Genomic DNA, 72,089 nt, shown 5'->3' on the forward strand with positions numbered 1-72,089 from the left:
GTATGTCAGCCTTATACACTTGGGATTGCGGTAGTGTTGTGGAATACAGTTTTTGTGTGTACTGGGCTGTTACTTAGTTATTCATGTACTCACGTTCGTTGTACAGCATGTAGCTGATTCTATACACAGAAAAACAAAACTTTCTCACTTTGTTTACGATCAAGAACATTACGCCATGGCATAACACTGCTGCCTCCACCCTGCGTCGGTGGTGCACTGCACGTTTCGAGGCCCCGTTCACCTCGATGACAGCGTTTGTGGAGACGACCAGCGGCGCAGTGAAATAAAAATGTGATACGCCCGAAGAGCGGACACGTTTCCATTGATCGACGGTCAAATCCCGTTGGTCCTGTACCCACTGCAATCGTAACTGACAGTGTCGTTAGGTCAACCTGTGAACACGTAGGAGTGGTCTGCTGCAGAGTTCCATACTCAACAATGTACAATGAACGGTGTGCTGCGAAACACTTTACCGTGCACCAGCATTGTGATCTTTCGGCAGATATCCACATATCACCATCTATCCTACTTTACAGGCCAGACAAGCCTCCGAACCCCATGTTCTGTGAAGAGTCGTGGACGACCACCCATTTGCCGCGCGGGGTAGTCGTCCGGTCAAGAGCGTCTTTCCACGGTCCGCGTGGCTCCCCCCATCGCAGATTCGAGTCCTCCCTCGGCCATGGGTGTGTGTGTTGTCCTTAGAGTCAGTTTAAGTTACATTAAGTAGATCGTAAGCTTAGGAACCGATGACGTCAGCAGTTTGGTACCATAAGACCTTACCACTATGAGGGTGAAGATTTGTCTGATGTGATAGAAGAAGAAACAGGTGTCGATTTAGAAGAGATAGGGGATCCAGTGTTAGAATCGGAATTTAAAAGAGCTTTGGAGGACTTACGGTCAAATAAGGCAGAAGGGATAGATAACATTACATCAGAATTTCTAAAATCATTGGGGGAAGTGGCAACAAAACGACTATTCACGTTGGTGTGTAGAATATATGAGTCTGGCGATATACCATCTGACTTTCGGAAAAGCATCATCCACACAATTCCGAAGACGGCAAGAGCTGACAAGTGCGAGAATTATCGCACAATCAGCTTAACAGCTCATGCATCGAAGCTGCTTACAAGAATAATATACAGAAGAATGGAAAAGAAAATTGAGAATGCGCTAGGTGACGATCAGTTTGGCTTTAGGAAAAGTAAAGGGACGAGAGAGGCAATTCTGACGTTACGGCTAATAATGGAAGCAAGGCTAAAGAAAAATCAAGACACTTTCATAGGATTTGTCGACCTGGAAAAAGCGTTCGACAGTATAAAATGGTGCAAGCTGTTCGAGATTCTGAAAAAAGTAGGGGTAAGCTATAGGGAGAGACGGGTCATATACAATATGTACAACAACCAAGAGGAAATAATAAGAGTGGACGATCAAGAACGAAGTGCTCGTATTAAGAAGGGTGTAAGACAAGGCTGCAGCCTTTCGCTCCTACTCTTCAATCTGTACATCGAGGAAGCAATGATGGAAATAAAAGAAAGGTTCAGGAGTGGAATTAAAATACAAGGTGAAAGGATATCAATGATACGATTCGCTAATGACATTGCTATCCTGAGTGAAAGTGAAGAAGAATTAAATGATCTGCTGAACGGAATGAACAGTCTAATGAGTACACAGTATGGTTTGAGAGTAAATCGGAGAAAGACGAAGGTAATGAGAAGTAGTAGAAATGAGAACAGCGAGAATCTTAACATCAGGATTGATGGTCACGATGTCAATGAAGTTAAGGAATTCTGCTACCTAGGCAGTAAAATAACCAATGACGGACGGAGCAAGGAGGACATCAAAAGCAGACTCGCTATGTCAAAAAAGGCATTTCTGGCCAAGACAAGTCTACTAATATCAAATACCGGCCTTAATTTGGGGAAGAAATTTCTGAGGATGTACGTCTGGAGTACAGCATTGTATGGTAGTGAAACATGGACTGTGGGAAAAGCGGAACAGAAGAGAATCGAAGCATTTGAGATGTGGTGCTATAGACGAATGTTGAAAATTAGGTGGACTGATAAGGTAAGGAATGAGGAGGTTCTACGCAGAATCGGAGAGGAAAGGAATATGTGGAAAACACTGATAAGGAGAAGGGACAGGATGATAGGACACAGAGATTGGAATACGTCAAGCAAATAATTGAGGACGTAGGTTGCAAGTGCTACTCTGAGATGAAGAGGTTAGCACAGGAAAGGAATTCGTGGCGGGCCGCATCAAACCAGTCAGTAGACTGATGACAAAAAAAAAAGACCTTACCACAAATTTCCTAATTTCCAACCATTTTGTGCCTGGTAGTAGTTTCACTGCTCTTCTACCTCTTTCTTAGCTGCTCCCGACATTAGCAAGTGAACGTACGACCAGCTTCGCCGTTTCCGAGATACTCGCTCACAGGCTCTGCGTAATAATAATCTACCCTTTGACAGAGCCGCTTGTCTCATTGGATTTCCCAATTTTCAGCCCACATCTTCAGCGGGGTGATTCCCGTCCGTGTCTGCTCCGCTTACGCAATCTTGTTACGGCGTCACGTGCCCCCAGCCCACCAGCCGGCTTCCAGCGTCTCGGTGAGCAGTGGTCATAACGTCCTGGCTCATCAGTGTAAATGTATGTGTTACGAAGTCTTTTCTAAAGGTATTTGTGTACAGTAGAGCCTTCTGCGAAGTGAAACGTATACAATAAGCATTACAGACAAGAATGGAAACTTGTGAAATGTGGTGGCATAGAAGAACGTTGAAGGTTACATGGGTAGAACGCTTAACAGATGAGGAGGAACTGAATACAACTGGAGAGACAAGAAATTTGTGGCACAACTTGACTGAGTTGATAGGACGGATTCTGACAAGGGAACCTCCCCATCACACCCCCCTCAGATTTAGTTACAAGTTGCCACAGTGGATAGGACTTGAAAAACTGAACACAGATCAATTGAGAAAACAGGAAGAAGTTGTGTGGAACTGTGAAAAAATAAGCAAAATATACAAACTGAGTAGTGCATGGGCCACATAGGCAACATGATGGACTATGTGAGCTCAGGAGCGCCGTGGTGTCGTGGTAGCGTGAGCAGTTGCAGAACGAGAGGTCTTTGGTTCAGGTCTTCCCTCGAGTGAAAATTTTACTTACTTTATTTTTGCATAGTTATTATCTGTCCGTTCGTTCATTGACGTCTCTGTTCACTGTAATAAGTTTAGTGTCTGTGTTTTGCGACCGCATCGCAAAACCGTGCGATTAGTAAGACGAAAGGACGTGCCTCTCCAATGGGAACCGAAAACATTTGATCGCAAGGTCATAGGTCAAGCGATTCCTCCACAGGACAACACATCTGATATATTCTATACGACACTGGTGACGGCATGTGCGTCACATGACAGGAATATGTTGTCGACCCACCTAACTTGTACACTTGGCGAATGGGTAAAAAGATTCTTCTACCTTGCCCGATCTAGGTTTTCTTGTGGATGTGATAATCACTCCCAAAAAAGTGATTAAAACATAAGAGTTTGTCACATAAACTGAAAATAAAAAATTAAACTTTTCACTCGATGGAAGATTTGAACCAAGGACCTTTCGTTCCGCAGCTGCTCGCGTTACCACGGGACCACGGCGCTCTTGAGCTCACGGCATCCTTGTTGTTGCTTATCGTTCGCATGGACCACTCAGTTTGTATATTTTGCTTATTTTTTCATAGTTCCACACAACTCCTTCCTGTTTTCTCGATTGATCTGTGTTCAGTTTTTCAAGGCCTGTCCACTGTGCCAACTTATAACTAAATCTGAGGGGGGTGTGATGGGGAGGTTCCCTTGTGAGACACCAAGGAATGACCAACTTAGTATTGGAGGGGAGTGGGTGGTGGTAGTGGTGGGGGAGGGGTGGATATTATAGAGAGAGACTAAGGGGTGAATACAGGAAGCAGTTTCAGAAGGATGTAGATTGCAGTAGTTACTGGGAGTGGAGGCCTGGGGCACGACAGGGCAGCGTGGCGAGCTGCATCACACCAGTCTTAGCGCTGAAGACAACACCAGCAACAAGTGGTTCAAATGGTTCTGAGCGCTACGGGACTTAACATCTGAGGTCATCAGTCCCTTAGAACTTAGAACTACGTAAACCTAACTAACCTAAGGACATCACACACATCCATGCCCGAGAAAGGATTCGAACCTGCGACAGCTCGGCCACATCGGCCGGCCACCAGCGACAATTGAGTCCAAACATGCATGACATATCATCTCCAGTAGGGCCGTGCGTAGTAAGGCACTGTGGTCTCCAGACCTTCGATTGAGAATAGCTTTATATTTTACCTAAACTGTAATTGTAGTTCCGCTCAGTGATTGTTTGTTGAAAGGCGTCTGCATCAACGATCACGATAAAGAATACATCTGTGGTGTTTGAAAGACCAAACCCGACTTCTACAAATAATAAATTCTTGATAGTAGAATCCAATGCCTAAATTTGTGACAGTCACCTAAGATCCCAGCTTTGTGTTACTGCTCAACGGATTAAAAACTGCACCTCGATTCACTCGCGTCTGGCGATTAGAAACAAGACGTTTATTTTTAAAATAAAGTGTGAACCATCAGGTTATAAATGTGCACAATCTTGTCTCTGCACTCTGAAAGGCATACCCTGGAAAAGCTTATCAACGAATTTAAAACTTCTGACACTGCTTCAAATTCTATTAAACATTAAGCTGAGTAAGTTATGTTTATCTAATGACATCGTACCTTAGTGTATTAAACTTAGTGTAGCACAACGCTCAAAGCAAACAGCAGAACGAGCTAGGCTGGAAATTGAAATTCGGTCCTTGTATTGAAAAGCGATGTGGTGACAGCAAAAATGTGTCCGCGTTAAGGCTGACCCATTGATCCCAGATTGTTGCAGTAATATTTTACTTACGAAGAATTTTACAAATAGTATGGTGATCCGTCTTTGAATCGTGAATCATCAAAGAAAAAATTTTAAATATTTGTACAGTGACATTTGTTTCCTACTTAATTTAAAAATAAGCGTCTCAGTCCAGATTGCACGACACAAGTGAACCGTGGTGCTGTTTTAACCCGTCAGCACAAAATCAGGATCTTAGTGGGCTCTTACAAATTGAGCCATTGGAGTCTACTAGGAAAAGATACAATGCCTGTACACTTACGTTTATTGAATACAAGCATTTGATTTCATAAGGAGATACGACACTACTGACGAAAACTAAAGCTCTACAAAATCAGCTGTGTTTAAGTTACAGTGTACCAGCTGAGTTCGAGACCATCCGCATGCAGACATACGGACTACTTTACGCTGTAGCGTGATATCTTGAGTATCATACGCTATACTAAATGGCTGTTCACACTGTTTCGACTTTTACATCCAAACTGCACCACATATAACATGTTTCTAAAAAATAACATACGCCTGTTAAAGAAGTAAATACTGCACATATGGTCACAATTACGAGGGTCAGTCAAAAAGTAATGCCTCCTATTTTTTTTTCTACGTTTAATTGTCAGGAAATTTAAATGCAATTACATAGGTTGAAAACCACAACATTGAGGATCATTTTGTCATTTTTCAATGTAATCTCCGCCCATCTCTACAGATTTGGTCCATCTTTGAACAAGGGCATGTATCCCAGCACGGTAAAAATCACAGCTCTGCTTCCTAAGCCATTGACGCACGGATGTTTTGACGGCCTCCTCATCTTCAAAATGAATCCCACGATGAGCTTCTTTTAGTGGCCCGAACAGATGGAAGTCTGATGGTGCCAGGTCAGGGCTGTATGGGGGATGAGGCAAAACTTCCCATCCAATTTTGACAATCTCGTCAGAGGTGTGACGACTGGTGTGTGGTCTTGCATTGTCATGCAAAAGAAGAACATCTGCCATTGATTTTGTTGGGCGAACTCGCTGAAGACGCGCTTTAAGTTTGTTGAGGGTTGTGACGTATTGAACAGAATTTATTGTGCATCCCTGCTCCAAAAAATCAACCAGAATCACACCCTCTGTATCCCAGAAAACTGTTGCCATAACTTTCCCTGCCGATCGCACAGTTTTGAATTTTTTCTTCCTCGGCGAGCTTGTGTGACGCCACTCCATTGACTGCCTCTTTGATTCGGGTTCAAAAACATGCACCCATGTTTCGTCCCCGGTCACAATTTTTTTCAGAAACTCATCTCCCTCCAAACGGAAGCGCTGCAAGTGTTGGGAGGCTATTGTTTTCCTTGCCTCTTTATTCTGATCGGTTAACATTCTTGGAACCCACCGTGCACAAACTATTGAGTACCCCAATTGTTTAATAATCGTGATCACACTGCCTTTACTAAGAGAAATAATGCGACACACTTCATCTGCAGTCACCCGACGGTCACCACGAATGATGTCATCAACTTGCTGAATGTTGTGTGGAGTCACTGCACTCACCGGCCTGCCGCTCCGCTTTTCGTCAGTCAACGGTGTTTGCCCTTCAGCTTCCTTACAACGACGAACCCATCGTCTAACAGTGCTGACATCCACTGTCACAACACCATACACCTTCTTCAGTCTTTCATGAATGCGTATGGGCGTTTCACCTTCTGCATTCAAGAATTCAATCACACAACGCTGTCTCAAACGAACATCGATGTCGGCCATCTTACAAACTTCTGCTGTGCTGCCACCTGTTGACACAGAAAGTTACTACTGCAGTGGATTGCAGAAGAAGATTTGAGGAATGGCGCCAAATTCAAATTTTTCACTTAACTTAATTTCTTTAAGTAGAAAAAAAATGGGAGGCATTACTTTTTGACCGACCCTCGTAGACCAGTATCTCTTGGAAGACGAGCTGCTTGTCATGTTTGATTAATCCTTGATCTTCTTGTGTATAAAATACATGTCATTCATTTGAATATTTGATGTAGTAGCAGTAAAGGACTATCAAGGATCTTGAAAGGATCTTTGTAAATCTTCGGTCTAATTTTTAACGGCACTTTCACTGATACAGAAGTCTGCGAAACGCCAGTTTGCAATTCTTAACCTTTACTGCTAAAAATTATTTTCAAATAACTGACAGTGATATTGAAGAACATCTGCGAAATGCATGACAGTGAAATATATTACAGCAGGATTAGCCATTTTTATACCAAAGTTCTTTCGTTAATTTTCTACATACAGGACACGTGGATAGTAATGTAACATACTGCCTAGGCTCTCGGGAGTTACTTACTGTGACACTGTAGTCAGAATATTTCAAGGCAGCCCCGACTGGCCTTCTGCATCAGACGTTATTGACAGCTGTTGGGCGATTCCAGAAGACTTCTTTGGATCTTTCACTAGCAGTCAACGTTATCGGCTAGAGACGGCGAGCAGGGATTGCAAAGTTCGAGTGCCACAGGAAGAAACAATATTTGAATAATAATGGCACTTACTAACTCCTGTTCAAATTGTAAAGGCTAACAAAAACAGTGGGGGAAATAAAAGTTAAATGTTACCAATTTCAAACTACCGAATTCTTTCACTACGATTTTGGTAAACTGCAGCTAGATAATAACTGAATTAGATAAGAAAGGTTCTGATGCGACGACAACTAGGTACAAGATCACTTAACCTGTGAGCTACTGTGTAGAACATGATAGTGCAAAACCTATTTGTAGCTTGACTCACATTTCAACAGTATGACTGCGAGCATTATTTATATTTTTCTATCGACTAAAATTCTCTATCATTCTTGCATGCGTTACACACAGCAGTCACCTCGGGAAAATTATTTGTCACAATCCGGAATGAATGCACGTGCTAAAAATGAACTGACGTGTAACTCTATTCAAAAATATAAGTATATAAAAATCTTTATTTACACTCAAATAGTGAGTGAACCGGCAGTTATAAAGCTTTGGCCTACTTACTGTAGCTATTTACGTTGGAGTCCGCTCCTCTTCCGACAGGTAATTACCGTTTCTATCTTGCTTACTATCATCGCACTGTTTGCTCGTCGGATGTTTGTAATCTCCTTGGTCATCAGTATTTCCTTATGACAGTATTAATTAGGTGCACTGGAGAACCGTATTTCTGACCACATTCTTAAGTATACGCCTGTGCGATTGTATTACCGTGGCGTGTTCTTTTCAAACATATTTTAACTTTTAATGTCTGCGCAGATCGCTATCGTAACGGAAACAGAGCAACGTGGCTCCGCTGTTACTACAACGCATTATCATCTAGGAAGAGCAGGGTTCAAATCGTCCAGTCATGCTGATTTAGGTGTACCGTGAGTTGCCGAAATCGATCGTAGAGAACACGGTCAGTTTCCTTCTGCATCGTTTGTTTGTCTGATGCCGTGCTCCGTCTGTAGTGTCTTCGACCTTACGTTAAACTGTTATCTTTCTTTTTGTTACATGGATTACACTCGTCGATCTCTATAAAGGCAGTCTGTGAATGCCTCAACTGCACACCGTTGTCCGTCATTATTTCGCGGTTGGCACCCTTCAGCTACTTCTCTGACTATGCTTTAACAGTACAATGTATTTTCGCATTCTTAATTCGCTTTATCGTTTATAGCTTCAGTTTAAGTACTCCCATATAAAGTTCACAGTTAACAACACGTCATCTACAGCACAGTGCTCAAAAGAAGCAGCAAAACGGCCTGGGTCGAAAAATGAAATTAGATCTTGTATTCAGACAACCGAAGTGAGGAATCATCCTGTCTCTATGCTCGTGGCCGTGCGGTTCTAGGCACTTCAGTCCGGGACCGCGTGGCTGCTACGGTCGCAGGTTCGAATCCTGCCTCGGGCATGGATGTGTGTGATGCCCTTAGGTTAGTTTGGTTTAAGTAGTTCTAAGTTCTAGGGGACTGATGACCTCAGACGTTGAGTCCCATAGTGCTCAGAGCCAAGAAAAAGGGAAAAGAGTTGCAAAATTCTTGAAAGTTACGAAATAAAACTAAACTAAACTCCTCCCGCACGGGTCATGAAGGCCCAAAGGTTCCGACCGGCCGCCGTGTCATCCTCAGCCCACAGGCGTCACTGGATGCGGATACGGAGGGGCATGTGGTCAGCACACCGCTCTCCCGGCCGTATGTCAGTTTCGGAGACTGGAGCCGCTACTTCTCAATCAAGTAGCTCCTCAGTTTGCCTCATAAGGGCTGAGTGCACCCCGCTTGCCAACAGCGCTCGGCAGACCGGATGGTCATCCATCCAAGTGCTAGCCCAGCCCGACAGCGCTTAAGATCGGTGATCTGACGGGAACCGGTGTTACCACTGCGGCAAGGCCGTTGGCCCTAAGGTAAGAAATGGAGAACGTTAAAAGATCGAACCTAGTGTTCTTGTATCTGTAGAAAAAAAAATACATGCATGTAATTGGTATATTAATTATCCGTTGTTTCAATGAGATAGCATGACAGAAAAAGGTAATTAACAATATCAGTGAACAATATATGTATGGGAAGTAAAGACTGACATATTACACTGCTGGAAAAAAAATCGCAACACCAAAAAAGTAGAGTAATGACGTCGCAAGAAGGTAAAAGTAGAGTAATGAGATTCCAGGAATACATTCGTCTAGGTAAAATATTGAAGTGATTAACGTTTCAAGATCACAGGTTAATGCAAGCGCGAGATAAAGCACTGAGAATGTGAATTGCTGGTACGTTTTAACAGGTGTAACTGACAGAATGTTGGATGCAAACAGACAACTGTGCATGCCTTGTGTTGTACAGGTGCCAGATGTCAATTCGAGGGATGGATTTCCATGCCTGTTGACTTGGTCGGTCAGTACTGGGACGGTTACTGCTGTTTGTGGATGGCGCTGGAGTTGTCGTCCGGTGATGTCTCATGTGTGCTCGATTGGAGACAGATCTGGTGATCGGAGAGGTCGAGGTAATATGTCGACACTCTGTAAGGCATGCTGGGTTACAACAGTGGTAAGTGGGCGAGCGTTATCCTTCTGGAAAACACCCCCTGGAATGCTCTTCATGAATGGCAGCACAACATGTGTACAAATTTCCAGTCAGGTCTGCGTGGGATAAGCATGAGAATGCACCTGCAGTCGGACGAAATCGCACCCTAGATCACAACTCCAGGTTTAGGTCCAGTATATCTAGCATGCTGACCGATTGTTTGCGGGCCCTCAACTGGTCTTCTAACCAAAACACGGTCACCACTGGCATCGAGGCAGAACAAGCTTTCGTCAGAAACTACAACAGACCTCGACCCCGCCCTCCGAGCAATTGATTTGCACCATGTCGTAATTGGCGGTGGTTTGCGGTCGGCAGAGTGTACGCTACAGGTCTTTTGGCTCGGAGCTGTCCTTGAAGTAATCGATTTGTAACAGGTCACTGTGGTGCCAGCTGCTGCTCGAACTGCTGTTGCAGATGCAGTACGATGCTCCGAACACGCTGGTCTTCGTTCTCGGTAGTGCCACGTGACCGTCCGGTGTCCGGTCTTTTTGCGAGAGCCAGCAATCATGTACGTTGGCTGCATTCCTGCCAAGTCTTTTTGTAATATCGTAAAAGGAACACCTAGCTTCACGTAGGCCTATTACACGACGTCGTTTAAACTCAGTTAGGTGTTGATATGGACGTCTTCGTCGCCTTAAACGCATTCTTGACTAACATCAACTCACCACGTCCATTCTCAAAGGTAACTAAGGCTCACGACCGTTACAGCGTTCATGTAGGTTAATTCTTACCAAGAAGAAGACAGAAACCAGCCACTATTAATACTGCCATTTATTTATTTACAAATACTTGTACACTTCTGGCCACCGTAAATGCAACACCCTGAATGAAACATCCGAATCAAGTGAAATTTACACCATGAGTTTGCAGCGATGAGATATGCAACTGATTAGAATTTCAGCGTAGACGCACATCACGCCCGCCTGTGGCGCCACCTCATAGCGCCATTTAAGGCTTGGCGATTTCGACGAGTGTACGTTCGGCACGTGTGTTTACCTTGTGGTTGTTTCACAAGACGATCAGTTACGCCTCGTAGACAACAGCGAACATCGTTTGATCAAGTATCCGAGTTCGACAGAGGAAGGATAGTGGCTTACCGAGATTGTGGATTATCATACAGAGAAATCGCTAGTCGTGTTGGACAAAACCAAACAACTGTAATGCGGATACGTGACCGTTGGATGCAGGAGGGTACGACGGACCGACGTGGTCGATCGCATTCACCTCAGTGCACCACTGCACGTGCTGATAGGCAAATTGTGCGCATGGCAGTGACGGATCGCTCAGTGACATCCCGAACCGTAGCACAGCACATTGCGTCTGTAACGCATCATCCAGTGTCTGCGCGTACCATTCGACGCCGTTTACAGCAGAGTGGTCTGTCCGCAAGACGTCCATTGCTTCGTCTACCATTGACGCAGAACCACAGACGTCTCCGTCGCCAATGGTGTGATGACAGACGGATGTGGACGGCAGAATGGAATGACGTTGTCTTTACTGACGAGGCACGCTTCTGTCTGCAGCACCACGATGGTCGGATTCGAGTGTGGAGACACCGTGGAGAGAGGATGCTGGACAGCTGCATTATGCACCGCCACACTGGTCTTGCACCGGGTATTATGGTATGGGGCGGTATTGGATATTACTCTCGCACGCCTCTAGTACGCATTGCCGGTACTTTAAATAGCCGGCGCTACATATCCGAGGTGCTGGAGCCAGTTGTCCTTCCTTACCTTAAGGGCTCGGCCACAGCCATATTTCTACAGGATAATGCGCGACCACACGTGGCACGCATTTTCCAAAGGTTCTTCGTCAATAACCTGATTGAATTGCTTCCCTGGCCGGCTCGCTCTCCGGATCTTTCGCCGATAGAAAACATGTGGTCCATGGTTGCTCAACGAGTGACCCAGATTACATCCCCAGCTGCCACACCAGATGATCTTTGGCAACGTGTGGAAGCTGCTTGGGCTGCTGTACCCCAGGAACACATCCAACGTCTCTTTGACTCAATGCCGAGACGTGTGGCAGCGGTGATCAACAATGGCGGCTACTCTGGCTACTGGTTCTGGCAGGAACCACATGCCACAGACGTCTGTAAACGTAATCATTTGATACTTGGTCAACATGTTATCTACAAAATAAATTTTGTTGTGCTACCTCTTGTCTTTCTTGGTGTTGCATTTACGGTGGCCAGCAGTATATTTGTAAATCTGCAATCTTTGAGATAACTTCACATGCGTTACTTAAAACAAACTTGATTTGCATCCACATAGTGCCGCTATTAGTGCCACTTTTATGCGACTAGTGCGAAATCTGAATAGACATCATCTTTCGAATGTAGAAACACCCCTAGCAACTTACGTTTATGTCGGGCAACTCCTTCCTGGTGTTGCGATTCTTTTTCCGCCAGTGTATTTGAAACAGAATGAGGGTCAAATAATTAAAATAACTGAGGGAGAATAAACTGAAAATTAGGACACAAGACGATTAACCTTATGTAGATGTTTTCAACAGGCAAACATCGGTGAATGAATAGGAACAGAAAGCTTGGAAACCACAGTCTGAACGAAGACACTGAATTAAGCCTAAGGTATTTTTAAATTTGATAAGATTTCTGGAAAACTATAAAAAACCAAGAAAAGTGCGAAATGCGTTCGCACTCTTGAGTGTTTCGCACGAATTTATTTATGTAGAAAGACAGTTCATGATGAGTGAATTTGCGAGTGTCGAAATATGTGATATAAGTGGCCGTATTCGTTCATTGCACTGACTGAGAAGACCATAGAGTGAATGTATAAGGCTTTCGTTTCTACCGACGAGGTATGAAGCAGGACAATCGCCGTACCACGAGCGACAAGCAGTGTCCATCCCTTCGCCGGATGACTGGTGCCCAGTCCTCTCTGAGCTTCACGTTCATGTGGCAGGTTGTCCACTGAACATATCTGGGATATATTGGCCGGCAGTTGCTAGTCTAGGTCTTGTCAGAATGAGAGGAAGCTGTTTTTTCTCCATATGCTAATTCACACCGTATCGAATTTTCGAATTCAGAGGTCAGATACGGCTCTTTAAACATAACCACCTGCATATTGTTAGGTTTTTGTTGTTGTGATCTTCAGTCCTGAGACTGGTTTGATGCAGATCTCCATGCTACTCTATCCTGTGCAAGCTTCTTCATCTCCCAGTACATACTGGAGCCTACATTCTTCTGAACCTGTTTAGTGTATTCATCTTTTGGTCTCCCTCTACGCTCCAATACTAAATTGGTGATCCCTTGATGCCTCAGAACATGTCCTACCAACCGATCCCTTCTTCTAGTCAGGTTGTGCCACAAGCTTCTCTTCTTCCCAATTCTGTTCAATACCTCCTCATTAGTTATGTGGTCTACCCATCTAATCTTCAGTATTCTTCTGTAGCACCACATTTCAAAAGCTTCTATTCTCTTCTTGTCCGAACTACTTATCGTCCATGTTTCACATCCATACATGGCTACATTCCATACAAATACTTTCAGAAACGACCTCCTGACGCTTAAATCTATACTCAATGTTAACAAATTTCTCTTCTGCAGAAAAGCTTTCCTTGCCATTGCCAGTCTACATTTTATATCCTCTCTACTTCCACCATCATCAGTTTTTTGCTCCCCAAATAGCAAAACTCATTTACTACGTTAAGCGTCTCATTTCCTAATCTAATTCCCGCAGCATCACCCGACTTAATTCGACTACATTCCTCGTTTTGCCCTTGTTGATGTTCATCTTATATCCTCCTTTCAAGACACTGTCCATACCGTTCAGCTGCTCTTCCAATTCCTTTGCTATCTCTGACAGAATTACAATGTCATCGGCGAACCTCAAAGTTCTTATTTCTTCTGCATGGATTTTAATACCTACTCCAAATTTTTCTTTTGTTTCCTTTACTGCTTGCTCAATATACAGATTGAATAACATCGGGGATAGGCTACAACCCCGTCTCACTCCCTTTCCAACCACTGCTTCCCTTTTATGCCCCTCGACTCTTATAACTGCCATCTGGTTTCTGTACAATCTGTAAACAGCCTTTCGCTCCCTGTATTTTACCCCTGCCACCTTCAGAATTAGAAAGACAGTATTCCAGTCAACATTGTCAAAAGCTTTCTCTAAGTCTACATATACTGGAAACATAGGTTTGACTTTTCTTAATCTATTTTCTATGGTAAGTCCTAGGGTCAGTATTGCCTCGCGTGTACCAACATTTCTACGGAATCAAAACTGATTGTGGTGTCACCGCCAGACACCACACTTGCTAGGTGGTAGCTTAAATCGGCCGCGGTCCATTTAGTACATGTCGGACCCGCGTGTCGCCACTGTGTGATAGCAGACCTAGCGCCACCACAAGGCAGGTCTCGAGATACGATAGAGCACTCGCCCAGTTGTACGACGACATTGCTAGCGACAATACGGACGAAGCCTTCCTCTCATTTGCCGAGAGACAGTTAGAATAGCCTTCTGCTAAGTCCATGGCTACGACCTAGCAAGGCGCCACTAGCCTTACATAGTTTGAGAGTTATAGTATAAATGTCTCAAGAAGAACGCTGTAGTCATCAACTAATAAAGTTAAGTATAAAGCAGCTACGTACTTTTCTTGCTACCATTCAATAGTTATCCTGTTCCAGAATTCACGCCCGTCTGCGTTAGATAGCGTGCCTATCGGCCCCCTCAAAATAACACTGTGTCGGCACTCCTGTCGACACATCACTGATCTTCCCCGAGGTCGGCTTCTACCAGTTTTTCCATTCGTCTGTAAAGAATTCGTGTCAGTATTTTGAAGCCGTGGCTCATTAAACTGATAGTTCGGTAATTTTCACATCTGTCAACACCTGCTTTCTTTGGAATTGCAATTTTTATATTCTTCTTGAAGTCTGAGGGTATTTCGTCTGTCTCATACATCTTGCTCATCAGATCGCAGAGTTTTGTCAGGGCTGGCTCTCCCAAGGCTGTCAGTAGTTCTAATGGAATGTTGACTATTCCCGGGGCCTTGTTTCGACTTAGGTCTTTCAGTGCTCTGCCAAACTCTTCACGCAGTATCATATCTCCCATTTCATCTTCATCCTCTTTCATTTCGATAATATTGTCCTCAAATACATAGCCCTTGTATAGAACCTCTACATACTCCTTCCACCTTTGTGCTTTCCCTTCTTTACTTAGAACTGGGTTTCCATCTGAGCTCTTGACAAGTGGTTCTCTTTTCTCCAAAGGTCTCTTTAATTTTCCTGTAGGCAGTACCTATCTTACCCCTAGTGAGATATACCTCTACATCCTTAAATTTGTCCTCTAGCCATCTCTGCTTAGCCATTTTGCACTTCCCGTCGATCTTATTTTTGAGACGTTTGTATTCCTTTTTGCCTGCTTCATTTACTGTATTTTTATATTTCCTCCTCTCATCAATTAAATACAATATATCTTCTGTTACACAAGGATTTCTACTTGCCCTCATCTTTTTACCTTATTGATCCTCTGCTACCTTAACTGTTTCGTCCCTCAAAGCAACCCATTCTTCTTCTACTGTATTTCTTTCCCCAATTCCTGTCAATCGTTCCCTAATGCTCTCCCTGAAGCTCTCTACAATCTCTTGTTCTGTCAGTATATCCAGGTCCCATCTCCTTAGATTCCCATCTTTTTGCAGTTTCTTCAGTTTTAATCTACAGTTCGTAACCAATAGATTGTGGTCAGTCCACATCTGCCCTGGAAATGTCTTACAATTTAAAACCTGGTTCCTAAATCTCTGTCTTACCATTGTATAATCTATCTGAAACCTTCTAGTATCTCCAGGTCTCTTCCATGTATACAACCTTCTTTTATGATTCTTGAACCAAGTTTTAGCAATGATTAAGTTATGCGCTGTGGAAAATTCTGCGAGGCGGCTTCCTCTTTCATTCCTTACCCCCATTTCATATTCACCTACTACATTGTTAGGTTATAAATCCCTAATATGAAGTTAATTTCAGTAACGCATACTCTTTTTGCTGTAGGCATCTTCACAAACGTATAGCTATTTCAACAATTCCTACAAGCGACTTCACTTTTATCTAGCGCACAGTGTTTGTCTTTGTGGACCTCCAACAGACCAGGAGATGTATTCTGCTAAGCTTTTGGTCATTTTAGGCTTGTCTCGCGTGTTACATCTTCAATCGACAGTGAAACCACCAGGATTGTGAATGCAGCTTAAAAATATTAAGTTTATTTAGTCTTATTCATCTCACAAATAGTGAAATTTTTAAGTAGCAAGTACTAGCATCCTTTTGTCGTGGGTATTATTTTTAGGAGGAGCTCCTTTACCTCGTCATAAGGCTTTATGGAGTCTATAAAATTTTCCTTTTCTTACCTCCTCGTTTCTTCCAACGTAATGCAGCGCTATGCAAAAATCTCATCATACGCCCTATTAGTCTACTTTTTCTTTCCTCTGTTACCTCATTTAACTGGTTTTTTTACCTACGGTTTTCTTTGTTCACCTTCATTGATAATTTTTTCAGGGCATTGAACTCTGCCGCGCGGGATTAGCCGAGCGGTCTCAGGCGCTGCAGTCATGGACTGTGCGGCTGGTCCCTGCGGAGGTTCGAGCTCTCCCTCGGGCATGGGTGTGTGTGTTTGTCCTAAGGATAATTTAGGTTGAGTAGTGTGTAAGCTTAGGGACTGATGACATTAGCAGTTAAGTCCCATAAGATTTCACCCACACATTGAAGTCTAAACATACATAGCCAGTGCCACATTTCGAAGACATTAAGTTTATTTTCTCGAGCATCTTGAAGGACTTTTACATTGGAAGTAGGAACTAAGAAAGCCTGCAGTCACTAATTTTCGTGTTTTGTTAAATACACGATGCATTTCGGACCCTGTGGGTCCATTATCGAGTGTAACTTGTCTTAATACATGATTTATTTTTGCTCTTGAATGAGGTGAAATGTATCTAAATCTGTTAGAACAACTACAGACATACCGCCATGAAATAAAAAACGGAGAGACTATGTTAAATGAACAAACATATTTCGCAAGCCCCCCAGTTATTTCATTAATTTTGAAGACTTATTCTAAAGTTATTCCTTGCGTATGTCAATTGGTTAATAATCAGATGTCTGGCATCACGAATAAATTCATTTTTGATCACACCACGGACAACAACGTCTGTTAAGTGTTTACAAACATGTATATGCAAATGTGCCTCTCGAGCAAAATGATATGTATGAATAGGATGGAGAAAAGAATGTGCGAAGGTATTAAAAAGTTAACAACGTTTTTCTTGGATTATGTAGTAAGTTAAGACTTCATTTTGTACACCATTTCCGCATTTGACTTAACGAAATTCATAACCTAACACCCAATCTTTTCATGACAGGAATACACATTTCGCCTCATTCAAGAGCAAAAATTAATCATGTATTAAGACAAGTTACACTTGATGATGGACCCACAGGGTCCGAAATGCATCGTGTATTTAAGAAAACACGAAAATTTGTGACTAAAAGCGTTTTTTAGATCATACCTCCAGTGTACTGAATACAGTCACGTTTGACGCTGCAAAATATGGATAAAATTAAGCTGAAGGACCTTTGTCAGAACCGTACAATGCAGTACTCCAAATGTAGGTACTAACGAAGTACTTTTCCGTCTTCCTTGAAATACTTTCATGTTAGTATCGGTGGCTAACCAGGTGCTATCATTCGCCTAATATACTGACGTAATGAGATGTCTGTGAGCAGTCAGCTGCAGCACTGAGAGGTCACGGTTGAACCTTATAGCAGGCAGCCCCACGGACAATACTTCCGCTTCTGGTTCATCATCTTAACACCTGACGAAGAAGGCGGCCTTGCTGGAAGTAATTTCTCGTCGCGTGTGCTCTTCTGCACGCAGTCGCCCCGACTTTTAATTACTACTTCAGCAGATCTGCATAATAACCACGTGCGGACGCCCCCCGTACTAATGATAATTCGTCCCGGGCATCAACAAGACAGCCTGCTGACACCTTATTAAATGACGCACCTTCCCTAACGAGCGGCCCGCAGCGCAGCGTCGCTCCATTTTCCCCAGTTCCGCGAACCCGGATTCAACGGCACGGCCTGAGACGCTCTCGGATCACGGTGCAGGATTTGGAGGTCGCAGCGTGCACGAGGAGACCCTGAATACGTGTAGCACAACTGTGTGATGCACCAATTATTTTCGAACAGCTGTCTGGCGGCCGTCACTGAGAACCGCGGCAGGTACCGGGGCGGCTGACACCCCGCCAGTGTGGGAAGACCGCTAAGGGGAAACAGCGAGGACGTCTCGTCCTAACCATACAAGGGCCAGCCACCAAGATTTAATTATTAAGGGGCTCCGGAACGCCCTATACTTGCAATGCTAAAATAACGCTTATAAATTATGATGTGGTCTGCTAAGGCAGCCAGTCCACAGTGACGGGTAGCCGAAAGAAAGGCACGCGTACACACACGCCGACTGGCGTGAATTCTGGAACAGGATAAGTATTGACTTCTAATAAGAAAAGTATGCAGCTCCTCGAAACTTAACTTTATTCTTTGTTGGTTTACAACGTTCTTCTTGAGACATTTATACGATAACTCTCAAACTATGTAAAGCTAATGGCGCCTAGCTAGGTCGTAGCCATGGACTGAGCTGAAGGCTATTCTAACTGTCTCTCGGCAAATGAGAGGAAGGCTTCGTCCGTATAGTCGCTAGCAATGTCGTCCGTACAACTGGGCGAGTGCTCTATCGTATCTCGAGACCTGACTTGTGGTGGCGCTCGGTCTGCGATCACACAGTGGCGACACGCGGGTCCGACATGTACTAAATGGACCGCGGCCGATTTAAGCTACCACCTAGCAAGTGTGGTGTCTGGCGGTGACACCACAAATTACATCTTTCCTCACAAAGTATTTGAGGTAGGAAGTTGAACTTTTTATAGATTATTTATTGGAATATGGGCTACAACTTAACACAGGGATTTTACAAAATTTTAGTTCAGTTATTAAAGATGATTTTTTTTCAATTGTAATGAAAATTCACAACATTTTTTTGCAATTTTTTATTTATATATTCAAAAATACACAGTTTTTTGGAAAAAGGCTGTGTTAAATTATGCAGAAGGTACTGTGTAACATTTACTGAAAGTTTGAAACAAATATGTTTGGAAGATCCTTAGAAAACATGTAATTAGTATGAGAAAATAAAAGTTTTGGGAATCGAGCGACAAAGATTGGATTAACTTTTTAGTGCATTCCAGGTCCATAGGATGGATTATCTTCATCCTCTGCAAACTCTTCCTCCAGCTTCCTCTTGTTCCTCCTCCTGTTTACTCTTGCTTGTATTTCTAGACTCTTTACAGCCCTGTCTGCAGCCCGAAGGCGTTCCTTGTCTAAAGCAAGCATCGCTCGTTGTTGTGTTCGTAGATTTTGCTACCATTTTCTTCAGTTGCAGTTACTGCAACACTGTTCCAAAAGGTGGTCATGTATGAACACTTATCACATTTCAGTTGTATTTCACTAGCAAGTCCAACGTGCTTTATTACGGAGAGTTCCAGACCAACTTCACTACAATGAATACATCTTACACAGTTTGAAAAAAATTCCTTTGAGAACCGACATATCAAATATTTCATTCACATCCGATTCGCCCATAAAACATTCATAGTTTTCACTCATTGAACCAAGCTTCTTCTGTGAAGTATTTTCTTTCCCACTTTGACTGCTATGGGCAGGTGTACTTGAGAGGTTAGGTTCACTCACTTCGTTATCGTCTTTATTGTTTACAGTAATAACACATACCTTTGGTTTTCCAACATCTCTCCTTTTCTTAAAAGCCTTCAGAGGATTTCTAATAACTTTACTTTTACTCATTATTATACTTCAACAAAACAGAATCTCAAGAAACAGAATTAATTACGAATATTTTCGAGATAACGACAGAGTAAATAAACATGAAACAATCGACAATCACACCAGCGATATATATTGAACCATCACAGGTTAGCCACAACGCATACTTTATCTCACATCACTAAAATGTACCTGATGAACACGGACGTTAACAATAACACCATTTGACAGCAGTTTAACAGCGCCACAGTGGGTCACGCCCATGTAGAACACATTTCAAAAAAAATTTAAAAATAGTTGTAGTCTTCGGAATTGAATAAATTATATATCTATTAAAAGGTAATGGTCTGCAGATTCAGAAACGCAAAAAAGTAAAAATTGAACTTTTCACGATTTTGAGCATTTCCGGAGCCCCTTAACTCGAAAAAAATAAGAGGCGCAATCATTTTCGCATAAAATATTGAATGAGGCAAACATGCGCAGCCGAGAAACATGTTAATAGAATAAAAATCCTCTTAAGCTCGAAGTCATTTCTTGTTTATATCATGGCCGGTTTCGAAACTTAAAGTTTCATCTTCAGGTGCTGTCAAATAATTATGGAAACACTGTTATGTGGCAGCCAGGCCAATCTGTCCTGAGAGATCAAGCACACACCAAACAAAGGCATGGGAGCTGAGGACCAGCAACTCGATAATCGCCACGGAAGTGTCCTTAATGATGTGGTGGCACCTGAAGATGAAATGTTAGACTTCGAAACTGGTAGTGAAATAAGTAAGAAATTACTGGTAACTGAAGCGGTTTTTCTTCTAATCATAAAATCAGTTTGCTTATATGCATGCCTGAAAGAACAGACACTGTTGACGATCCGCAGCTGTACGGAATATTTATAAATTAATTCGCTGACCCCGAATTTCTTGTTATCAGCAGTATTAGGTAAAGATCTACCACCCAGTAATGGCAAATGAAAACTTGTGTCGCTTTCGGACTCAAAGCAGGCTGTCTCGCTTATTGCAAGTGGTCGTCCTTAATCAATCTGTTTCGCTGCTCTCTTTCTCTCTCTCCCTCTCTCTCCCTCCCTCTCTCTCTCTCTCTCTCTCTCTCTCTCTCTCTGTTTCTCTCTCTCTTTTAACACTGATTTCCGACATATCGCTAGCAGTCTCCTCAGCCACTTCGGCTATTTGTGCAAGCTCTCTGGATCTGTCTACATCCTTATATCGTAGTCCACTAAATTCATGACGTAATGCTCCCTACATTACTTAGATGCAAGCAGCAAGGAGAATGAGAGACGACGAGGAATAGAGACCAGTGTTGTTATCATCGTGTGCCCGCCTAGGCCTCTAATACTTTCATGCATGCCTGAATCAACAGACTCTGTTGACGACCCACAGCTTTTAACAAGATAATAATAAGTTGTCGTCTCTCTCTCTATGAATAGATGATGAATGCAGCTAGCCGCTAACTTTGTGTAATGTCTTGTCTGTATAGACGTGTACCTGTTGCCTTTAAGACCCTTTCACCTTCACACATAAATCTATACAGTAATGTAAGGGCCTCCCGTGTCCTGGCTGATCCGTGATAAGACAGGCGAAAATTAGACTAATGGAGGATTATTAGTATTATCTCTATTGTCATTCGCTCTCTCTCTTTCTCTCCTTTATCTATGTACAGATTTTAATATAATATTTCATTACGTGAAATCAGCCAAATAGGATCTTTGGTGGGGTCCTTCGTATTGGTAATCAGCGGCTGGCTTGCTGTAAGAGATCTTTACATTTATTATTACTGTTAAACACTGTATTCAGTCGGGAGAATCAATCGTGTGGACAATTTGTTCCTTTTACGAAAGACTGCGAATTCCAGATGTGTACGAAGCCTTTTTGAACGATTTAACACAGACTCAGTGATTGCAGGCTCTCTTCGACACAGCTGAAACTTCCCCACTAATTACAGGGCCAACGTGATCATCAAATGGTTCAGAAAAACTCATTCGTTCATTCACTCCGGAACAAAAAGTCACAAACCTTATTTATGAAGGAAATTGTGTGTTAAATCCATCTCCATTACATGTCCAGATCTCCGGTGATTTCACGTCTTAATTATTTTCCGTTCACACTCTCTTTCTATTCAAACAAACCGCTAGTGGCACAAAAGTTAATTCGCTCGATTTAGCGAGAAGAAAATCAGAATATGTATCTCTCAGAAACACGTCAATCCCTCAATCCCTACTCCAGAAGCTGTCCTAGTTACCACTCTAACAACCACGGAGAATGTATATATGCATCTCTGTTATTTCAAAGAATAAACGCGTTAGAAAATACTTTGGCGTCGTCTAGCTGTCGCCGCATATGTTACGAGAAAATCAGATCAGATACTTTTCCAAAGTGAATGAATGTGGATGGTTTAATTGACAATGATTAATTGGTGCGTGGTAGAGGGTATTTTCTGTGGGGACGTTACAAGCTGTACGAAATACTTTCGGAAGGAATTCACCGACCGCGAATTTATTATCAGATGTATTAGGCATAGATATACTGCAGCTGTTGATTGTCAACAGTATCTGTTCTCTCAAACAGGAATGTAAACATTAAAAGCTGGCTTCAAATGGCTCTGAGCACTATGAGACTTAACATCTGAGGTCATCAGTCCCCTTGAACGTAGAACTTCTTAAACCTAACTAACCTAAGGACCACACACACACAGCTATGCCCGAGGCACGATTCGAACCTGCGACCGTAGCAGCAGCGCGGTTCCAGACTAGAGCCGCTCGGTCACATCGGCCGGCCATTAAAAGCCTAGGTGAGGGACGTGACGGTAGTTCTAGGCGCCTGTAGGCAGGCAGCCCTCTTGACACCTCTCTCACTCTACATTCCTGCCAGCAGTCATCTAGGACTGCGTCGAAGGTTGTCTCTGTAAAGCTACAGTTTCAAAATTCTCAATGCAGGTGGGCGGATGCCAGCGAGGGCGTTGCCAAATTGGGTGACCTTAGAGCGACACTATGCCATCTTATTCACGCTTGTGTCGGTGTCGCATTCTCCTGAAATCACGCCACAGGAGGCTGCAAAAACATGAGGGCTGGAAAAGCATAAGCATCCAAATCTTGTCGAATGGTTTTCAACGGTCCCTACTGGTTCCAATCCGTACGCTGCACTCCAAAGAGCTGCAACCGCGTTCAGGGTGATGCATCCACACAGTTTCCATAAAAGGGATGTGTGCAGTGTCAAAGGTTGTCGGGAACAGCTTCGTGTTGCTCATCATTGTGTACTATCATTTTCGATCGCGAAATGAACGGGAATGAATCTCCCAGGAGAAGGAGTAGTTTCATTGACGCCCTTGATACCATCCCTTGATATTTTTTCGTGTCGATTCCCAGCGGTCCCGTGTCTGAAATGTTTTCCTCGGCCACCCGTAAAAAAAGGTGTGGTTTCAATGGTGGGCGACGCTGTTCTGACCTTCATCGCGGAGGTGTCAAAAGAAGGGATGAAATATAGTTAAGAGGGGGTGCGACGACACTCCCACCACGTGAGACGTCCACGATGGCGATGGCCAGAGTTTTGGCGAAATTTAGTGAAAATGTGACCTCACATAAACTTCTGAGCTGTGGCTATTTTTTTAGCGTGTGTCGACACCTCGCTGTTTCGAACGCGGCCAAGCCCAAGGGTGATGTCGTAGGGTGCCATGCTTTTGCACCGTTTCAAAGGAATTTTGTGGGCACCTCTGAACCAAATTTAAAACTTCTACATCGTAATGGGAGACAATTACGGGCTTTCGAAAACTTAATGCTTTATTACGTTGTTCAGTGCAATTGGTTTTAACTGCTGAATTCCCTTGGGATCATTGTAACCATGTTGTGTTCACTCGTACAGCTTCCAAAAGAAGGTGGGAAAGTGTTCAGGAATAACTCCTTTTGAATCCTAATGAAAATGGTTTAGAAAATTCTAATTAGGCCACTCTGTTTCCGGGACACAAACCAACGTCCATGGTATGTTTCTTTCATTTTTGAGGTTGTTGTTGTTGTGGTCTTCAGTCCTGAGACTGGTTTGATGCAGCTCTCCATGCTACCCTATCCTGTGCAAGCCTCTTCATCTCCCAGTACTTACTGCAACCTACATCCTTCTGAATCTGTTTAGTGTATTCATCTCCTGGTCTCCCTCTACGATTTTTACCCTCCACGCTGCCCTCCAATGCTAAATTTGTCGTCCTTTGATGCCTCAGAACAAGTCCTACTAACTGGTGCCTTCTTTTTGTCAAGTTGTGCCACAAACTCCTCTTCTCCCCAATTCTATTCAATACTTCATCATTAGTTACGTGATCTACTCATCTAATCTTCAGCATTCTTCTGTAGCACCACATTTCGAAAGCTTCTATTCTCTTCTTGTCCAAACTATTTATCGTCCATGTTTCACTTCTATATGTGGCTACACTCCATACAAATACTTTCAGAAATGACTTCCTGACACTTAAATCTATACTCGATGTCAACAATTTTCTCTTCTTTAGAAACGCTTTCCTTGCTATTGCCAATCTACATTTTATATCCTCTCTACTTCGACCATCATCAGTTATTTTGCTCCCCAAATAGCAAAACTCCTTTACTACTTTAAGTGTCTCATTTCCTAATCTAATTCCCTCAGCATCACCCGACTTAATTCGACATCATTCCATTATCCTCGTTTTGCTTTTGTTGATGTTCATCTTATATCCTCCTTTCAAGACACTGTCCATTCCGTTCAACTGCTCTTCCAAGTCCTTTGCTGTCTCTGACAGAGTTACAATGTCATCGGAGAATGTTAAAGTTTTTATTTCTTCTCCATGGATTTTAATACCTACTCCGAATTTTTCTTTTGTTTCCCTTACTGCTTCCTCAATATACAGATTGAATAACATCGGGAAGAGACTACAACCCTGTCTCACTCCCTTCCCAACCACTGCTTCCCTTTCATGCCCCTCAACTCTTATAACTGCCATCTGGTTTCTGTACAAATTGTAAACAGCCTTTCGCTCCCTGTATTTTACCCCTGCCACCTTTAGAGAGGAGAGAGAAATTACTGTACCGTGGATACAAATATCTGAATACTGAATATATGTTTTCCCTGAGCCTATGAGCACTGGCGTCCACAGGGGGTGCAGTTTCCCCGCTTCCTCCCCTCTCCCTCTGGTCGCTTCCTCTAGAATCTGGAGTACAGTGTTTCTATTCATTACAGAATTCTCATAAGCATCTCATCACTAGGATATGATAAGCTTTTCCTGTAATCTGTAAAATTTACTTCCTGTGTCATTACACGCCTCGAAACTGTCCTACAAATTTATGTAAGAAGTGGAAATTTTTGGGTCTTCGTCTCCTGTCTATATTTCTGTGGACTCCAGTGTCTAGCAGTATTGTCTATTTGGAACAGAACGTCAGCCCGCATTTGAAATCTGCTTTAGAATACTTTCTTAAAAATTTGAAGGACATGTTCCAGTGTAAAAGAAGATACAGCCACCGCCGCCCTCAAGATTTTTTCGGATCTGCATCAGAGGTGAAGATTCTCGAGCATGTCCTCCTTTTGGTCCATAGGTGAGGCTAGTTCGTTTTGTATTTATTTTCAACGCCGAATGTCGACTGCGAAAATAAAGAGTGTTAAACTTCAGCTGACAGAATACCTACGCCGTGCATACTGTTCCTGGACGACACTGGGTGGTACCTATAGGCTGCAAAGCTCCCTGCTTCCAAGTTCCAGAAGTTACGTATCACAGATTGTTACGTTACACACCGTGTTTGTTACTGATCCAGTTCCAATGCCGTCTTTGTTATTCTGGAATTCGTAATAGATTGAATCTTAGTCAGTCTTCTAGCGCGAAACAAGTCTTCTTCAGACGGGATAGTCGCTGCATGCCCGGAATGTTTTCATGCCTACTTACAAACTAGGATTATTACATTCTTTCAGTAGTAGTTGAAGTGCAGCTGCACAAGAGTTAACTAGCACGAATATATTAGAAATCCCAACATGCCACAGGTTCGTGGATGAGCCAAATTATTATGGCCGATGGCTTAAGAGCGACTTGGTTCACTTTTTGGAACGCAATACAGCAACGATTTTGCCCGGCATGAATTCAACAAGTCTTCGTATTTCCCGAGGTGTGGGGGGAACACATGTCTACGTACAGGTGATACACTTCACCTACATTAGTACTCGGTGGTTTGTGGGCGCTGAGCTGGTGCCCGAAACGATTCCCAGATGTGTTCCATCGGCTTCAGATCAGGCTAATTTGACGGCTAAGATATCAACGTTAGGTCACTATGACACTCCTGAAATCACTGTTGCACGATAACGAGCTTGTGCGATAAATACTTGTACTGCTGGAAGATTCCATCGCTGGATGGAGGATATCACACATGAAGGAATGCAGTTGGTTGGCAGTAATGTACACGTAGTCCAACTCTGTCATTGTGCCTTCCACTCCCATCACAAATGCCGCAGAATGACTGTAGTATCTCCCCCCCCCCCCAATAGCATGATACACCCCCCCCCCCCCACCTCAGCGTCACTTTTTTACACCCGTGGCGCGTTTCTAGCAGCCGTTCGCCTGGATGGCAGCGTATCCTGACTCGACCATGGACCTGGTGTGGCAAGAAATGTAATTCATCCGTCCACGCAGTATGATTCCGTTGATCCGCGGTCCAAGATCAATGAGTCTGTCCCCACAGCAACTGTCATTGGCGACATCGTTAGGTCAACATGATAGCATGTAGGGGTTGTTTGCTGTGACATCCCGGTGTTCAATAATGTGTGCTTTACTGTGTGCTCCAAAACACTTGCGCGCGCGCACAGCATCGTTATCTGTCGTCAGGTCTGGCACAAATAACCGCCTGCCGTGCTTTAGAGGGTGGACAAGCCACCGAGCTTCACATTCCACGTTCTGTGATGAAGCTAGGACGTCCGACACCTTGTTGCCTTCTCGTGGTTTGCGTCCTTCAGATGCTTGCTGTAGATTCTAGCGAGAGTTGTACGCGAACAGCCGTCCAGTGTAGCTGTTTCCGAGTAGCTCGTTCCCAGGCGCGTGACCGTAATTCCCTGATCCTTGTCGTAGTCCCTTAAGCCAGCGGACTTCTCCATTTGCGGCTTTTATCGTCATGGGGATGATTCTCCACTCTTCTTCTCTCCGCTTATATACACTGACTGACGGGATAAACATTAGAACACCAAAAACTAATTCATGTACAGTAATGAAATTTCGGGAATACATTTGCCTTGAAAGGGTACAGTACCGCCCGACATTGAAAATAGGTACAACATACTTCATTATTTTTGTCAGAACAACACATTTTTTTCGTAAAATAACTCAATTTCAATTAATACAGCGAAGCCGGATACTAGTGTGGGAAAGAATGACAATGTATTTATTTAATTGATCACATGTGCACTCCCACAAAATAAATCCCTACATCCAGTTTGGTGAGATCTGTGAAATGAATGAATGTATGGTCGTCTGCTAACTGCAGATAGTGAATGTGAATATATGATCATCTTTGAGACGATCCTTTGGCCACCTTTGGTGGGACCATAGAGATGAAATTTACCTGAGCTTTGAGCGCCTGAAATGTGGCTGACCAATACGGTAGCAAGGTGCTCCCCCACTTCAGCAGAGGTGCGAGAGGACCTGAAGAACGGCCATGTTTCAGCTCTCTGCTGCTGGATCTTGTGCTGTTGAGACCTGTCTTAGTTGTGCTCTGTAAAGACAAAAGAGTGGAGACATGGTATGCATGTGGAATATTTAAGAGTAGTTTGAAATAATAATTTCTCTATTTCAGGAACTTTTGTGGGGAGAATTAAATGTCAGGCAGGTAATATTAATGGGATCGTAGTAATCTTCGGAAGCGACCAACGGTCACAATGAAACCACGTGTAGCAATAAGTTGAAATACTTCCGTGTGCTTAAGTTAAGCTGAATTACTAGCGTGTGTACAATAAGTTGAAATATTTAAGAAATAGCGTGTGTACCATAAGTTGAAATATTTAAGAAATGGCGTGTGCAGGACTTGAAATTAGAGACGAGTACTTCCACGTGGTGAGTACTGTGTGAGTCTCAATCTGTGTGTGAGACAAAGGATAAAGTGAAGTACTCGTCCATGGTATCAGTTGAGGACTCGCGTGTGTGATGAATATGTTCTTAATATTACTTTGCATGATATGATTCCGCGTGACGCTTGATTCATACTATAAAACTCTGAGAGAGAAGCAAGGTGAGTCGGCCGTCTATCCAGCAACGCCACTTGGCTTGCATTGCACAGGAAGACGTGCAAATATCTCCAGAGTTCATAGTAGGAAAGTAGAATTACTAAGTGGGGCAGTGTCGTGTGAAACTGGGATAAATATTAATTGAAGTGGGAAAGCTGAAAGTGATAATGTTGTGACTATTCCCTGTGTAGTATTTCATATTATAGTGTGGTGTATGTCATGTAATTTGGGTATGTGTGGTTTGCATGGGAGAGTAGCGAGGTAGTTTCAAAAGATTAGTGGGTTATGTGTGTTCCTTTTGTACTGCTCGGTCTGGAGGAAAGTTTCGTGATGATGATTGCGAGAGTCGAAGTGTGAGAAATAATAAAGGATCCACCATCCTATCCAGAAAGTGCACTGTAGCGTTAAATAAATACGAGACCATAAGGTAGAGAATCACCAATGTTAAGCCATGCCCACTGGGCGGAATTTCTCATGTGTTATTGTTGTAGGTTGTAGAATTTGTGTGTTTGGGTTGTAGAATTTATCGGAATAAATAAGATAGTGAAAAGAGAAAGATTGGTGGCCTTTTCCTTCGAATTGTATGTTGTCATGATATCCAGAATTTATAATGTGTGCGCCACTCATATTCAGTGCGAAGCCACGTGTTGATAAAAGCCGTTAAATAAAAAGGAAAGAAAATGTGGTATTGCCAGTGCGTAGTGAACAGTCAGAGTTCTGTAAATTACTGATAGTCAGATGTTGCGTATTATTCATACAGGAGGATAATTCGTAACTTAATTGTGAGTACGAGAGTTCATGTTACTCGACAAATAAGAATAAATCCACTCGCTTGGCAGACCACTCATCTTGCAGGCCTGACTGCTTGATGCCACAGTATGAGCAAGGCATGTGGGTGCCTCTCAGCCTATGTAACATTTTTAGGTGATTAGCATTACAAGATCACAGGTTAATGTAGGCGAGAGTCATTGCAAATGTGTAATGCTGGCACATTAATAAACGGTGTAACCGCCAGAATGTTGAGTGCAAGCGTGCAAACGTGCATGCACTGTGTTGTGCAGATACCGCAAGCCATGGAGTTCCATGCCCGTTGCAGCTGGTCGGTCAGTACAGGGACGATTAATACTGTTTGTGGACTACGCTGGAGTGATGATGGAAACATATCTGGTGATCGAGCAGGCCAAGGCAACATGTCGACAGTCTGTAGAGCATATTGGGATACAACTGTGGTATGTGGGTGGGCGTTGTCCTGTTGGAAAACCCCACTGGAATGCTGTTCGTGAATGGTAGGCCGAGTCCACAGACTGACGTACAAATTTGCAGTCTGGGTGCGTGGGGTAAACGTGAGAGTGCTCCTACTGTCATACGAAGTGGCATCCCAGACCTTAACTCCAGGAGTAGGTACGTTGTGTCTGGCACGCAGACAGGTTGGTTGCAGGGCCTCAACTGGCCTCGTTCTGACCAATACACGGTCATCACTGGCACCGAGGAAGAACCAGCATTCATCAGAAAACACAACAGACCTCCAATCTGCCCTCCAACGAGCTCTCGGTTGGCGACACTGAAGTTTCAAATGGCGGTGGTTTGGGTCGGTGGAGTGCACGTTACAGGGCGTCCTGCTCGGAGCTGTCCTTGAAGTAACCGATTTGCAACAGTTCGTTGTGTCACTGTGGTGCCAACTGCTCCAGATGCAGTACGATGCACCGAACCAGACTCCAAAGACGATGGTCTTCCCTCTAGGTAGTGCCATGTGGCCGTCGGGGGTTCGAACTTCTGGCGCCCGTACACTCTTGGGACCACCATTGTCAGCACTCCTGAACAATGGCTACATTCCTGCCAAGTCTTCCTGTGATGTCGAACAAGGAACTAATAGCTTTAGGTAGCCCTATTACACAAACTCATTCAAACTCACTGCGGTTTTGGTAAGGCGTCTTTGTCGCCTTAAAGACATTCTTGACTAACATGAGCCCACCATGTCCAATTTCAAAGGTAACTAACGCTCGCAATAGTTACAGCGTGTATTTAAAGCAAACCTGATTTGCATCCACAGAGTCACACTACTAGGCCACAGTAGGGGGACGAAGCAGAAGCGGGTTCATTTTGTTAGTGCAGTTTGCCAACATCAGAGGCTGGTATGCATTCAGGAGCAAAGCTATTGTTCTCCTTTGATTGACAGGTACTTAACCTATTATCTGTTAAGTGGTTTTCCATGTCATATAGGTACGAAGAGGGCGGCGCTATACTTTCGACTACCTAGTTTTAACTACTTTTCCAGGTCACCCAACTACCCACTGCTTAGCAAGAACACCTTATTCTGCCAAAAATCGATAAACAGTCCCCTATTTACGATAATCCATTCACGTCTTTTACATATCTATAGTGTGAAACAGCAAAAACAGGTAGTTGGGTGACCTGGAAATATAGTTGAAACCAGGTAGTCGAAAGTATAGTGACCCCCTTTTCGTACCTATATGACATGGAGAACAATAGGTTAAGTACTTGCAAATCAAAGGAGAACAATAGGTTAAGTACCTGTCAATCAAAGGAGAACAATGGGTTTGCCCATGAGTGCATACCTGCCCCTGATGTAGGCAAACAGCACTGACAAAATGCACCCACTCCTGCTTTGTCCCCTACTGGCCACTCTTATGCAACTGGCGAGAAATGTGAGTAGACACCATCTTTCAGATGAAGAAACGCACCTACAAACTTTCGTTTAAGTCACGCAGCACCTTCTTGGTGTTGCGATTTTTTTCTGTCTATGCCCTTTCTCCAAGTGTCACGTGTTCACAGTGCCACCGCACGGCATTCGAACTACAGGTGAGTGGAGGTCATAATCTGTTGGCTCATCAGCGTGTGTTCCATTAAAACATATTCCGTTCTTCCCAGTTTAAGGATTGTTGACTTTTGACATTAGTTTTGTCGGTGTGCAATATCCTTGATTTCATGAATTCTGAGTTTCTTATTATCCCAATGAAGTGTAAAGGAAGCTGTACTATTTACTTATTTATTCTTCAGTTTAGTAACTGTGCCGTGCGCGCGAGACATCTGTGCTGATAACGATTCTGCTCGTGCTAGCTTTGCTTCCAGCCGTTGCCTGGAGACAGAGGACGCTGGACCGCGAGAGCGCGCGCTTGAGGAGCCGCTGGCGGGATGCATACATGTGCTCGCCTTGCTATGAGGCAGCGACCGGCTCGCATCAGTGGCAGCTGGAGGTCCATTTTGATCGAGGACGTGTGAGCACTCCAAGTTGGTCGAACTTTCCTGCAAGGCGGCGGCTTCACCTGTGAAGAGTTGCCCGAGCCACTACATTGTTGGGCATTTGAATTTTTCTCTGCCTGACCGCTGAAGGTAGCCAGCCTGCTTAGGGAACTGTTGCCTGCAAACTTTGTAGACTGTAGGTAAATGCTAAGGCACCTGCGCCAGTTGCAAAGCTTGTTTGTATGGACGCTTATCGTTAGTTCAATCTTTCTCTTTCTTTGAAAGTACTGTTAAATTTCCTTCGGAATTTCAGTCAAATATTACAGTACCATCACCGATTTTAAACCTGTTTCCGTAACTAGTGGTCGTTAATCTGTAGACGTTCTGTCTTATCTGAATAATACTCAAACTCAATATTTGTAAAATTTGTAGTCCGTTTCTAATCTGCCTAATTGCCTTCATCTCGGTTAGACACTCTATGGGGCTATATGTCCTTTGATGAAATTCTCAAGCGTAAATTATTGAATATATGTTACATTGTTAGAATCGTAGAAAGTGATCGTAAGCAGACAGTCAGACATAAAATGAAAAAAAAAGAGAAATCTTTTATAAAATTTTTAATAACTTCCAAAATTTATTGTATATTGTCTCAATCGAATTTACCATTGTTTTTGTTTAACTAAGTGATGATCAGTCTCGGTAACTTAACTACCATATTCAAATCTGAAAACAGACAAAGCAAAAGAAGAAAAAAAATTGCCTGCAGTAACAAGTTATGTAAAAATTGTTGTTGGCTTACTTTAAGAAAATTTGTACATGCAGTTAACATACCACATGTAGAATTATAAATGCAACTGCAGTGCACAACGCCGTTGCATCGTCCATAACATTCTTGTGACAAATCTTCAGGTCAAATCTGTTACATTCGGCCTAAAACGAAAGCAAAGGCGAATATATTATGCAGTGACAGATAAATAAGAATAAGAAAATAATTATTTAGAAGAGAGATTAATTTGTAGAGCGTACCATAGCGAAACATGTATGTACTTATTTTCGTTACAATCAGTGACGAGAATAAAAAAAACAAGTAACAAATTTTTACTTTCAGTTAACAGAGCATTAAAGGAACAAGATTACTGAAAGTAAAGTAATACGTTCTGTAAAAATTCTCATTGGATTACTATTAAACTAGGAAAATAACATACTAGCAATAGTATTATAAGTGCAAGTACCAGTGTAAAATACCATTACATCACCCAGGACACTTTTATTTTAATCTCTTCATGTAAAATCAGTTATGTTTAGCCTAAAACGAAAGTAAGGGCAAATATATTTTCTCCTGACAAACATATAAGAACAAGAAATAATTATTTAGAAGAATGACTATTTCATCAAACGTATCGCGCCGTTTCTGACATTAATTGAAACAAAAAGAGCTTGCACAGCGTCGTAAAAAATTTTGTACAATGAAACGTCGGTGTAACCATTTTCGTTACAGTCAGTAACTGTAAACAGAGATTTGCCTACGAAAGAGAACAAACACAAAACAAATGTTTGGTTTTAATTAACCGCGCGCGTGAAATATATTAAAATGTTCTTAATGAAACGTACCATATAAACTGTAATTTAAATCAAACGTAAAACATACATACAACATCGTCGCACTAGATAACTTGTCCAAACAGTAAACTTGGTGACACACAACCCCGCGTACTCATATTTACTGAAGTACTAAACGTTGCATTTATATGAAAATGGCAAGTTAACAGTTACAATTGATATATAAGCGATAAGTGTGAGACAATATTTTTATTTTCTTTCTCTTTAAAACAGGAAGTGATCAAATTAAAATTATGTTAAAAATAATGAAAAGGATAAACTGCAAAGTTTGCGATTAAACAAAACTATATATGTGAAGTGCATAAAATAGACGAAGCAGACAAATGTTGTAATTTACTATACGACATAATTCATCGTGATTAATCTTCTGTTTGTGCACATATCGTAAGGTTGGCTAATTTGTGTGCAATTCTGGATCACTCCTTTGTAGCCCAAGTTATGGAACAGCTGATAATTTTTGTTACCGTTGCGTATATTTTTCTCACTACCATATCTGCTGCACAGTTGCATATAATGGGCATTTGATGCTATTGTTACTGCAGCTGGCTGGCTATTTTCGTTCTTTATTACCTGCAGCTTGCAAGATCATGATTTACAAACTGGATTTCCCTATGAAGGTTTTTAACACAATACCGTCTTAGTCTTGTTAACTCATAATACGAATGCATGTCATTGCATGAGAGTTGCTACTGGTGATGTTCTCCAGTGCATATGCAGCTCGTTTTACTTAAGATGGTGTTGTTTGCAACCGAAATTAGTCTTCGTGTTTTAATTTTATAATGTAAATTGCGGTCTACCAGTTAATGTTTCTTATATAAAATTATTATTCAATAAATTACGTCCAGACGGTGTCTACTTCCTGACACTGTCAGACTCCAGTGATACACGCAATTTCTTTTTTTCTTTTTTTTGTTCATTTCAGCAGTACTGATATTTTTCTGGTCTTGTTACCTAAAGATGAGCGCTAGTGGCCCTAAACACGTTTCGAATAAATTAATATTAATAATAGTTAAACGTCGTAACAGGTTGCAGTGCATACGTATAAACATTATTATAAAACAATCACGGGAAAACCAATCTGCCAATACCGCTAAAGATTACTGTAAATTAATTATATATAAACAAACTATAATCAGGTAATACTACTTCACGGAGCCTCTATGAATTTCCTCGATATTGTGAAGCCGTAAAGACGGAATTTTCTGTCAGAAATATTGTTTAGTTATGCATTTATTTTATCTAGTGAGATAAGAGACAACGGACCTTCTCTTGCATCTAATTACACGTCATCAGAGAATGTGTTATCGTTGATACTAATATTTTAACTGTGTATGATAACAATAATAATAATAATAATAATATAGATATCATAGTAGTGGCAGTCTTATTATGATGGTACTAGTTACGTTTATGATTTTATAACACTCTTCTAAAATAGGAATAATGATATACTAAAAGAAATGCATGGAGGCATCATCGCAAGCCACTGGTATGGACAGTAATTTCATTACTCTTGGGAAGAGTGAGAAACATTAGATGAAAGCTGCCAAATGATATCGAAGGAGAAAAGTAAATAGAGAAGGACCGGGAAATGAGGGTTAATATTGGCTGTGTGACGGAAGTACTGGTCGCTGGAATATGCCTACGGGTAGGTACGCCGATGATAAAAAGAAAGCTTTAATCTCCCATTTAATGTAGAGTGGTTTTGCGCCAGATTCAGTTTTTTTTACTGGTTTGCTCGGGGTGATACGGCTGAAATGGGGAAGATGATGCTTTAGTATCTTGTCGTGGCACAGTATTTGCCTCTATACTGTCTGATACATTCTTGGTTGAAGTTCGGAACGTGATGGACGTATTTTGTGGTGCTGTGTAGACTTGTGATTCTATCTGTTAGATGAAGAAAGGTTCATTGTAAAGGGCAGTAAAGATGAGTAAGATGTATATATATTAGAAAGTAAAGAGAATATATATTTTGAATAATGTCATTATTTTTGAAGAGAAGAAGTTTGAGGTAAGACCGCAGCGGTGCCCACCTAGTTCGTCAGAATAATTACTGTCAGCTGATGAACTTACTCACAGCTGAGAGAAATACCACACCACTTCCCTGGGTCATGCATTAACATATTAACTGATAATGCTGTTTGATTTTTATAGATATTCTCTGTTAACATTGTACCCTCTTTAAATCACTGTTCACTTCGTTAAGAATAGTATTGTTCAGACCTATGTTATGTGTGAAGATCACGTGAAGTTCTACACTGTCTTCTTGAATATATACTTCATTCTAAAATCGTTGTCTTGGAATATTATTTTATAGGAATATTTATTTTCCCCATCGAACTGTTTGTCATTACGCTTTACCACGCGGAAAAGTTTGAATATGTATTTAGAAACAGAAATGTAGTTTTTCCGCTGTCTGCTTGCTCTTTACTGTTGTGCTTTCGAGAAATCTGCAACAATGTTGTCAGGAGGCGAGGTAAGTGGAGATTACGATCAGGGCCAGATAATTGTTTTACTTCAGTTATGCATTCAATGTGAAGACAAGTTGCACTCTGATCAGTTACATTTCAATTCAAATTAGGTTCTGTTTGGTCATAGGTCAGCACACGAGTTTAATTGGATAACAGATTATGGGGATGTAGTTTTGGTAATACGTAGACTTTTATAAAGTGGGATCTAAAGCTGGGCTAAATTACAGACAGGTACAAATGAATCGCTGATTGCAAAAACAACCTAAGTCACATTCAACTTCTTTTAAAGAAAGTGAAAAACAACATAAGCACTATATAAATTAAGTTGCACTCAGCATGTTTATTGTCAACATCTTACACCTACATCCTAACTCGTTTGCATTCCAAAAACTCTGTATGCTGTGGATTTAGGTTGTTTTTGCAATCAATGCGTTTGATGATAAAAATCTTTAGAATACAGTACACTGTTCTTATGTTTATTGCAGAGCCGTAGCACGTCATATCTGAATGCTTTTGTTAATTAACACTGTTTACAAAAGGAAAAACACGTAACAAAACAAAATAGCATTTAATGTTTGCAGCAGAGAAGTCAACCCAACGTTTCTTGCATGTTTGTTGTAGGCCAAGTTCATATTTCATTCGAGAAGGATGACACACTTTCAGTCAGGAACAAATCGTACACATTGTTTTATGTCTTCCTTTTCTTCACCCCAATAGGTACTATCGTATCGTGGTAACACTTGCCGTCTGGCAACTGTGGTTTCTTCCTTTGGTCAAATTTCAAGGAGAAGTTATTGGTCTGAAGACCATTAATGAATTCCATTGCTTCCACAACTCCTGGCATTGATGATTTATAACGGAAATGATGAAACTTTGAAATATTTAGTGATACCTCGTCAGCTCTTGGAATATCTCGTTTCTATGTTTCAGTAGAAAAGCAAGTCTGCTTATAAATTGATGGCCGCTACTTCTTGAAGTCCACTGTTTCATGTGCATCCACCAAATGCACGATGAAATTACAGTCTGCTGTTACTATTAGCTCATGGATTGAGTACATTCTTTCTACTTTGTTGAGAGTTCTCTTTATTACCCCAAATATGCTATTAAATGGCAGGAATGAATGAGCGCGGGTAGGGTAAAAATGTTCATCAGTCTATTCAGATCAGTCTAACTCCACAAGAGCTAAATGCAGGCGGATCATTGTGTTGTTCTGTCCCGGGCAGTTATCGGAAAGCAGAAGTAAATTTTTCACATCTTGGGCTGTATATTCGTGCAGGTCAACAGAAAAGTACAAACTTCATTGGGTCTTTTCTTCGCATTCCCTCCGTGACAGAGATAAAAAACAAATGGCCTTGTATGTATACAAAATACTGGAACAGTCAACTGGCGCAAGTAGAACAGATCTTACACAGGGACACGAGGAAGTTGAACATTTTTCATGTAGTCGAAACATAAAGCAGTATTCTAGGATTAGTCTCCGACTGTCTTTTCCCATCTTGCAGAGCATCATAAAACTTCTTAGATCTTCGGATATGGACAGTCTTCTCTGATACTATTGCTCGTTTTGCTACCTCATTGAGTGTTTTTAACTTAATCTTTAACGTCAACTCGTCGCAAGTGCAGCACGTGTCTTCCAAAAGCAAGTGAAAAGTTTGTACGAAAAATCTTATTATAGTACACATATTTCACTGTCGAGTTAGGATGTTTGGCAATAGAAAGTTGGTACATTTTTTCGCAGATAGCTCACAGTCAAGGTAGAGCATAGTGCGGCTACCATAATGGCTTTCCTTAATGGCGAATGATCTGATGTGATCTGTAATTTCGACAATTTCCTCTGACGGCATTGCGTTAACACTCTTACATATACCTCTTCCATCTTTCGGTGTCTGCCCGCTACACAGCAGTTTGCGAATTCTTTTAACTCTCGCATCAGTTACTGCATAAATACTTAGAAAAGCTTTTGTGCATACCTCAAATCGTTTGTCTCCAACGAGGACACGGCAGCTAAAAGATGTTTCACGTCTGCACCCCTTCTCGCCTCTTGGGCGGTGTCTTTACGTCACTAGCTGTGATCAGTCCTTGCAGGAAAAGGTCCTGGTCATTCTTGCATACCATGTTCAGAAAGTGTGCTAAAACTTGAGTTCTGTTGTCTTCTGCAACAACACTAAAACACCTTCTTCGACACTTGCAGTCTTCTCCTGTCACCTTTTTCGGAATTGTGTTGCCTCTATAATTCTCATGCTCCTCTCCATGAATTTTAGCTTTCTTCATAACATTTCTTTGATATTCCGAAAAATGTCTTACCCATTTCTTGTCATAACTGCTGATAGACGGCACTTTAACCATTTTCACAAGAATACTAAAATCAACGCCAATTTCTTCCGTCAGTTGTACTGCACTTAACTTTAGTGCCAACAGTTGAGAAGAAAAATACGCCAATTTCTTCCGTACAGTTGTACTGCACTTAACTTTAGTGCCATCAGTTGAGAAGAAAAATAACCGAAGTCCTGGACTTCGGACGTTTCTGCACTCAGCTCAGACTTCCTACCTCTGTTTAAACCGCAACAAACGATGAGACTTTGGACGTTTTTGTGCAGTCTGGTGAAGCTACATGCAGGGTATGCATTTTTGCTTTTAACTCACGGTCAGTTTTCACCAAAAGTGGACTTAGGAGGTTTTTGCAATCAGCGATTAAAATATAGTGATTAGGTCCAGATGTGCTATATGATATAAATTGTTGCTTAGGACGGATGAATGTTTTGATTTATGCTGTGATATGTAGCATCGTTCGCATATCACGCACGACTGGTACAAAGAGATAGAGTTGCATCAATGTATTTACGTTAGTTCGGGAATTATTCAAAGCACTCTCCGATTTCTGGTTATCTGGGCGTAAAGAATGACTCTATACGCCTTGAACTGTATGTCGTGCAACCGCTGTTCCATGTGTTTCACGAACACAGCTGCTACTGCTCACTAAAGCTCTTTTTCTTTTCATATGGGCACTTGCTGAAAATCAGTCGCTCTTGAAGTAAGACTGATCCCACAAACGGGCAATCAACGCCGCTGTTTTTTTCCACTTCGACGTAATGTGCGGCGGCGTTAGTTTGGTCAGTGACCCTCGCCACGGCCAGGAACATAACTGTGTTTTCGGATGAAGAGGAGGCAACAGTGTTCGAACCCGGAAACGTCAGCACGGCTGTAGAGGTAGGCTGCCACTAGCAATTAGAGCCAACACGGGGAACAGTAGCAGAACGGAAATAACTGGAAACACGCCTCCGCGGTCAGCAGCCATCACGCGAACTGCTCTTTTCCTTGAAAAGAACAAAAATTATCACACTGAGAGTATTTCTCACGTTGGCAACAACCGGATACACGGCCTATGTCGAGGTGTTTCTACCGACGGCAAGAATGCAATTTCAGCTTTCCACTTTGCGATCGAATAATGTTCTGCGACTAGCACTATGCTCTCACCACGCCGTAATAGAACATGGGGATCGTTTCCAACACATGGAAGCTGTACCATTCTTAACAGAGATTATACACAGAAAGCCCAGGTAGTCGCCTTGTTCGTTGACATTGGATTAGATTAGATGTACTTTTCCTTGCAATAGATTCATAGTGAAGAGATCCTCCAGGGTGTAGAACACGTCATAAGAACAAGTATTCGCAACAAATATTTACAAGGAAAAAAAAACAAATATGCTAATATACCTTTCACATATACCAAGCGAGTGACCGTCTTGAATGAGACCAAGTAAAAAATCTTAGACATATTTTCGTTTAAAAGGTAAACAAAACTGTCACAAAACATGTAAATGTTCAATGCCCTCAGATTGAAACTTCTTTGCTTAAATGATTGTGTCTGTACTGAATGAAATGAGAACTTGAAACTTCTACGTTATTTGATTCTGTATCTGCTGAGTGACACTGAACGTACTGTGCCTACTTTCTCTTTACTTTTTCTTATCATGTCAACACTGACCTACAATATCCTAGCGCAAGGAAATCTGACTGCTCAAAAATAGATAACCTGAATTCAAATAATTAATTCAAAAGAATGGCGCTGACTAAAAATAAATCCTAACAATACCACGAACCTACTACGGTGTCGTAGCAGGCGGAGAGGTGATACTCCGACGTGGCGCGTCCCAGGTGGCGGATAGGGGGGTCCTCACCGGCTTGCCGGCGGACTTGAGCGAAGTAAAATAGCTCTCGCGGACCAAACACACAACATCAAGAAATCCATTAGTGTCTGTTCTGGTATCCAGCGACTAGTGGTCTGCGTCTGTTTACCTAGTTGGTGCGGCAGTGAAATATGGCTTGATCTTAACAATCAAGTCTGCAATTACCGTGATCTTGTTGAAGGTCACCACAACCAACTTCAACTTGAAGTAATCATGATGGAACAAATGGAAAGAAATCCGCTACCCCAGGCCCCAGTCAACGGACTGGACTTTCCTGGTCATCGGATTCTGGGGGACCAGGAACATCATGAGGAGAAGAGTCGGAGCTTCTCAAAACCTCTTCGCAAGCACTACCTTGGCACTCTCAATGCAAACACTCTGTTCAAACTTGGAAAACTAAAACAACTGACAGACATGCTAGATAAATTTCACATCAAAATTCTTGCCATCCAAGAGACGCGCTTCGTAGATGAAAACCATTTCGACACAGAACATTACAGGATTTACAAAGGTAAACCTGCTGTCAGAAGAGGAACACCATTATTGTTTGGTACAGGGTTTGCAGTACACAAATCAGTCATGGATAACATCATAGACTTCAATTCAATATCAGAACGTATCTCGACACTGTCCTTCAAATCAGGTAATAAAGCATACACAATTATCAACGCACATGCACCTACAAATGACCATAACAGAAAGAAGCCACAAGAAATTGAAGACTTCTGGGAAGACATGGAGGAAGTAACTAACAACGTACCAGAAAGACATGTGAAAATTGTAATGGGTGATTTCAATGCGCAGCTTGGTAAGGAGAGAAAATTCAGAGAAATAACAGGCCCATACTCAGCACATATTCGCACGAACAGAAATGGGGAACACCTCATAAAATATTGTCAAAACTTTAACCTCAAAATTATGTCAATACAATTTCAAAAACCAAGACGAAAACTTACAACATGGAAAGCACCCAACACAGTGTGGGGAGAATTTCAGATTGATCATGTGGCCATATCCAAGAAAAATTCGCGGGAAATTCTAAATGTCAGAACACGTAAAGGAGTCTTCGAGTCTGATCATTATTTGCTACAAGTTAAGATTAGGCCAATCCCAAGACTGAAACAGACAGCGCAAAACAAAATAGTCAAACCTGATTCGGAATACTTGAAGATAAACAGGGATAAAATCGTTGAAGAAATTAATAGGCACTCAATAGACACATGGACAGATCTGGCGAAGGCAGTTCAGAAGACTATGTGCTGGGGACAACCACCTAGCAAACGCAAACATAGGTGGTGGAACGCAAAGTGTGATGAAGCCATTGAGAGAAGAAAGCAAGCATGGGACAAGTTCAGTAGCTACAGAAATTCAGAAACATGGAAAGAATTTCACGAAGTTCAGAAACTAGCATCGAAGGAAATCAGAAGGGAAAAACGAGCATATGACAATAACAGACTAAAAGAAATTGAGGAAGATTTCAAAAGAAATTACACAAGAAATTTTTAAAGAACTTTCAAAGAAAATATTAAGGGCTATCAACCCCCTAGCCTCTGCTTCCGAAGAACAGATGGATCCCTGGAAACAAACACAAAAGAAAACTGTAAAATTCTCAAACATTACTTTGATAAACTTCTTAATTGCAAAAAACCTACAGGAAAATTAACATTCCAAAAGACCACATCTAATGCCGATTCTGATCCACCCACAATAGAAGAGATAGAGGAAATCATAAAACAAATGAAAAATAACAGAGCTGCCGGAGAAGGTGGTATTATCGCCGAGATCTGGAAACTCCAAGATGAAAACATCACCAAAAAAATCCATAAGATTATCTCCGAAATTTGGATCACAGAGAAAGTGCCAGAGGAATGGAAATGTGCATTGATCCATCCGTTACATAAAAAGGGTGATAAGTCATATCCAAACAATTACAGAGGCATCTCGCTAGTACCAGTTACATACAAAATTTTCTCTAAGGTGCTATTAAACAGACTAGAACCACAAGCAGAACTGCAAATTGGGGAATACCAGGCAGGCTTCAGAAAAGGGAGATCATGCATCGAACAGATCTGGAACTTGAGAACACTTTTGAAAGTCAGACAGGCAAGAAACACTGTAGTTACCTTTGTGGACTTTAAAAAAGCATATGATTCCATAGACAGACAGACACTCTTTGACGTACTGGAAGAATATGGTATCGACAGAAAAACCAGGGCACTTATACAACAGACGCTTACAGACACTACCTCCAAGATTAAGTTCATGGGAGAAATTTCGGAACCCTTCCACATACACACAGGTGTCCGACAAGGAGACGGGCTCTCACCAATCCTGTTCAACATGGTGTTAGACAAAATTATCAAGCAGTGGGAGGAACAAGTTAAAGGAATACAGCTGGGAAGAACACGTGAAACCAAAACAATCATAAAATGTCTGGCATTTGCAGATGATATAGCCATACTCAGCAATAATACACAGGAGGCAAAGGAAGCACTGGAATGCTTGCATGAAATAGCTGCCAAAACAGGTCTGCAGGTATCTTACGAGAAGACACAATATATGGAACGACAGACCAACAATGTACACACCATGCATACGGTATATGGATCCGTAGAAAGAGTCGAAAAATTTAAGTATTTAGGGGAGTACATACAAATGGGAGGATCAAACAAGGCGGCTAACATGGAACTAACGAAGAAACTCCAGAAGGCATACAAACTCACATGGTCACATTATAATAAGAAAAGCATATCGAGGCAGGCCAAACTTAGGCACTACAAAACAGTTGTATTACCAGAAGCATTGTACGCGTCAGAAACAACCACAATTGGAGCATCGGGCATCATAGACACAGAAAAAATAAAACGCAAAATTCTCAGAAAAATATTTGGACCAATTCACAGAGATGGCATATGGATGAAGCGACCTACCAAAGAGCTGTACCAGCACACTGACAGACTAACAGACGCGATCAGAAAACGCAGATTAACTTTCTATGGGCACATACAGAGAATGGACAACAACCGACTTACAAAGAGAATTTTTGATGTAGTAAACAGCTCAAGCAAGAAAACAAATTGGTATCATGAAATAGACGAAGACTTAAGGCAGATAGGGATCAACAGGCAAATGATAGGAGACAGGAAATACTTCAGAAACAAAGTTAGGAGTGCAAAATTTATTGTAAAGGAGAGAAAGAAGAAAGGAACATTATGGACAGAGCAAAGGAAACAGGAGCACAGCCAAAGGATGAAGAGATTTTGGGAAGAGAAGAGGAAGAAAGGAAAGAAGTGAAAATTGTGTCATCATGTGATTTTCGAGTTCAAACACTGTCCATAAGGGCAACAATGAAATGAATGAATGAAATCCTAACAATAACCTATACATTTCATTAATCACCTACCTGACAAAAATCTTCGTTACGCGAACTACTGCCATACAGCGCCAATACTGCCAGCTAAATGAAATATTCTAACTACTAAAGTCACTAACTACTAATAGGCATATGGTTAGCAAGGAAAAGATGTTGTTGCAAACCAAACAATGTATTTATTTTTTTTACCTTAATAATGTCACATCCAGTTCGAACACGAAAATAAATCGTCATTGACATCCAGTACAAAGGTATATAATCATGAATAATATACAATCTCCAAGTCGGATACTTCCAGATCGTTAGCCTACGCTAACACTTCAGACCTTTACCCTCCATCAATGTAACTTCTCACATCTGACATCCGTCACTGCTGGTATCTTACTTCCAACGGCCCAACACTACTGGCGATTAACTTACAACAACGAGTCCGACCAACCGCAGAGTCTCGAGCGCAGTCAGAAATCCAATGCAAAGCGCTACACAGCGCTGCCAACACAGAAGCAGCCCACTTACAAGATGCATATGATATTTCCTAGGCTGTCGTAGGGCGTCCAATACAGTAGCGATCTGCTGCCTCATGGGCAAAATACCGGCGTACGGAAAAATCAGACCAACTGAGTGACTGAACTGCAGAAATTCTAGCAAACCAGAACACAGGATGTCCTTCTCAACGAAGAGAAGTCTGCAAACGTGAAGTAACTTCGGGCGCACTCCAGGGGCACAATACAGGGTGAGTCACCTAACATTACCGTTGGATATATTTCGTAAACCACATCAAATACTGACGAATCGATTCCACAGACCGAACGTGAGGAGAGGGGCTTGTGTAATTGGTTAATACAAACCATAAAAAAATGCACGGAAGTGTGTTTTTTAACACAAACCTACGTTTTTTTTTAAATGGAACCACGTTAGTTTTGTTAGCACATCTGAACATATAAACAAATACGTAATCAGTGCCGTTTGTTGCACTGTAAAATGTTAATTGCATCCGGAGATATTGTAACCTAAAGTTGACGCTTGAGTACCACTCCTCCGCTGTTCGATCGTGTGTATCGGAGAGCACAGAATTACGTAGGGATCCAAAGGGAACGGTGATGGACCTTAGGGACAGAAGAGACTGGAACAGCACATTACGTCCACATGCTAACACCTTTTTATTGGTCTTTTTCACTGACGCACATGTACATTACCATGAGGGGTGAGGCACACGTACACACGTGGTTTCCGTTTTCAATTACGGAGTGGAATAGAGTGTGTCCCGACATGTCAGGCCAATAGATGTTCAATGTGGTGGCCATCATTTGCTGCACACAATTGCAATCTCTGGCGTAATAAATGTCGTACACGCCGCAGTACATCTGGTGTAATATCGCCGCAGGCTGCCACAATACGTTGTTTCATATCCTCTGGGGTTGTAGGCACATCACGGTACACATTCTCCTTTAACGTACCCCACAGAAAGAAGTCCAGAGGTGTAAGATCAGGAGAAAGGGCTGGCCAATTTATACGTCCTCCACGTCCTATGAAACGCCCGTCGAATATCCTGTCAAGGGTCATCCTAGTGTTAATTGCGGAATGTGCAGGTGCACCATCATGCTGATACCACATACGTCGACGCGTTTCCAGTGGGACATTTTCGAGCAACGTTGGCAGATCATTCTGTAGAAACGCGATGTATGTTGCAGCTGTTTGGGCCCCTGCAATGAAGTGAGGACCAGTGAGGTGGTCGCCAATGATTCCGCACCATACATTTACAGTCCACGGTCGCTGTTGCTCTACCTGTCTGAGCCAGCGAGGATTGTCCACGGACCAGTAATGCATGCTCCGTAGATTCACTGCCCCGTGGTTTGTGAAACCCGCTTCATCGGTCAACTGGTAGAATTGCAACGCATTCTCTGTTAATGCCCATTGACAGAATTGCACTCGATGATTAAAGTCATCAGCATGTAATTGCTGATGTAGCGACACATGAAACGGGTGAAAGCGGTGACGATGCAGTATGCGCATGACACTACTTTGACTCAGTCCACCGGCTCTTGCAATGTCCCGTGTACTCATGTGTGGGTTCATGGCAACAGCAACTAACACACCAACTGCACCCGCTTCTCCTGTGACGGGCCTGTTACGGGCCCGTTTGCGTGCTGCGACCATACCTGTTGCATACAGTTGGCGGTAGATGTTTTGCAATGTGCGGCACGTTGGATGCTCTGTGTCCGGGTACCGTTCTGCATACACCCTGCAGACTTCAGCTGCATTTCGTCGACACTCGCCATAGATGAGTATCATCTCCGCCTTTTCAGAGTTCGAGTACACCATGGTCAGAGTTCCTACAACACTACACTATCACAGACGTCTGGTAATACGGTGTACTACAGTTGGTCTGCGTGCGGAGACGAATGCAGAATAACAGTAGCAGCAAGCGCTACATGCGGACACTGCGACAGCTAGACCAAACCACAACAGTGCACTACAGCCACACTCGTGAACACGGTCGTCATCGTAAACATGTCCCTGCAGATGCTGCTCGCCGACCGTGGCCCGTGTATGTTCCAACACGCAACTGAACGTCGGAGGTTTCAAGCGTCAACTTTAGGTTACAATATCTCCGGATGTAATTAACATTTTACAATGCAGCAAACGGCACTGATTACGTGGTTGTTTATATGTTCAGATGTGCTAAGAAAACTAACGGGGTTCCATTTAAAAAAATGTAGGTTTGTGTTAAAAAACATACTTCCGTGCATTTTTGTATGGTTTGTATTAACCAATTACAGTAGCCCCTCTCCTCACGTTCGGTCTGTGGAATCGATTCGTCAGTATTTGATGTGGTTTACGAAATATATCCAGCGGTAACGTTAGGTGACTCAACCTGTATACTGGGTGATTGTAAATAACGTTTAAAAACCCCCGATGTGACCTAAATTACGCAGAGACACGTGAGACTGCAAAACTCGGGAAATACCCTAAAAATGGATGTGAGATGGTGAACAAGCCACGTCACCAGATGATGTACCTCGGCGCACGTATAGCGGTTGGGCTTGGGCGTGAAGGGATGATTGAGCGATACAATACTTGCATTCGAGCAAATGGCGTAAATTTCGAACACCTCTTGTAACTGTGATATCTTGTAAACGTAGAAGTTACAGAATTATTGTCCTCGCTGCAAAAAAGCAAATGCTATTCTTAGTTTGCGTTTCTTTCCGTTTTTATTTTTTTACATACATTATTTAGAAATGGAAACGTAGGTCATTTACTAGTACCGACGTAATTTTGAAGCTGAGGAGTATACTCATTTACTTCTGTAGGTTTTTACTTGTACTGTCTTTTGCAATAACCAGCAGAGGCCGCGAGACAGGTAAATGAAAGAATAAATCTGACGTCAAGTGTAAACAGATAACTGTGTAGTGCAATGCAAAGCAGTATTACCTGGCACAGTCAAGACACGGACCGTGAGTCCCACGCGCTCAAGTCGCGCACTTAGGTTGGAGTAACACCCACTTGAGTACTGGACTTGGTTTTAGATGATTAGATGCGACTGACCCATAAGCTCAACCGCTGCTCGTACGGCGAGGTACCTCAACTGGTTACGTCACATGCTCGACATTATTTTTGTCGTCAACTTTTGGGGTATTACCCGACATTTTCGGCCTCATGTCCATTATGTTAAATTACGAGAGCAGTTCAATAAGTAATGCAACACATTTTTTTCTGAAGTCATTTCTTCAATTTCTGAAGAGTAACACAATACACTTCAGAGTTGATCGTTTGACCATGGGGAAGGACATCGAACAGAATAACCCCTTCAGCGTCCCAGAAGACTGTAACCATGACTTTACCGGCTGAGGGTATGGCTTTAAACTTTTTCTTGGTAGGGGATTGGGTGTGGCGCCAATCCATTGATTGCCGTTTTGTTTCAGGTTCGAAGTGATGAACCCATGTTTCATCGCCTGTAACAATCTTTGACAAGAAATTGTCACCCTCAGCCACATGACGAGCAAGCAATTCCGCACAGATGGTTCTCCTTTGCTCTTTATGGTGTTCGGTTAGACAACGAGGGACCCAGCGGGAACAAACCTTTGAATATCCCAACTGGTGAACAATTGTGACAGCACTACCAACAGAGATTTCAAGTTGAGCACTGAGTTGTTTGATGGTGATCCGTCGATCATCTCGAACGAGTGTGTTCGCACGCTCCGCCATTGCAGGAGTCACAGCTGTGCACGGCTGGCCCGCACGCGGGAGATCAGGCAGCCTTGCTTGACCTTGCGGCGATGATGACACACGCTTTGCCCAACGACTCACCGTGCTTTTGTCCACTGCCAGATCACCGTAGACATTCTGCAAGCGCCTATGAATATCTGAGATGCCCTGGTTTTCCGCCAAAAGAAACTCGATCACTGCCCGTTGTTTGCAACGCACATCCGTTACAGACGCCATTTTAACAGCTCCGTACAGCGCTGCCACCTGTCGGAAGTCAATGAAAATATACGAGACGAAGCGGGAATGTTTGAAAATATTCCACAAGAAATTTCCGGTTTTTTCAACCAAAATTGGCCGAGAAAAAAATGTGTTGCATTACTTATTGAACTGCCCTCGTACTTGTGCCAGTCGCATGCGTCCCTCCAGAGTTTTCTAAATGTTAATAAGAATCAATGTACGAGGGTTGAAACTTAAATAAGGGCAATTATTTATTCACAACCGATACAAAATACTTACATGTTTGCACCTGCTACTGTCCTTCAAAGTAGTCACCAGCGTTGTGTAGAACCCGTTGCCAGCGATGTGGAAGGCGTAGTACACCGTTAGCAGAGCCTGTTCTGTTGATGTTGCGAATGGAGCTGTCTAAAGTTACGGTGATTCTCGTGTACGACTGTGATGGTGCTCCTCCACGGCAGACCGTCAGTGCACAGTATTACTGTTCGTTTGTGGAGCATCACCTGCGACCAACTTTGCGAAAGAAGCGGCGACACTTTCTGCGCAACCCACCCACCATTTTGCACGACAATGCGCGGTCGCGTACAGAGCAAGCTGTAGCTGTTCTGTTCGGTCGACGGGACTGGGAAGTACTGTACCATCCACCATACTCCCCGGCCTTACGTCCTTGTGAGCTTTGATTCCGAAGATGAAGGAACCACTTCGTGGCATTTGCTTCAGAACAGTTCCAGAGATTTCACAGGCAGTAGACCGCTCCATTCGCACAGAACAGGCTCTGCTAACGGTATACTACGCCTTCCACTTCTCTGGCAACAGGTTCTAGACAACGCTGGTGACTACTCTGAAGGTCAGTAACAGGTGCAAACATGTACCTCTTTTGTATCGGTTGTGAATAAATAGTTGCCACTACTTAAGTTCCGACCCTCGTATATATACATTAGACAACGTCGGTAATTCCATGAGGCTTTTCGCAGATGAAGCTGTTGTAAAAAAATGGTTCAAATGGCTCTGAGCACTATGGGACTCAACTGCTGTGGTCATAAGTCCCCTAGAGCTTAGAACTAGTTAAACCTAACTAACCTAAGGACACCACAAGCATCCATGCCCGAGGCAGGATTCGAACCTGCGACCGTAGCGGTCTTGCGGTTCCAGACTGCAGCGCCTAGAACCGCACGGCCACTTCGGCCGGCGCAACACTAGAAAATTGCAAAGAAATGCACGGGGAGCTGCCGAGGAGCGACACTTGGTGCAGATAGTGGCAATTGACGGTGAGCATAAAAAAATGTAACATATTGCGCATATACAGGCAGAAAGAGCCTATTTTGTGACTTTCTGATTGTACGAATCACTAGAAGCAGTTACCTCATCGAATATCTAAGAGTATGCGTATGGAGCGATTTCATGTGGAACGACCACGTAAAACTAATCGCAGCTAGGAGGCGCCATACTGAGATTCACTGGAAAAATCCTCAGGAATTGTAGTCAGACAAAAAAAGGAAATAGCTTAGAAAACACTCGTTCGACCAGTACTCGAATATTCCTCGCCATCCCGGGATTCGTACCAGATAGAACTCATCATCATCATCATCATCATCATCACCATTCAAGACTGATTATGCCTTTCAGAGTTCAGTCTGGAGCATAGCCCCCCTTATAAAATTCCTCCATGATCCCCTATTCAGTGCTAACATTGGTGCCTCTTCTGATGTTAAACCTATTACTTCAAAATCATTCTTAACCGAATCCAGGTACCTTCTCTTTGGTCTGCCCCGACTCCTCCTACCCTCTACTGCTGAACCCATGAGTCTCTTGGGTAACCTTGCTTCTCCCATGCGTGTAACATGACCCCACCATCTAAGCCTGTTCGCCCTGTTTTTCTTTGATTTCCTCATTGTGGACACCCTCCTGCCATTGTTCCCATCTACTAGTACCTGCAATCATCCTAGCTACTTTCATATCCGTAACCTCAACCTTATTGATAAGGTAACCTGAGTCCACCCAGCTTTCGCTCCCATACAACAAAGTTGGTCGAAAGATTAAACGGTGCACAGATAAGTCTTGGTACTGACTTCCTTCTTGCAGAAGAGAGTAGATCGTAGCTGAGCGCTCACTGCATTAGCTTTGCTACACCTCGCTTCCAGTTCCTTCACTATGTTGCCATCCTGTGAGAATATGCATCCTAAGTACTTGAAACCGTCCACCTGTTCTAACTTTGTTCCTCCTATTTGGCACTCAATCCGTTTATATTTCTTTACCACTGACATTACTTTCGTTTTGGAGATGCTAATCTTCATACCATAGTCCTTACATTTCTGATATAGCTCTGAAATATTACTCTGCAAACTTTCAATCGAATCTGCCATCACAACTAAGTCATCCGCATATGCAAGACTGCTTATTTTGTGTTCACATATCTTAATCTCACCCAGCCAGTCTATTGTTTTCAACATATGATCCATAAATAATATGAACAACAGTGGAGACAGGTTGCAGCCTTGTCTTACCCCTGAAACTACTCTGAACCATGAACTCAGTTTACTGTCAACTCTAACTGCTGCCTGACTATCCATGTAAAGACCTTTAATTGCTTGCAAAAGTTTGCTTCCTATTCCATAATCTCGTAGAACAGACAATAACTTCCTCCTAGGAACCCGGTCATATGCCTTTTCTAGATCTATAAAGCATAGATACAATTCCCTGTTCCACTCATAACACTTCTCCATTATTTGTCGTAAGCTAAAGATCTGGTCCTGACAACCTCTAAGAGGCCTAAACCCACACTGATTTTCATCCAATTGCTCCTCAACTAATACTGATAGAGGAAATAGAGAAGATCCAAAGTAGGGCGGTTACAGGTTCATTTAGTAAGAGCGAGAGCATCAGAGGCATGATCAGCCAGCTCCAGAGCCACCAGGCATCACGGTGTGGTCTACTGTTGAAGTTACGAGGGCGTTCGTTCCTACAAGAGTCAACAAATATACTTCTTCCCCCTACGTACATCTCGCGAAAATACTGTGAAGGTAAAATTAGAAAGCGATTCGAGCCGAAAGGCCTTACCGGCGATCGTTCCTCCCGCGAAACGTTCGCAGCTGGAACAGCAAAAGAGGGGAGGGACACTGGTACACAGAGTACCCTCCACCACACACCGGAAAGGTAGCTTGCCGAGTGGAGGCTGTAGAAGCAAAAACGTCGCAGTAAGCGCGGGTCAGCTAATAAGCCGTCTGCGAGATAACGGCGAATATGTGGTTACGCACCGGCACTGAGTTTCACAAGGGGAGGCCGCCAATTGTGAAATTCAGATTCGATTCATACTGCGCATAATAAAAGCTCATGGCCAGAGGTGTAATGTGGCAAAGCACCAAGATGCACTTCTCAGCCGTTGTCGAGAAAATCGACAGTTAAAAGAAACCGTTGCGGTGAAATACTCGCTACAATTATCAATTTTCTATAGCGTCGTGGCGCAGCGGTAAGCGCTCGGGTTCGTAATCCGAAGGTCGCCGGATCGAATCTCGCGCCATGCAACTTTTATTTCTAGTATTTGTTTTTTGTAACTCATATATATATATATATATATATATATATATAATTCCCGGCAATCAGTTGCAACAATTATGCATATAATAAGTTATTGAAAGTCGTTTGTCGTGGAAAAAACTGGCGACTTCGAACATCATTATGTTTTCCGCAAACAAAGTTCTGTTTCACAAATGTTATTAATTACCTTCATAATGTTATCCACGTATAGTTAACGGAAGACGTAGAAACGATATTCCGAAACGAATACGTATAGCGTAAGTCAAACGTTCGAATTAGAATAGAAACACCACGAACACAAATTTGCTGTGGCAGGTATGAAATATAAACTCCGTTACTCGCTCGTTACACTTGAAGGACAGATGTTGAATGGGCCGAAACGAGCCGCCGCATAACAGCGTAGTTGCGTGCTAACTTCGAAAGATGGTAGATGCGGTCCCTAGCGCAACTTATAACATCGTCGAAAATCAGTGCGGACGGGAGAGCTTTGGTACACCCTGTTAAAAAAAACGGAAAAATGGAGGCGGTACAATTGGAGAGCGATCCGCCTTCACCAACATGCATAAGCAATTCATTAATATATATATATATATATATATATATATATATAATTACAAAAAACTAATAATAAAAAAAATTGCATAGCGCGAGATTCGATTCGGCGACCTTCGGATTACGAAGCCGAGCGCTTACCGCTGCGCCACAACGCTGTAGAAAATTATTAATCGTAGAGAGTATTTCACCGCAACGGTTTCTTTTAACTGTCGATTTTCTCGACAACGCTGAGAAGTGCATCTTGGTGCTCTGCCACATTACACCTTTGGCCATGAGCTTTTATTATGCGCAGTATGAATCGAATCTGAATTTCACAATTGGCGGCCTCCCCTTGTCAGTTGCAAATACAGTCCTAGTCAGTACTACCATGGAGAGCACCTAGATATATCTCTGGCAGCTCGCAGCACTATTGCTCGCTTTCAACTGCGAAGCGTTTACAGTAACCTTCTATAGAGCTCTACCAACAGTGGGGTGTTACCATAGAGACGTTCAAAAAAATCTCGTTACGTTACTAGTAGAGGTAGCCCCGCGAAGCTCCGCGCCCAGTCCACTGCAACTGTCAGGGAAAAACTTACGCCGACTCGACAATCTGAAATGAAATTTTTCGATTAAGTGCATATCTAATTGGGCTCATAGCTCACCCATGGTCTACCGTAGCAAGAAATACAAGCCTCCTGTAATGCATTACATATCTACGTCTATTTCTTTCGGACCTGGATCTTTTATTACCCGTTGATGAACTTTTTCTGAACTTGTGGAGCAGAGAATGAGCCATGTTCTGTACTTACAGGGTGACAATTTTTCAATTGTAGGAAATAAAATCGCCATAACTTCTGAACTGTTTCCGTTAGGACGATGAATCTGCACGGTTGGCTGCAGGGCAAGTTGGAAACTAGTATGGTTTGATGAATTCTTCTCGGGATATCAGCCGAGTGGTGGCGTCGTCTTGTCGCAACGTTTCAATGAGTTTCGTGCCCATCATCTTCTGGCGAAGTGGAGCAGATTAAGATGGGTCTTCGCCAGTAGATGATAGGTACGAAACTCATTGAAACGTTGCGACAAGACGACGCCACCACTCGGCTGATAACCCGGAAAGAATTCATCAGTGGAATACGCCGGGAAAGACTGCAATCGCATATAGTATGGTTTGGTTTCCAATTTCATTTGGATGGATTCGTCAATAAGCAAAATTGGCTCATCTGGTGGACTGAGAATCCGCAATCCGCGATCGAGAAGTCTCTTCATCCTTAACAGGTGACTGTCTGCTGTGCAATGTCCAATCATTGAATAATCGGTGCGATATTCCTTGATGGCATGGTGACTACTTAGCGGTACGTGAAGGTTATGGAAGATAATTTCATCCAAATCATCCAAAGTGACACCTCTTTCGACAAGATGTGGCTCATGCAAGACGGAGCTCGACCCCATCGAAGCAGGAAAGTGTTTGATGTCCTGGTGGTGCTCAGAGCCATCTGGAAACGTTCACTTAGAGTACAAAACCACTACATGCCACACGGACAATTCAGACCGGTGCAAGTAAGCAAATACAGGCCCCGTCCATTTGAAGCTTTGAACGAAGTATTCCCTGAAACACGGTTACCAACTCTGAGCATTATAGGAATTTTTGCTCTGCTTCATAGAAATTAGTTTTTAAACTTTTAAAACTGCCGTTGCACTGCAGAAAATCTGGGAAACTTCTTTTTCTTTAAGGGGCTCCGGAAAGGCTCAAAATCATGAAAAGTTCAATTTTTACTTTTTTGCGTTTTCTGAATCTGCAGACTATTACCTTTTAATAGATATATAATTTATTCAATTCCGAAGACTACAACTATTTTTCAATTTTTTTTGAAATGTGTTCTACATGGGCGTGACCCACTGTGGCGCTGTTAAACTGCTGTCAAATGGTGTTATTATTAACGTCCGTGTTCATCAGGTACGTTTTAGTGATGTGAGATAAAGTATGTGTTGTGGCTAACCTGTGATGGTTCAATATATATCGCTGGTGTGATTGTTTCATGTTTATTTACTCTGTCGTTATCTCGAAAATTTTCGTAATTAATTCTGTTTCTTGAGTCTCTGTTTTGTTGAAGTATAATAATGAGTAAAAGTAAAGTTATTAGAAATCCACTGAAGGCTTTTAAGAAAAGGAGAAATGTTGGAAAGCCAAAGGTATGTGTTATTACTGTAAACAATAAAGACGATAAGCAAGTGAGTGAACCCAACCTCTCAAGTACACCTGCCCATAGCAGTCAAAGTGGGAAAGAAAATACTTCACAGAAGAAGCTTGGTTCAATGAGTGAAAACTATGAATGTTTTATGGGCGAATCGGATGTGAATGAAATATTTGATATGTCGGTTCTCAAAGGAATTTTTTCAAACTGTGTAAGATGTATTCATTGTAGTGAAGTTGGTCTGGAACTGTCCATAATAAAGCACGTAGAACTTGCTAGTGAAATACAACTGAAATGTGATAAGTGTTCATACATGACCACCTTTTGGAACAGTGTTGCAGTAACTGCAACTGAAGAAAATGGTAGCAAAATCTACGAACACAACAACGAGCGATGCTTGCTTTAGACAAGGAACGCCTTCGGGCTGCAGACAGGGCTGTAAAGAGTCTAGAAATACAAGCAAGAGTAAACAGGAGGAGGAACAAGAGGAAGCTGGAGGAGGAGTTTGCAGAGGATGAAGACAATCCATCCTATGGACCTGGAAGGCACTAAAAAGTTAATCCAATCTTTGTCGCTCGATTCCCAAAACTTTTATTTTCTCATACTAATTACATGTTTTCTAAGGATCTTCCAAACATATTTGTTTCAAACTTTCAGTAAATGTTACACAGTACCTTCTGCATAATTTAACACAGCCTTTTTCCAAAAAACTGTATATTTTTGAATATATAAATAAAAAATTGCAAAAAAATGTTGTGAATTTTCATTACAATTGAAAAAAATCATCTTTAATAACTGAACTAAAATTTTGTAAAATCCCTGTGTTAAGTTGTAGCCCATATTCCAATAAATAATCTGAAAAAAGTTCAACTTCCTACCTCAAATACTTTGTGAGGAAAGATGTAATTTATAAGCGTTATTTTAACATTGCAAGTATAGGACGTTCCGGAGCCCCTTAAAGTAAAATTCCGGGTCCTAGGGAGCGCAAAGTACGTGACAGCACCCTGTGAATTCCACCATCAATCATGGGTGTAATGGTCCGATATAACGTGAATAACTCGGATTCTGTACAAATTTTTTTGGAAGTATAGGTCTGTAATGGGCACTGTTCAGTCTTGTCAGCGTAACTGAGATAATCATCTAGAACTGTGATGGAACCATTATTGATGAAACACTTTTTACGGGAGAGCGGGACAGGGGGCAGGGGATCAGCCTTAGGTCTGGTTTGAAGCGACCGGCCACGAATTCCTCTCCTGAGCCGACCTTTTCATCTCAGAGTAACACTTGCAACCTACGTGGGTGTATTTCAGTATTGTCTTCCTCTACAGCTGTTGCCCTCCACAGCTCCCTCTAATACCATGGACGTTATTCCCTGATGTCTTAACAGATGTTCTACAATCCCGTCCCTTCTTCTTGTTGGTGTTTTCCATACAATACTTTCCTCGCCGATTCTGCGGAGAATCTCTCATTCATTACCTTAGCAGTCCACCTAATTTGCAACAGTCTTCTGCAGCGCCACATGTCAAATACTTCGAGTCTCTTATTTTTCGATTTTCCCACAGTCCATGTTTCACTACCATAAAATGCACATTCTCAGAAATTTCTTCTTCAAATTAAGTCTTTTGTGTGATACTACTAGACTTCTCTTGGCCAGGAATTCCCTTTTTTCCATTGATAGGCTGCTTTTGATGTCCTCCTCGCTCCATCCGTTATAGGTTTTTTGCTGCCTGGGTAGTATAATTCCTTAACTTCATCTACTTTGTGATCATCGGTCCTGATGTTAAGTTCCTCACTGTTCTCATTTCTGCAACTTCTCATTACTTCCGTCTTTGCTCGGTTACTCACAGTCCATTTTCTGTACTCATTAGACTGTGCATTCCATTCAACACGCCATGTAATTTTTCTTCATTTTCAATCAGGATAGCAATGTCATCAGCGAATCGTATCATTGATATAATTTGTTCTTGAATTCTAATTGCGCTCTTGAACCTTTCACTTATTTGTCTCATTGCTTCTTCAACGTATAGATTGAACAGTAGGGGCGAATGGCTACATCCCTGTCTTACACCTTTTTTAATCCGAGCGCTTCATTCTTCGTTCACTCTTATTAACCCCTCTTGGCTCTTGTACTTATTGTAGGCCTATATTATCCGCTTTCCCTATAATTTACGCCTATTTTTCTCAGAATTTCGAACATCTTGGCTCATTCTACATTGTCGACCGCTTTTTCCAGGTCTAAAAATCCTATGAACTTACCGACTTCAGAATTGCCTCTTTGGTACCCTTACCTTTCCGAAAGCCAGGCTGAGCATCATTTAATATAACCTCAATTTTCTTTTCCATTCTTCTGTATGTTGGATGGATGAGCTGTTAAGCTGACTTTGCGATAGTTCTCGCACTTGTCGGATGTTGCAATATTGGGAACTGTGTGAATAATATTATTCCGAAATTCTGGTGGTGTATCGCCAGACTCATACATTCTACACACCAACGTGAAAAATCGTTTTGTCGCCACTTCCCCAAAGAATTTAGAAATTCTGATGGAATGTTATCTATCCCTTCTACCTTCTACGATCCTAAGTCTTCCAAAGCTCTTTTAAATTCTGATTCTTTTGCTGGATTCCCCATGTCTTGTCCATCGACGCCCGTTTCTTCTGACACGTTATCTGATAAGTAATTTCTCTCATAGAGACCTTCAATGTACTCGTTCCACCTATGCACCCTCTCCTCTGCGTTTAACAGTGAAACTCCCATTGCACTCTTAATGTTACCATCCTTGCTTTTAGTTTCACCGAAGGTTGTTTTGACTTTGCTGTATGCTGGGTTACTCCTTCTGAAAACCATTTCTTTTACACTGGACTCGCATTCGGAAGGACGACGGTTCAATCCCGCGTCCGGCCATCCTGATTTAGGTTTTCCGCGATTTCCCTAAATCGCTCCAGGCAAATGCCGGGATGGTTCCTTTGAAAGGGCACGGCCGACTTCCTTCCCCATCCTTCCGTAATCCTATGAGACCGATAACTTCGCTGTTTGGTCTCTTCCCCCAAACAACCAACCAACCAACCATTTCTTTTTCAGTTTCTTCAAAATTTTCATGCAGTCATTTCGTCTTAGTTTCCCTGCAGTTCCTACTTATTTCATTACGCTTAAGCAGCTGAACGAAGAAGTTATTTAGAATCTCTAAATGCTCTTAGTCAGGACCGTAATTGCTGAAGGGGTTGTCAGTTTGATTCTTGTAGCTTATATGACAAGAAACTATACGGAGTCGACATATAAGATTATATAAGGTTTCAATAATCGTTGCGTAACACTGTATTTGCTGGAATTGTTCCTTATTATCCGCATCACAGTACCTTCGCTGGAGTAGTATGAGTTTCCCACAGCAGACCTGAACGCTTGACATCCGTCATGAAACTCGAGGTCGCCGATTGATACGTGTACTCTCTGGTGCATGCCAAACGTTCGCTGAGACTCGATAGATTCATTGTGTATGTGTTCAAGTGAGGACGATAGTTGGATTTATGCAGCACAGTTTATTGATAGTCTCATCACTTTGTGTATTCACTTACTATCTGGTTGCGTCTCAATAAATTTCTATACTTCCTGTATTATTTTTTGAGTGAAGTATTTATTTTATGAAGTTTTGGTGTTTACAGAAGATTTTTTCAGTGAAATGAGAACGAACATACTCCTAAAATAGAATTCTCTGTGCCTCATAGCCTAACCGAAACCAAAGATACATCACAAAAATATCAAATGTTCGCGTTTGGAAAATAAATATTGATGTGCAGATGTACTTATAGTTATTTTAACGCGAGAGCTTAATTTATCAAAGGGGAGATGCAGTACAACGTTACAGGACTGATTAAAAGAATAAAAATATTTTCAGAATATCTGAATAGTCTGCCAAGGTAAAGAATGTAAAAATCAGAAGTATACCGCAAATATGTCTTCCGTAACTGACAAAGTTTAAGCGGTGATTCTGTTATTAATGTGTATTCACTTTGTAGGTCGATTTCGTTGTCAAACAGTCAGGACTACTAAGACATTCTCTCAGTCCTTTTGTTTACCTATGATAGAAGTAAGAGACAGAAACGATTAGAGGTCAGGCTGTAGCCAGGTGCAGAATACCAGATATGCTAAAAGGCAGGTAAGAATAATTGTCTGCTTCACTACTTCATGTACAGAGATTGTCGTAGGTGGTCAAAATGAAACTGAGGCGAAAAGTGTTGTCGACGTTTCATAGCTACATAATAAATAAAGGTAAGAGACCATTAGTAACCAGGAAACGTAGTTAAATGAAAGATAACGGGCGAAAAATACTACTTTGCAAGTGGGTTTTACAAGGTCCTCGTGGCAAAACGTCAGGCAGGCCTATTTTCATCGCTACAAATGTCTATTGTGTTCGAGTTATAGCTTCCAGATCACCCTACACGTATCTAGTTCTGCTGGTAGCTTCTGAATGAAGCGAATCCTCAGTTTTTAATTTGTTTACATGAGATCTAGTTCTGTCTGTACAGTTATGTGAACTCGCAGAACACGCACCATAGTGCATCAGAAACTCCTCATATGTACTTGAACGACTGTTGCAGAACGTTAATATTGATGTTTGGTGCATTATATCCGGCTAATCTGTAGTTTTTATGACTTACGCGACAGCTGTGGCAGACGTTATATTGCTCAGGGTCTATAATTACATCCTTAAGACTTCCATTTCATTCTATTTTGTTTTCATAACGACTGTCTTTGGCATCCACAAATAAGAAAACCAAGTGAGCTGGCGCAGTGGTTAGCACACTGGACTCGCATTCGGAAGGAGGACAGTTCAAACCAACATTCGCCAATCTTGACTTAGGTTTTCCGTCATGTCCCTAAAATGCTTTAGGCAAATTCTGGAATGGTTCATTTGAAAGGGCACGGCCGATTTCTTTCCTCATCCTTTACCGAGCGAGGTGGCGCAGTGGTTAGCACACTGGACTCGCATTCGGGAGGACGACGGTTCAATCCCGTCTCCAGCCATCCTGATTTAGGTTTTCCGTGATTTCCCTAAATCGTTTCAGGCGAATGCCGAGATGGTTCCTTTGAAAGGGCACGGCCGATTTCCTTCCCAATCCTTCCCTCACCTGAGCTTGCGCTCCGTCTCTAATGACCTCGTTGTCGACGGGACGTTAAACACTAACCACCACCACCACCTCATCCTTTCCTAATCCGCGCTTGCGCTGCGTCTCTAATGACCTCGTTGTCGACGGATCGTTAATCACTAATCTGCTTCTCCACAAATAAAACATACATATTTGTGTATAGTCGTAAATACGAAGGCAGCAATACAGCTATTGCGTTATTTATATAAAACGTTCATTTTGAAGTTTGCATTTCATAGTGTTACTAGTGAAATCCCAAAAAGTTTGTAGCCTAAACTTGAATAAACTTCTTCTTCGCCCAACATTCGAACAAAATCAGTATTTAGAAACCATAACCACTTCATGTTGCTGTCGCTTCAAGATGGCACGTCAAACAAACTATAGGCACCCATACAGGAAGGCATTTACGATCCACAGATATTGTTTTCAGTGTGTTGGGTAATAGAAAGTAATAACCGATTTGACGTACTTGCTTACTCAACTTACGAAATGGAATGTGAATGCGATACATCTCATTCCTTAACTGACTACATTTAACAGTACATCATTTTTAGTCATCAAGATCAAAACAGCAAAGTCATCACTAGTATCCTATGGTTCGTTGAACGCTTACCAAGAAAGAAAGAGAAAACCTGAATGTTTTCGGAAGAAAAATGGTGAGCAAAATCTGGTGACCTCTGTTGGAGAATGGCATACGGAGAGTTCGGAAGAGCACTGAAATTTATCAATTAATGATGAAGCCCACTATCGATCAGAAATTAAAAGGGAGGAGACTGCAGTGGGCTGGGCGTGTGGCTAGGATGGAGACCAACAGAATTCCTAAGAAGGCATTCGAGGGCAGCCTCCAAGCAACAAGACCAATGGAACTGACCTCGCACACATTGGAAAGGTGACATAGAGAAAATCTTCGCACAACTAGATATCCCCATAGGGTGCAGAGAGACAGCGAGTGATAGAAGATGGAAGCAGATCGCTGACGTAGCGCGTGGCCTACAGAGCCTGTGATCGTAAAAAGAAGAAGAGGATCAAAGCATGAGCCTTAATAGTTCACTGAAGTTTAATTTTTACTCATTTCAATTATGTTGTCATATGAAGCAAGATATTGTGGTGCCACAGAAAGATATCATGAGCAAATGCAAAATTATTTAGTTTTCCCCAGCCGGCGCTAAGCCGACTCGAACCAGGTCACCACGCTGTGTAGCGATCAGAACGACAAAAAGGCAGAGAGCCAATACTGCAAGAACTCTTAATAGGGCACACACCAGAAACTGTTGGTTCACATTGCTCAAGCGAGAAGTCTTGAACTCTTGATTCTGGAACACGACATCTCTGAAAGGGGGTCATAACGTCATTCTGAAAGCGTGGCATAATGCCACAAGAACGAGTACAAGTTCCACAGGAGACCTCTCAGCCGGCTGACGTGGCAGGAAAGCGCGAAGCAGAACTACTGAAAGCCACTGTTGCGACACTAAGCTGTAGTGAAGATAGCTGATGAGCCCAGAAAATGGGGACACATGCGATCATCCTCGACGGCACACAACGTCACTGCCTCAGATGGACAGCAATAAATATTCATTCTCCCAGTGTCATGCGCTGTTCTGTTACAGTGAGCAGTTAGAACGCAGGCCCTGCGATGTGCTACTTAACATTTACCAGATGACTTCTGTCTATCAGATTGCTGCCCACCTGTCTACTGAACCTGGTCGCTGTGAGTTGGTAGCATCTCATACGCTTATGTGAAGTCTTGGGGAATTCCACCTACAGCTCTCCCTGTATCTGGGAGGAGCACTAAAGAATGATGCCCCCCCCCCCCTCCCCCGACTTTAATCTGTGAGCAGACACCGGTGTCCACTGACTGCCTTTAGGGGAGGGGGGGGGGGGGTGGAGCCATACCACACCATCACTCTGCACTGCCATCTACATCATACCCAGAGCTACTGAAGCTTGCTCAAGCACACTTGTTTGATGTCCATTAGAATACCTTATAAAAACCAATCGACCTTTTGGTGGTCAACACCAGTGTATAAAGTACGTTTGCTGCCCAGTCCCCTTCTCACTACCATGGTGTTGTGTGAACAGCCACAACGAGACTACGGTCTTGAGACTCTGCTGACAAGGGAACCTCCCCATCGCACCCCCCTCAGATTTAGTTACAAGTTGGCACAGTGGATAGGCCTTGATAAACTGAACACAGATCAATTGAGAAAACAGGAAGAAGTTGTGTGGAACTGTGAAAAAATAAGCAAAATAGACAAACTGAGTAGTCCATGGGCCACATACACAACATCATGGACAAAGGGGGATAGGGAGTGCCGTGGTCCCGTGGTAGCGTGAGCAGCTGCTGAACGAGAGGTCTTTGGTTCAAGTCTTCCCTCGAGTGAAAATTTTACTTTCTTTATTTGTGCATAGTTATTATCTGTCCGTTCGTTCATTGACGTCTCTGTTCACTGTAATAAGTTTAGTGTCTGTGTTTTGCTACCGCATCGCAAAACCGTGCGATTAGTAGACGAAAGGACGTGCCTCTCCAATAGGAACCGAAAACATTTGATCGCAAGGTCATAGGGCAACCGATTCCTCCACAGGAAAACACATCTGATATATTCTATACGACACTGGTGACGGCATGTGCGTCACATGACAGGAATATGTTGTCGACCCACCTAACTTGTACACTTGGCGAATGGGTAAAAAGATTCTTCTACCTTGCCCGATTTAGGTTTTCTTGTGGATGTGATAATCACTCCCAAAAAAGTGATGAAAACATAACAGTTTGTTACATAAACTGAAAATAAAAAATTAAACTTTTCACTCGACGGAAGATTTGAAGCAAGGACCTTTCGTTCCGCAGCTGCTCACGTTACCACTAAACCACGGCGCTCCTGCGTTCCCAGTGTCCTTGATGTTGCACATCTTCCCATGAACTACTCAGTTTGTATATTTTGCTTATTTTTTCACAGTTCCACACAACTTCTTCCTGTTTTCTCAATTGATCTGTGTTCAGGTTTTCAAGGCCTATCCACTGTGCCAACTTATAACTAAATCTGAGGGGGGTGCGATGGGGAGGTTCCCTTGTGAGGATGGCTGAATTAGCGCGATCCAAGGCCACGTCCTGCGTCCACCACCCTCGCCACAGTTGCAGAGAAGTTGAGTCAGTTGTAACATGTGAATCGAATACATCCTATTTTTTCAGTAAGTAGAGCACTAATTGGCCTTTACCACAGTTCTCAAGGCTTCGCCATCCGGCAACCGTAAGGGTCTCAGCCCAGGCCCTTACAATATATTTGTAAGGACACACTACCAAGCGCTTTAATGATCAGTCTAGAACACTTCCAATTAATGAACGAAACGGTCTCGAATATTTCTTTCAAAAATGGCTCTGAGCACTATGGGACTCAACTGCTGAGGTCATTAGTCCCCTAGAACTTAGAACTAGTTAAACCTAACTAACCTAAGGACATCACAAACATCCATGCCCGAGGCAGGATTCGAACCTGCGACCGTAGCGGTCTCGCGGTTCCAGACTGCAGCGCCTTTAACCGCACGGCCACTTCGGCAGGCCGAATATTTCTTTCCCAACAGTAAAATCCATATGACTTTTGTCATTTGCTTCTGTTATGCAGTCCTTACTTCGTAAGAACTTGTAGTACAGAAATGTGTATATATGGTTATAAATGTGTGAATTAGTTGATTTGATAAGTTGGTGATTACATTTGCTTGCAATTTCATTCCATATGTGGTGTAGGTACAGTACACTTCAGCCTGCAAAGGCAATTCCTAGTGATGGAAGGCCAGAAGGATATACTTCAAACCAATATTACAAAATTTTAAACATGGCTGAAGCAGCAACTGTTGAAAATCTTCGCGGTAAATGATAACAGCCAAACCGTTGCAGGACAAAGAGTTATTGAAATTCTTGACTACGGTTTCGGTTTATCTGAATATAGCTTCATCAGAAGCAAAAATACACCTGAACAGGAAGACATCTTCACTAGCAAACAACTTAGCACCATAATTGAGGTAGAAGAAAAAACAGACACTTAAAGCTTTAAGTAACCGTGAAAATTACCAAAGTATTACAAGCACAAGAAGTTTTAGTCACTTACTAAAATCACATCCTGCAATGGAGACACATAAAACAATCGTGCCAAAGGTGTCGTCAGTAGTTAAAATTAAAATATCACCTCCATCTGTACAGCTTAATTATGAAGACATGGTCGATGCGAACACGGCATACCATCAGTACTTAACCTGTGAACTAGCGTGAAGAGAGTGTGGATGCACTAGGGCGGGCAGTATCACTAGTGGTATGCGTGAGACACTAGCACACATTGAAACACCGGGATACATACTCATGCGCATCACAGTTTTAACGGTTGTGCTAATTTAAACCCTCTGTCTTAATAATCAGAACCATTTAAAACACCTACATACAATAGAAAATATGAAACCAATTTGCCTGTGTCCTAGTGTCAAGCAGGTGAAGCTTGCGCTACGGAACACGTCTAACGAAAGAGGGCACTTGTGTCTGCCCTAGAGATTCCACACCCTCTTCGCGCTACTTCACAGGCTAGGTACTGACAATATGCCGAGTTCGCATCGACCTTCTCTTCCTAATTATGCTGTACAGATGGAGGTGATATTTTAATTTTAACTACTGACGACGCCTTTGGTACATTTGTTTTACGTATCTCCACTGCAGGATGTGGTTTTAATAAGTGACTAAAAGTGTTTGTGCTTGTAATACTTTGGTGATTTTCACGGTTACTTAAAGTTATAAGTGTTTTTTTTTTCCTACCCCCCACCCTCTGGTTTCCTCCTTCCTCTCCACCCCCCGCCCGTTGCCGCGCCTCTATCGCTGTATCCCTCCCTCTCTCCACCTCCACACCCTCCATCTCCTTCATCAGGGCAATTTCCAACGCCTCCCCCTCCCGGATGACGAACTTCGCCGTGACTTCTACCCTTCCTTCCAACTATAACCTGGCCTTGTTCCCCTCCCTCCCCAGGGCCCCTTTTTTCCTCTTCCCTCCTTCTCCCAGAGCGGATTTTCCTCCGTCCCCCCCTCCCCTGAGACCCTGCACCCTATACTTGCCTCTTTCCTTCCCACATCCCTCCCTACCTGGCCCTCTTCCGCGCTCCCCCCGCTCCCCTCCCCCATCTCTTCCCCTCCCTCCCTTCTTCTGGTCTCCCTCATCTCCTAGCGCCTGGCAAATCCTCCGTTTTGATCGTCATCAGTGTGCCACATCAGTGTTGTGTTCAGTGCTGTTTCTCCTGTGCGTCAAGAGGTGTGATTTTAATTGTGTACTGCCTTGAGGTTCGCCGTCAGTGTTCCGTTACGTGCTATGCCATCCGTTGATACCTTTATGCTCCAGTTATACTGTGCCTTGTGTTCTTTTAATTGTCGCAGTGTGTGGCTTTTTGTGTGTGCTACTTTTAAACAGTTTTTTATCTCCCTTTTACAGTCCCCCCATTTTTTGTCTATTGCCTTCCATGATGGTCCCCCTTTTTTATATCTATGTTCACCTTATTCTCTCCTTTGCTGTTTTTAAATGTCTTCTATTGTTTTGTTCTACGTCTTTCGGCTGAAGAGCAGCGCATATGCTGCTGCCAGCCCGCCCCGATGGGGAATTGAAATACAATAAAAGAAAAAAAAGAAATTTTTTTTTCCTATCTCAGTTATGATGCTAAGTTGTTTGCTAATGAATGTATCTTCCTGTTCAGGTGTATTTTTGCTTCTGATGAAGGTATATTTAGATATACCGAAACCGTGGTAAAGGATTTCAATAAATTTTTGTCCTACAACTGTTTGACTGTTTTCCGTGAAAAATACAAATATTTACAAACCACTTACATTTATGTCAAATGTTAACAAATTTTCCTTTATCAGAATCAATTTTATAACTACGGCCGGTTTGTTTCGTATACAGTCTACTTCGCCTAACTTTTATTTTGCTGTCCAGATAGCAAACATCATCTACAAGAAAAACATAAGCGCATCACTTAGCATTTTATGTCTTTGTTTTGATCATTTCAGAGCACTACGGTTAGTGAATCCATCAGCTACCAAGAAATGCATCATTAGAGAAAAGCTAACTCAGCTTAAAGCAGTATTGACTGTTACTCGACCGTGACTATTTAAAAAATATGACAAGGCTTTCAGAAAATTTGTTGACACACTTAAACGATTTAATAAGGCAACACGTTTAAGGTACAGGTCTCATCTTCAACCTGCAATGACAATACAAAAACAGTAAACGGAAGTTCACATACATATTAAGGTTGTTCTTAGATGTTTTACGTCTAAGGAAGCACATTCATGGAGGAAATTAGAACGCCAAAGGAAGACAACCATTTGATACGAAGAATATAAAACACTGACGAGGAGATGATAGGACATCTGTTGAGGCATCAGGAAATGGCTTCATGGTTTTAGAGGGAGTGTAGAGGCAAAAACAGTAGAGGAAGACAGTGACTGGAATACATCCAGCGAATAATTGAGGACGTAGGTTGCAAGTGCAACTCTGAGATGAAGAGGTTCGCACAGGAGAGAAATTCGTTGCGGGTCGCATCAAACCAGTCAGAAAAAAAAGGCTACGAGAGTGAGTCAAATGAAAACCTTAAATATTTTTTTAAATATTATTTATTGTGCAGAAGTGGTACAAAGCTGCATCACTTTTCAACATGATCTCCCCCGCGCTCAATACAAGTCCTCCAGCGCTTACAAAGTGCATAAATTCCTTTAGAAAAAAATTCTTTTGTTAGTCCGCGCAACCACTCATGCACCGCGTACCTCTTCATCAGAACGGAACTTCTTTACTCCTATTGCGTCTCTGAGTGGTCCAAACATATGGAAATCACTTGGGGCAAGGTCTGGTGAGTATGGTGGATGAGGAAGACACTCATAATGCAGTTATGTGATTGTTGCAACTGTTGTGCGGGCACTGTGGGGCCTTCCATTGTCATGTTGCAAAAGGACACCTGCTGACAGCAATCCACGTCGCTTTGATTTGATTGCAGGTCGCAGATGATTTTTTAGGAGATCTGTGTATGATGCACTGGTGACAGTATTCCCTGTAGGCATGTAATGCTCCAAAATAACTGCTTTTTCGTCTCAACCCCCCCCCTGCTGATAGTTCTGTTCGGAACTTCATTGGTTTTGGTTATGAGAAATGGCGCCATTCCTTGCTCGCTCTCTTCGTTTCTGGTCGGTGGATGTGAACCCAGGTTTCGTCCCCAGTAACGATTCTTGCAAGGAAGCCATCACCTTCTCGTTCAAAGCACCGTGAAGTTCTTCACAAGCATCAACACGTCTTTCTCTCATTTCAGGAGTCAGCTGCCGTGGCACTCATCTTGCAGACACTTTGTGAAACTGGAGCACATCACGCACAATGTGGTGTGCTGGCCCATGACTAATCTGTAAACATGCTGCAATGTCATTCAGTGTCACTCAGCGGTATTCCTTCACTATGGCTTCAACTGCTGCAATGTCCTCTGGTCACAACTCGTTGTGCCTGACCTGGACAAGGAGCATCCTCCACTGAAGTCACACCATTTGCGAACTTCCTACTCAATTCGTAGACTTGATGCTGTGACAAACATGCAGCACCGTACTGAACCTTCATTCGTCGATGAATGTCAGTAGGTTTCGCACCTTCACTACGCGAAAACCGAATAACAGAACGCTGTTCTTCCCTGGTGGAAGTCGCAGCCATCTTTATACTGATACTGCGACGGGGTATGTGTGCATCTGCACTATGCTGCCACCTACAGGCCATTCTGCACGCTGTTTGTAGCACGCTTACCAACTTACGGGATAACGGGGCGAAATTTCGATTTTTTATTACAAATTTAAAGTTTTCATTTGACACACCCTAGTAATTTAAACTTTTTTATGTGAAGAGCAGATGAAGAAGCAGTGTGAATATACCATATACTAGGTTATCCTTCTCTTTTTCCGCTACTCCAACAGAGGCCAGTGTTGTAAGGAACAGCTTATATCTACGTGAAATTTTGTTAAATATTTTTGTGCTGGCATTGTAGCCTGAGGATGATTCGCATACTTTGAAACGTGGTATTAAACGACTTAAGTAAGTCAACAAATTTTGCGACTGGGAGCTGTCTCGGGAAAACCTTTACGTAATGATTACCTCATCCTGGCCTCCGCTGCCCCCACTCCCTCGCCCCGTGCTGATCTCCTTTCTGCACTGCAGAGAAGTGCTGACGCAGCTCAAAATCCTCCCAGCAGCTGAGCGAGACCGAGGGAAGGGTGCAGTGGCTCGCGACGCCGATCCCGGTGGCCGCTTTAATTGCGATGGACGGCTCGCGATAAAGACAGCGGGCGGCGCCCAGGCCGTTCATTTTGCTCGGCTGGGCGACCCGTTCCGGCTCCGCGGCGGCAGAGATGGCGGCGGCGGCGGCGGCGGCAGCACACACGCCAGTGTGTAGAACACACGCGGGCAAGCGAGTAATCGCGCAGGGGCGAGAATGCGCGCGCGAGAATGGAAGCCCGGGCCACAACACGCGGTCGCGGAGGCGCCGACTGCGCAGGCGCGGGAACGCGCGCCGGAAGTGTAACAACCGACAGTAATTGGCCGGCTTCCGGCGCCGCCATTACGCCGCGCATGCGCATGACGGATTCACCCGATAGCAGTGCGCCGGCGTCCACTATGAACATAAGTTTTAATGTCAGTCGTAATTGCAATTTTATCGCAAGCCAGCGCCCCGTACACGGGGCACTCGCTTCTTCTCTTGAACCCGCTGTTCCTCGAAGTCCCTTCCTAGCCGAGGAGGTAGCGCCAACGGTGAGGCAGGGACTATTTTATATTGTCACAGCGATAACATTGTTGTCTGCGAGGGAGTAAGTGATGTATTCGTCTTCATTGCATGTAACGTCTCTGACGTGTGAAAAATACCTCTACGTCACGTGATATCAAGATCTTCCCATACTTGTCACGGACGGAAAAAAAAGTGTAGAAACCTGAGGAGATGTAGAGCGCAAAGGAGAGAAATTTACTGCTGCATATCACATATTAAGGCATCAGGAAAATACACAGTGCTTCTGAGATGTGTAATGATTTCCAGCAGAAAACTTTTCGCAACATGAGTTTCGTGACTGCAAATTAATTAAAATGTGCTAACGTAACTAATAGTGTTCTGGTGGGAAAAATAAAATTAAGAATTAATAGGGAACTAAACTTCACACTTTGACGTGTAAAGTAAAGCTGTCGTGAATACGAAAATTGGTGTTAACACCAGTTACAGGTGTTTCTTGATTTTGTCAGACCTTCCAGCCGGTCGAACGTGAACGGCGCACAGCAGGTGCTAAGAAATTTAAAAAATCATTCTCCGAGCTAAAATAAGGGATAAAGGGCAAAAGAAATCCTGGAATCGAAACCCGAACTATTAAATATGTATCCAGAACGAATATTCACCCTGCGGCGTGGTGTGCACTGATTTAAAACTTCCTGGCAGATTAAAAAAGCGTGTCGGACCAGGGCTCGAACCTTGGACATTTCCATTTCGCGAGTAAGTGCTCTACCGACTGGCCTATGGATGTGGTCGTTCGACAGCTTTCAAGCCTGTGTGTGTGTGTGTGTAACATGCCCAAAGGCGATTCAGAGTTACATTATTACATTCAGCAACTGTGAAAGACGTGATGGCGAGGAATATTGTCGAGTGAAGCTCAGTTGTGTAAAACTCTGCAAAAATACAACCCATGTAAAAAGAAATAAAAAATAAGAGAAAAACATACACTGAAATTAAAGACGTAGTTACCTTCAAGGCTACAGCAGAAGTATTTTTCGGTTTAACAGAATACAGTTGTCAAAAAAAGTTTTTTTGTGTAAACATTTGGGATGTCAACAAACTCAACATGACACTGTGGCTCCATTGAGAACGTCATGCAATAGCTTCACCGTCATTTGTTGAATACTTAGACTTTTTTATTATGTAAACCAGCATTCAACAAGTCTCGTTGTACAAAATGATTTTACAAAGATTTCGATGAATATCTGACGAAGGGCCCTTGTCCTTATCCAGTCTTGCACTAGGTGTGTGAGAATAGCAATGAGACTGGCAACACTGCGAACGATCTGGCAGCACTGTGTTGTTCTCCAGATGTAGACCGGTGTGTTCGTACCTTCCAGGTGCTCAGTCAGAGTTTCAGCTCTGCACAACCAGCAAGTGGTTTGTGCGAGCTCCATCGATGATGTTGTGTTTTTGTCGTGTGTTACGAAAATGGAACAGCGGAATCTAGAGCAACGTTACACCGTCAAGTTCTGTGTTAAAGTTGAGGAATTCCCCAAGTGTGGCCTTTGGAAAGTTGAAACAGGCCTTTGGAGAAGGTTCCTTGTGAAAAATGTCTTAAAAGGACGTCATTTTGGGAATCTGGAGAACCTTCAAACGAATGTGACCGACATGTTGAAGGCTTTCAGTGTTGTTACAAAGACTGGGAAAAACGACACCGCCGATGTATAGCTACAGAAGGTGGTTACAGTATCTTTGTTTAAAAAAAAATAAAAAAAGAACTTTGGTAGATAAAAGACCAGTCTCATTACTTTTCTCACATACCTTGTGGCTGTGATTGCTTATTATTTGTTCAAAAATTGCTGAAAATAGTGGAGTGGGTGTATTTATTTCTCGGGTAAAGACCTGTTGTTATATAGTAGGTTGTAGATTTTCTAATTTTATATGTTATATCTTAAAAATTCAATGGCTATATCATGAAACGCAAACAAATAAAAATTGATCGGTACAATTTAAACCTCAGATCTCACAAGTAATAATGAGCGATGCTGACCAGCTCCTGCGATTTATGATCAGCCGAAATGCTGACTTCTACGACCAAGGCCTCGAAGAAGTCATCCATCATTGGAAAAATGTGTTGCATTGAAGGCTGAAAATGCAGAAGAGCTAGCTCCACCAACATGGTCGGGAATTGGGTTTTTTCAAGGTGAAATTAAATCTTTATGATTACCCTTCATAGAGGGTAGCATGTGTAGAAATAGGCCGGCCGCCGTGGCCGAGCGGTTCTAGGTGCTTCAGTCCAGAACCGCGCTGTTGCTACGGTCGCAGGTTCGAATCCTGCCTCTGGCATGGATGTGTGTGATGTCCTTTGGTTGGTTGGGTTTAAGTAGTTCCAAGTTCTAGAGGACTGATGACCTCAGATGTTAAGTCCCATAGTGCTTAGAGCCATTTCTTTGTAGAGATAGATTTCGAAACAGGGAGAAGACACTTATCCATGCTGTAGTCGTAGCGATACTGTTGTTGTTACTCACTGACATTCCAGTGTGTGGTTTCTATGTGATTTCCCATACCGGATTAGGCAATCATCAACACGAAAACAAGCAGATCAGAGATTACACTACTGCTACACTGACAACGTACACGACATCCGTCTCCTGTGGATCATATTACCTTAGCTATAACTTTTGGGGCAGGTGGTCAGTTGATTGGGGTAAGGGACTAATGTAACGGACTAATCAGCGAAGTCATCAGTCCCTCAGTGAGGGATCCGTTCATCCAGAAGTAGTGGCATTTACCAGGAATGTGCTTGGGTGAGGAACGCGCAAAGGATCGGTAAAGATGGGGCACTGTAGTCAGCACTGATGCCAGATATGAAAAACGATTTACAGAGAATTAAAAGTATACCGCTCAGATCGATACATAGGTTACAGCAGAGACGTGATCTCGCAGGGTTCAGCCGTAGCGAGAGAAACGCTACCGTCTGTACCTTTTGCTACATAAATCCATAGTGAGGAAAACCTCAATCATGCAGAAAATATCAGGCAACAAGAATTCATAATTCACATACTTCAAATAATGCTATTGTCTCTTCCATAGATACTATTTAATCGTCAAATGTATGAGGTGTAATCAAAAAGAAAATCTTAACGCTTGTCTGTAGCTTTTTGTCTCCAGCAAAATGTTGTCCTCCTAGCTAGGGTTTCATGAGAGCAAAGACACGAAAATCAGAGGGAACCAATTACGGGTTGCATGGCCAGTGTTCATAAACTTCACGTCGAAACCGCCGCTGGAGAGTCTTCGTTGCACCACGGTATACGGCCGAGAATTGTCATGAATAACGGAATACATGACATGTACGTTATGTGGGCTGCATGAAATAAGGCGAAACTCCACAGCAGAACTTCACGCTTGACTGCAGACACTGTTGTTTCTAGGCATCTTTATGTGCTCACTGTGCGCTTAGAATTGAAAAGTGAGCATACTATCTGCTTTACTGGATGTTCATTGCGGTTTTAATTTCGTGATCAGTCAGAGGTTGATAAAAAAAAGACCCATATACAGGTTGTTCCAAAGATATTCGCTCAAATTATTACAGGAGGTAGAGAACAATAAACCAAATATATTTACTTATGGTACATATGATCCCTTACAGTAATTTCTGATACTAGGGATGATTTTCACAGGGCATAGTTTAGCATGCTTAATTACAGAAGTGGCATTTACAGGAACTCCTCAAATGTACGACCACTGGCCAGTACACATTCTATACATCGTCGGATCATGGGTCGACGTATCCATCCAAAGGTTCATGGCAAGTCTGCAATGCTATGAGGAGTGGCACCAATTCTAGTGACAAGTCCTTCTTCTAATTTCACAACGGTTTTGTACACCAGGGGCTTGATAAGATCTCAGACGAAAAAATCTGGACCTGTGAAAGTATTGGAACAAAGCCATTAGACCCCACTTTCCACTGTTGCCAGAGTATCGAAGATGGCGGCGTGTAGATTTGGCAACAGCACATGACGTCATCCAAGATGGCGGCCTTGACGTCAGCTGATGGCGCAAGTACCGTTATCCAAGATGGCGGCTTTTTACAGGAAAGTGCCACACCACACTCCCCTAGAAAAATGGCGGGAAGTTCAAATTCCAACAGGATAATGCATAACATCTAACAAAGTTGTGGGAAGATAGGTCACTTGGGCTACCTCTGCTAACCTAAGTCATCTGACCGCCACTTCTTCCCATGAACTGGCGCCAAGACTGAATTTTGGCTGTAAATAAAGGTCAATTCGTGTATCTCTCCTAAGGTAAGAAAATGGCGCGAAAGAAAGAGCACTTGGACTAACCTCAGCCACCCGACCGCTACCTCCTCCTAAGGATTCATGGGAAAAGGACTTGATCAGTGCTGGAGATAAGACTTTATTTTGCACACACCAGTCTTTATTTAAACAATTTCATGCAGCACAGCCATGCAGTGTGTTCACCATGAGGTCTGGACTCCAACTAACTTAGAACACATAACCACCACCAGAGGGCGCTCTTATGAGTGACGTAATCAAAGATGGCGGGAAACAGTGTGTTCACCATGAGATCCGGACTGAAACTGAACTAGTACACAGCGCCGCCACCAGAGAGCGCTGTCGTCC

General features: G+C 42.7%; 1 pseudogene; it reads right to left on the bottom strand.

Annotated features, from left to right (window-relative positions):
* Positions 1 to 9,154: 9,154 nt before the first annotated feature.
* On the bottom strand, positions 9,155 to 9,272 carry LOC124614639 (annotated as a pseudogene).
* Positions 9,273 to 72,089: the final 62,817 nt, after the last annotated feature.

The sequence above is a fragment of the Schistocerca americana genome, chromosome 4, assembly GCF_021461395.2.
Source record: "Schistocerca americana isolate TAMUIC-IGC-003095 chromosome 4, iqSchAmer2.1, whole genome shotgun sequence".
NCBI lineage: Eukaryota > Metazoa > Arthropoda > Insecta > Orthoptera > Acrididae > Schistocerca > Schistocerca americana.